This window comes from Dasypus novemcinctus, chromosome 18 (assembly GCF_030445035.2).
Source record: "Dasypus novemcinctus isolate mDasNov1 chromosome 18, mDasNov1.1.hap2, whole genome shotgun sequence".
Lineage (NCBI taxonomy): Eukaryota > Metazoa > Chordata > Mammalia > Cingulata > Dasypodidae > Dasypus > Dasypus novemcinctus.
In genome coordinates this window covers 36,578,167-36,649,915 of record NC_080690.1, presented here as the reverse complement: position 1 = coordinate 36,649,915, position 71,749 = coordinate 36,578,167, and the positions used below count along the sequence as shown (strand labels likewise).

Here is a 71,749-nt window from a genome sequence, read left to right as displayed (position 1 = left end):
AAAACTGGCTCATTTTCATACAAAGGCCAGTGTGGATGACATCTAGCAGTCCCTGGTCATCTGGGTAGAAATTTTCCCCAAATAGAAATGTTACTTGAACCAAAAACAAAGGTCCGTGTTTCATGCCTTTGTACCTAGATGGTCTTTGCACACATTGCACTGTTCAGCCACAACTTCTCAGTTTGAAGAAAGGACAATCAGTAGCCACTTGGCAGGCAGGGCCATGGCAATGGATGTTGTAAAAGGTGGGAAGTAACTGAGAGGTAGGGAGCATGACCAGCGTATCAGCCAGGATTCTTTGGGTAGCACGTGACAGAAAAACCTAACAAACAATAAAGACTCATGACATTCCAAAAATCTAAGTGCAGCTAGCTTTAAGAAAGAATTGATTTAGCTACTCAAACAATATCACCCAAGACCCAGCCCCTTGTGGTATGAGAGTAACAGAATGACTATGGTAAGTCCAGATAGCACATCCTAATAGTCTGAAGACCAGGAGGGAAGAAAGTCTTTTCCCTTAGCTCCCATACTAGTCCTCTGATTTACTCTCTGTCTATTACCCAGAGTTGGGCCATGTACCTCCCTCTAAACTACTCCCTGTGATTAGGAGAATGAGATACGCTATTTAGCTTAAGCCCTTCTAGACTCTCTCCCGGCTGTAGAGGTGGAGTTAATCCCACCCAGTCCCCCATGTCTCAGCATTAGGAAGGACTAGATACCCCACAGGAAAATTAGAATCCTGTTGGTGAGAAAAGTGGACAACAAATTTCTACCACAATCAGTATTCCTAAGACATTTCTTATGATAGCTTGGGACCCCTGTATTTTGTTAGGGACCATAAAGTATGTATGTTAAAGAAACAATCCAACTTTGTTTCCGGTAAAGGCCAAATTAATCTTAAACAACCAGCACTTAGAAAGTCCAACAACAGTGCTGCTTATTAATTCTAGGTCTTCAGGAACAACTACTGAGTCTTTCTGAATCTGAGCATTTTAGTCTGTAACAGCTTGAATGCCTAAGCCTTGGCATCTTGGAATGTCACATTGCGATAGAATTCAGCCACAGGCTCAATTTTATTCAAGCCAGAAAAAAATGGCTCCTGTATCTCCTGAGCTTCCCCTAGAAAGAGCCAAGCCCCCTGCCACCGGGAGGGAGGGAATTGCCACATGTACAACAGGCAGCACTTTCCTTTCCATCTCTTACCTGTCGCTCGTAGTAGCAGTAGCAGTAGAAGTAATGATAGTGATAATAATATTTAATATTTATTAAGGACTTACTAAACTTAACGTTGCTAAGCACTTTACATGTACTCATTTAATCTCCACAACAATCCCGTAAAAGTTAGTATTATCATCGCCACTTGACAGACAAGAAACTGAGGCTCAGTGAGGCTAAAAGGCATGCCCAAGAGGCATATATAGCATGCAGTCTTAGCCACTATGCTGCAGTATTCTGACTTCTCCATCTTAGGAAATTGAGACAGACGAGAGGCAGAATGAGTGATTTGAGCAAGATAACTAAAACCCCGAGAGGAACATGTTTCAAATAATTCTCAACGTTTTTTCAGTATCACAGTCTGATATGATATTGAATCAGATCATATTATATCTGAGTTGGGGGTGGCTGTCCTTTCTCATAAGTAAATACATACATACATATAGCCTCGACCAACAAGCCCTCTGCTAAATAAGCCTAATCACTATCACTCGGAAATTGGGAAGGACTGCTGGACAGTCAAGGAAGAGTTTTCCATTTGAGCTACACCCGCCCTTTAAGGGAACTTGAAAGTTCTGAATTAAGACCCTGAAGAAACCTATTTATAGATCATGATCTGTCTTGTTATTAGAGTACTGAAAAAAATTTCTATGGAACTTCACACATTTTTAGTATTGGAGTTAAACTTTTTAAAATAGCAAATACATATTTGTTTAAAGCTTGCAGCTGCCTTCAAAAAAGAGATGTAGATGTAGGGGATATTGCATGAGATTTGGGGCTAAATATTTTATATAGAGGAGTTAATAAATAATCATATTTTTTATATTTACTCATTACTATGTATGTAATATGGTACACATTTTCATAGAATTCAGGCTTTTTTAGGCAACTGTTTTTGCTATATAATCATAGACTCCTCATATATACCTGGCTATTAATTCTTTCTGCTTTTATAATATGAAATGTAAATGGAAGAGTCTTCATAGAAAAAAGTAAACTTTTACCATGCTGCTATGGGCTGTGATACTTTACTTCCCAAAGTTCTTGTCTTTTTTCTTCATGTACATATTTGACAGTGTCTAAAAACCCGTTTTGAAATAACTTGAAAAACGATTAAGTCACATATTGCCTTTAAAAGCTCAATTCATTTTTAAAATAAAGTATTGTAAAACATGGTCTCAAGTTTTAAATACACTTTGGATTTCTTCTGTGAATTTTCAAAGTTAACACACTTATAAGCATGAAATTCAGTCAGCTTCTGACTGTATTTTTTTTTATTTGTTCAAATGTGTTTTTCTTATGTGTATTATAAAAATGTATCTTATGATCTCTTATCCAAATAAATTTGTAAAGGCCAAAGAAAGAAAGGATGGAGGGGGGGGAGTGGGGAGGAAGGGAGGAAAGAAAGAAAACCGAAGGAAGGAAGGAAAACCCAGCAAAGGGTTCTACTCCTAGCCTGCATGGAATAGGCAAACATATACACCTCTTTGTCTATCAGGCCTGCATGTGAAAGAGTAGTTCCCATACCAGCCTGTCTGTTGATGAGGAGAACAATGGCAGAAAGCCACGCAGCAACTTTGCCCCAAAGAAAAGCCGGTGGGCTTCACAGGCTTGTACTATGCCACATAAGCAAACCTCTGCAGGAGGTTTTAGCATTTTTAACTTTCTCAAAATGAGGGACCAAACCCACTTGACAGGTGAAAAAGCATCTCTATTGACTTTTTACAACCCTTATGATATTCCAGGTGGATCGACACTTATCACAGCCCTTTAATCTGCCAACCAGGAGAATGTGTGCACAGACCATTTATCCACTGTGAGATTGAAATGCTCAATTTGGAATAACTTTCCCTACCTAGTAAATTGAGCATTACTCTATGATTCAGAGGCAGAGAGCAAGCACAATTTAAAAAGCTTTGCAGGGTTGCTTTGTAATTAGTCTCCGCTTGCCTTGAATATTAATTTCCTCCTTGTCCCTTTCATGTGATTTAGAGACTGTCTCTGGACCAGAGATGCACCCTCAGAACCATGCCAGCCGGCAGCAGGGTCTCTAACACCTATTATTAAGTAGTCTGCCGAACGCGTCCTCTGTTCTTCAGTGCAGTGCGTGGCTTATCAGGGCAAACAGTTTAATATTTATGCTAAGAGGATTGTCAAAAGCAGCTTCTGTTGCTTTAATTCCTGTTTTAAATAAATAATGAGAACATTTAAACACATTACTCTTCTTGGGGCCCTGAGGTCAGCTAATCTTATTATTTATGAAGTGATGTGCTACATAATAGTACTTAGTGCATGTTAACAGACGCTATTATCAGGGCCTGATGCAGAGAGCTGAAGATATATTGGGATGTTATGTGTAATGGACGGCGGATTGAGTGCACAGGATGCCGGTGTGGCAATTAACCACACACGCAAATAGGTGTAAAGTTGAAGTATGTTTTCCCAAGGGGATCCCCTCACCATTAATAATTCCCCAGAGAAGAAAATGTCCTTCAGTTAGGAACCCTCCCTACCATCAGGCTTGGAAATGGGGCCTGGATATTCCTTGCTTTGATCTCATCGCAGTAAACCCTACACAATCAGAAAACATTGGGTATGAGCACTTTTTAATTGATTTAGAGAAAGATGCAGGGAAGGCAGGTTGAGTGGGGGTGGGGGAAGGGTATACAACTCTTGCAAATGTACTCATAGCATTTCTTTTGGGTGCACACACTGTCATTGCCATGTACTCCAAGAGAGTACAGTAATTGTTCATTCCTTATTGCAATTTGTGTTGCCTGCTCCCTGATCCTCATTTTTCAGATAAATGAAGCTGAAGCCATTGAGCTTTCCCAGACTAATTTTAAATAAGCTGGTCTCTCTGAGAGATAGATGTGTGCCAAGGTGTGATGCTGCTGCCCACCTTTCTTCTTACAGGGCTATAATTTAGTTGCATATGATAATTAATTTCTCTACTATTGATGAATAATCCATTTAATAAAAACTGTGATTTAAGTGTTTTCCTTAGGGACTAACTCTTGCTACCCTCTTAATTTAATTTTGTGGAAGTTTTCCCCACCTATTCATCAGCGGAAATGATTATTAACCTCTATTTGCATATATCCTTATAAATCGGGCTCTCCTTGGAGTGCCTTTTTCTGAGCATGGCAAGCTGGGACACTTGTAAATCTCCAGGATCTCCAAAGTCAATCCTGGTCTGTAATATTGTTTAATCTATTCCTGGATGTTTTAATGCAGCAAATTCAATTTAATCTTTCCAAGTAATCTAGTAATACATTGAAATCCCACAAACATTTAAATCTGATAATGGCTTAATCACACACTTTAAATAACAGTTGAGATAATGAAAAAATAATTCACCATTTTAAAGGCAGAGTAACTGAATTTCCCTGATGATTGGCTTCTAGGAAGCCACTCGAGATAATACAAATCTGAGAATTGCAAAAAAGAAGTCCCAGCACCATAAAAGAAAATTCTTCGGTCTTATACACATTTTTTTTCTGCCTTGCATACTCCTTCTTCCCTATCACCACCACAGAGGATTGTTTTTGGAGCATTTGCCAGCATTGCTCCAAGTGTCCCATGCATTTGGGTCTTCCAGAAATTTCCTCCTGGATTGGATTAATTGCTTTTTCTCACTCTTGCAGGTGCCAATCTCGAATTGCCCGAACTTTGCCTGTGGATCAGAAGCCAGAATGTCGGCCATATTGGGAAAAGGATGATCCCGCGATGCCTCTGCCATTCGACCTCACAGACATCGTTTCAGAACTCAGAGGTCAGCTTCTGGAAGCAAAACCCTAGAAGGAGCACACATCTTAAGTGGAGGAGGAAAAGATATTTTTGGTTCCTCTCCTCCAACTTTGTCATGGGCTTGGGCAGCAGTATTGTGGGTAGACATCTCTTGGCCATTAAATTGTAGAACCTGGGTCTTAGTTGGGAGAAGCTAGGAAAGGGAGCCATGAAGATTAAAAAGGTTTAAAATGTGACATTGTTAGAGTCTGATTTGGGATTAAACAAGAACACCCTCCTCCCTCCCCCCTCCCTCCCCACCTGCCAAAAAAAGAAAAAAACACTTTGCATTTGGACTTTCAATGTGAGCTCCTCAGCCCCGAAGGCCCACAGGAGGCTACAGAGGTACCTGTAGCCTGTGACAAGCCTAACCTACTTTACTCCTCCCAAGTCTTTGCAGAGACTCTAGAGTGGACCCAGACATCTGGGGGAAGACAGAATTTAGAGGCGTTCATCCCTCTATGTTGTCGGATACAGCAGCCACTAACTACATGTGGCTACTTACATTTAAATTTAATTTTAATTTTAGTTAAAAATTCAGTTCCTCAGTCACACTAGCCACATTCCAAGTGCTTAATAGCCACATGCAACTAGTGTCTACTGTATTGGCCAGAACAGGTATAAAACATTTCCGTCATTGTTGGACAATGCTGCTGTAAAGAGTTTGAGAATAGGAGATTCCCTTTTCCAATTCTCTTTAGCTGTTATCCCCATAGGAGAAAGAAATTAAAAGAGAAATGACTCACCAAAGAGTAGCCTCCTTCTCTAAGAGAAACCTAAGTAACAACCTGAGTTACAGGGAGGTGTTACAATTTGAAATAAAGTTGATATTCTGTTTTAGGAAATTTCCCTGATCTAATGAAATAGATACCATCCCTGTTTGCATGACTTCCTGGATTCAGGCTGCGGAGTCCAGTTTCATCTATAATTCCCCTATTCATTTGTAATGGCTTGAAGAACCCCCTTGCCCCATGCTGATGACTTTGGAGCATCAGAGAGATGATGGAGAGGAGAGGTTAAAAATCTGGCCCCAGTGTCAGAATGCCTGGATTAAGATTCCTGCTAGCCTTGTGGCCTTTGGCCTATCTTCATCTGTGTAATGGGGATACTAAAGGTCCCACCTCACAAGGTGAGGATTAAGTGAGTCAGTCCAGCTACAGATTTAGAACAATTTCTGGCATAGAGTTAAGTACCCAATGCGTATTGGTAGTCGTGTATTATCAGTAAGCTGCCCTAGATGCAGATGTTTCCCTCTTCCTTCCTTGATCCTTGAACCAGCTTTGTCCCATGCTACCATTAACTCATGTCCCCCTTTCTGGCCTGGCTCCTGCCCTTTGGCACCCCTAGAAATGATGAGATAGTTAGCCCCTCTCCCCAGCCCCTTGACTTCCCTTGTAGATGTTCACAGTAGTTTAGAAGCTGAAGAACTTTTGCTCCTTGAGAGGCACAATGAGAACCAAAGCCTTCCTGCCATTGGAATCTCATTGTTTCAAGGTCACCTTTATTCCCGGGAAGTCAATAACCTCAGAAGAGTCATGCTACACAAGGCAGCCAGGGCTTTTATCGTCTTGAGATTCAGATCATTCAGACCTTGGATTAACTCCTGATATCCTGGAGCCTTGGTTTCCTCCTTAATGAAAGAGATGAAACGCTACCTCACAGGGTTGTCCCAGGCCAGGCACCCTTGGGGCCATCTAGTCCAGTGTTTTCTTTAGCCTCCATGGTGTTTTTTTCCTTTTTATATTTCATTAGGTGCTGTGATTTTTAAATTGGGAGATTTCACATAAAATGAAATGTCACCTTAAATTAAAATTCAGACCATCGGACAGCCTTGGGCCTCCATCCAGGCAGGGCAAAAAGCTAAATAGTGTTATCTGCTCTGAGGTGGGGCATGAACCCTTGTGTAGTTTGCAATGTTCCCTGTCACTCCCCATGATCATTTATTGTAAACCTGCCCTCCTTTTCCCCTTGTACCAGCGCTTTCCAAACCTGTTTGCTTGCACCCTTATAGTAAAAATATTTTGTTTAGTGCTTATCCCAGTATATGCATAGAATTATTGAACTGTATTCGTGGACTGCTTGTACTAATATGTCATGTACGTCATAAAACATTGGTAAACAATAAAAATATTAAAAGGATGGGATAAGAGACAAAGCCTCTGATATTTTCTCCTGGCCTTTCAGGGGCTTGGCTTGCTTCATTGGCCAGGATAGAGCCCAGGCGTGGGTATTTTTCAGGTTTCCCCAGGTGATGCCAGGTGATGGCACCCAAAGTTGGAGGAACCACTACCTGAAAGGTGGGCTCAGATGTTCTCAGAAGAAATGATGGCTCTCAATGAGCAGGAGCTCAGTGGGAGGTTTCTGGTGGGGGTGAGGAGGGGGTAGAAGGAGAGAAAAGGAGGCAAGAGATGTTTAAAAAGGGGTCCAGTGCGCGTGCTGACAATCCCCTCATCTCCTACAGGGCGGCGGGAAGGCCTGCTGCTCCCAGTGAACCCGTGAAGGGCTTTCCTGGGAACACAGGCCCTCCAGGTGTGTGACTGAGACAGCAGCCTTGCCCCTGGGACTGCCTGGAGGCAGCGACCCCCACCTGGGCCCAGCCAGCCCCGACGGGATCCCTCTGCTTACGGGTGCTGCTGACTTGCCCTCTAGCCTCCCTCCCACAGACCTTTCTTGAAGGCCTCACAGCCAGCAGTGTGGTGAGCCTGGGGAGTGACAAGGAACATGGATAAGGACAGATCTCTGCCCCCAAGGGGTTACAGGCTAGAGGATGCTCAAGGGCTTCCTCTGTGCCAGCCCCTGTCCAGCTGCCAGGGACATGCAGTGACCAAAATAGGAACTTCCCATGTAGTGGGGGGGCAGGCGCTAGACCAGCAAATAAATAACAAGACCCTTTCCAGTTGTTGGAAGGGCTAGGAAGGGAAACGCCCGGGTGACTGGATGGAGCAGAACTGGGAACTGATGAAGGGCCAGGCCGGTTAGATTAGGAGCTAAGAGGGAAGAGCTTCCAGGCAAAGGAAACAGCAGGTACAAAGGCCCTGAGGCAGAAAAGTGCTCCGCTTCGGGTAGTCAACGAAGGAAAAGGAGTGGCAGAGAAAGCAAGGAAGACAGTGGAGGACGTGCAGCTGGAGAGGAGGCAGAACCAACATCTGAATTTCATTTCTGGTGCCCTAAGAAACGCTGAAGGGTTTTAGGCAGGGAGAGGGTGGGGGGAACATCATGTGATATGGTGTTTATATGCTTTTATGATCTCTCTGGCTCCTCTAGGGAGTCTCGTGGGTGTCTCAATCCAAAGGAATGGCTTTCTCATTGGGAATTTCCCAATTCAGGGGGAGAGATTTTGAAGATGGGAAAGATGTGCTGCTGACCCCTCCAAATTGCCTGGTCCTGTTTGTAGTGGTTGCCCTCTCTGGCATCTGCAGCGGCCTCTGTTTCTTTTGCTTCCACTGGCAGCCTCCAGCCCAGGAGAGTTTTCTAGACATAAAAGAACAGCACAGGGTTATGGGCATACCTTGTGACATCATTTTAGTAATAAGCTTCTCAATCCATCGCTAACATCCGGGGAAGTTCCTTTTGAATGCAACTTTTTTTTCCCCCTGCTTTGGTTAAGGCTAATTTTACTACTGGGCAAATTGCACATATTTGGATCCATGCCACGCTAAATACTGTTTATTTTGGAGATCAGTCAGAGGCAAGCGCCTGGAAGACAAGGGGATTCTGATTTGAAAGGGCAATTTTCATCCAAACTGATTCAGATGGAGAGAAGCCGTGTGGATTAAAAGTGGTAATGCTGTTTATCCAGCTTGCCTTTGTTACTTCATGATTAAGTGGTGTTTTTAATTAAGTTTCATTGGGAGCCATAGGTATCGCAGTGGTGAAATCAATTTGACAACCGTAAAAGAGGAGGGAAGGCAGAGGAGTGTTGTAGCGACTGCAGCTGTAGGGAAAGCCGGGCAACTTTAAGACGATGGGGCGAGGAAGGGAAGAGAGCTGGCTAATAATGACTTCCTGCAAGACAACGAGGGCACAGAGGGCTACTGGCTGTGTTCTGGAAGCAGGTGTCGGTGGTGGTGGAGGAGAGATTCTCTAGTTCCCTGGAAAGACTGATATATTCTGGAGGTGGCCGGAAAATTCAGGGAAGTGTCTCATGCTAACAAAGAAGAAAAGCAGGGGCTCAGCCCCCGCCCCCACCCTGTCATGCCTCACTGTGCAGCGTGAAAGGACCAGATTGTTCTCCACCTGGCTCCCAAGCACCACCCTTCCCTTGGAGCCCATGCTCACAGGAGAGGCCTAATTCCCACTCGGGATCTTTTAGGGGCAAGACTTTCTTCCACATATCTGACCCAAATCCTCCTCCCCACGAGTGCAGACCAGTTCCCTCCGCACCCCTGCACTCCCTCTCCTGCTAACGTTCATGGACGCTTCAGGACCTTCTGGTTCTTGCCGGGCAGTGGAGGCCCTGACTATGGAGTTCCTGGGTTTGAGTCCTGGCTCTGCCTGTGACCCTCAGCTACTCACCATTTCAAGTCTTTGTTTTCTTATCTACAGCATAGGAATGATTATAATGTATCTACTCCCTAAGGGTGTTGTGCAGATTAAATAAGTTCATGTGCATATAAAATGCCCCCAAGGGTGCAGGCGTCAGTGAGGTGCTGGCTATTATTGTTGTCATTATCCCCATTTCCTGTGATGATGGTCACAGCTTTGTGACTTGGGCAAATCACTTGGCATCTCTGTGCTCCAGTCTTGGTTTATGTAACAGGGCTGAGGGTGCTTAGGTCATTGGATTGCTCTGTCACCTGCATTCACACACATTAAGCGATTAACGTCAAGCCGGGTGCTTAGTAGTCCCTTAATCTGTGTAAATTATTATTATGATGATATTATCCATGGCGTTCCAACCAAAATAGTCAATAGTCACCAAAGAAGAGCCTAAAAATATCATAGCTGTGGTTTGTTTAAGTAGACGAGCACATTACCGTCCCATAGTATCCCATTTGCTCTTCAGATTCCATTTTTTTCTAGGCAGATGGTGTGGAATTTTTTATAAATGAGATACTTTGAAAAATTATTCTTTAGTATTCCCAGTGAGATTAGGTAACCCATTGCAATTTTAGATTTGCCTAAAAAAAATTCTTGCCATCACCTTCTAATGGATGGTCTGTGTACAACAATTGTTTATTGACTCTGAATGTCTAAGTACCAGGGTCAGTCTATTTCGAGGAGAGGGAAGCATTAATTAACTCCCAGGCTGAGATTCAGCGGTTCTTTTCCAATCATGCAGTTCATGACTTTGCTTGCATTTACTTTTCATCAGTCCTGAAAGAATCGAGGTAAAATAGTTCCTCCGCACATGTGTGTCAAGCTAAATGGATAACAGGAGATACAGATCTGTTTGCCTGTCTGCACTTGCCTTTAGACAAAATTCATCAATTTTACAAAAGCCACTGGCTGCACATGGCACCAGTACAAATGAAAGACTTCTAGCAGGCAGGTTTTCCCCATTGTTTTTAATCTGGTAAGTGAGGTGGCTTCGTGCTGAGAGCTGGGAAGTGCTGGCCTAGGACAGCACTGTGTCCCACCGATAGAGATAAAAAGGTCAAGGCCATTTTGCCGCAAGTTTAGGACAAGCCCAGTGGTTCCAGACCCTGCCTGTTCAGAGCAATTCTGACCTGCTTTGTTGGCAACTGCTGGCATTCAGCTCCTTTGCCCTGTCTTGGTTGTTGCTAAAGATTAAAGACCACAGATTATACTTCCCTTAGAGGTGCCAGTTTCCAAGGTACCCTTCGAGTCCTTCCAGCTTCTGTAGGAGAGGGAGAGTCTGCAGGCTAAATCAAACCCCACAGGTAGAACTTACCAGAACTGTGCAACCGGCACCTCTCCCCAGTAGAGACCACATTTGGAAGGGCTTTGGAAATGCTAAGGCCCTGTGCAAATCCAAGGGAGGGGGACTACTGTTTATTATTTATTTCAGGAAACTTGTTTAATTTAGGTGGATAATGAAAGAATGTGCACATATGTTTATCAAGTCTGGTCAGACAAGGCCAGTCTGGCACAGGTGTGGCGTACAGCTCACCCTGACAAGCAGCCAGTGCACAATAGAACGCCAACACCTCTTGCACAAGAAGAGTCACAAAGAATAATGCTAAAGCCCCATCTTTAATTTTTCCAGACCCCTGCAAAAACTTCCATTCCTGAGGAGAGGTGTGTTCATCACTTTGCAAAGTAATCTCAGAGTCTCAGAACACAGGGATGGAGGGACCGACTGTGCAAAACTGCAGCCCCATGCAGAAAAAGAAACCTGGTTATCCCTGTAAATAGAGAATTCAGTTTTTCACTTTGGAGGACGCGCAGTTAACCTACCAACCCTGAGCCCCGCAAGGGATGAATCAATTTCTCGGAGCAGCTAAAGCTACCACTTAGAATTCATCCAATACAGAAAGCTGGACCTTCTGGTCACCCCACCCACCCACCCCCACCCCAACTCCTCAGACAGAGGTTTCCAGTTGATTACGCCCTGATTAGAGTCGGGAGAGCAGCAAGCCAGGTATATATGATTCCCGTTGTACCCCCCTCCCCCGCTCCCAGCCAGGGTCGGGCTGAGGGGGATCTCGGTGAACATGTGAACAATCAAGTCCTGTTTACCATGGATGTTTAGTTTTCTTTTCTCAAAATCAAAACAGAGTTTAGTGGGCAGCGCATTTCATACACGCTCCTTGATCAATGGGATGATCTGTCAGAAGCCATTAAAGCCCACGTTAGCTTGAGTGCATTCAAAGCTAGACTATTGGATCATTTAAGGGCCGCGGCGATTGTTTTTAATATACTGTACATTGATTTCTCCCTGTGAGCAGCAACATAAGTTTGAAACTAACTGTGTATGACGAAGGCTCCATTTGCTGTCTCCAGTCCTCTGTGAGCAGCATGGTTTCACTTGGATCACAAATGTCTGGGTATAGTTTTTAAAGAGATGCAGACCCTGTTAGATTGCCCAAGGTTTAGACGGGGTCAACTTGAGTGTTGTTGTTGAGTTTTTTCCCCTGAATTTTCTCCCATTTCTTTGTGCCCATTAAGTGAGTTGTGCGTGCAGAATGAGAGAGGCATCCCTGCCAAGGACTGCCCGTGAAAGGCGGCAGGGGAAATTTTTCTGAAAGCATGAAGCCCAGCTGAGGCCAAAATAGAAGTGAGTTTGACAGCCTTAGACCAGCAGAGCTCTTTGCCCAGCACAGAGCAACCAAGAAGTGTAGCCACATCAGGGGCCTCTTCACTGGGCCATACCTGGCTGAGCAAAAGGTACTCTGGAAGAGCCAGGTGAGGAAGCTTGCCAAGGCTACAGGCCGGGCCCATTGGGCTACCATATTGCCACCTCTAGGTGGTATTGACTCTTCATCTCAGCCTCAGCCAAAGCAGATTCGTTTCGTTGATTCCTTCCTAAATACCAGACACTGTGCTAGGGATTCAAGGTTCCTGGCCTCAAAGTGCTGCTTGTAACCAGCATCTTGGTCCCTTGCTTATTTCAGCACAGGACCTGAGAATAGAAGAGCAATTTGACCAAAGAAGTGATCATTGCCACATTTTAAAAGGCATGTTCATAAAGAGAAACTCCCATTCCTCACCTTCATTTTACAGATGGCAATTGAAGCCCAGATGGGAGAAAGTAAGTTATTTACAGAATTTGGATTTCAGGTTTCTGGTGTGGATTGAGATTGGTGAAGAATATGGACATTCTTTACCCCATCTCCCAAATACACCTAAAGGATGTCAAAGAGAAGGATGGGTCCAGGCTGCTTCCAAGGACAGGAACAGCCTACCCCTCTAGTTCCAGCCCAGAAAGGAGAAATTTTATTAGTCTAGAAAACAGTATGCACACCATTAATTAGAATTTTGGCAATTTTAATTAGTCAAACTAGCCATTGGAATTTATGGTGTTGTAGACTATTAAAATCAAAAAGACCAAGATTTATCATTCAAAACACTGGTGGTCAAACAAAAGTCATAATTGTCAAATCTAGAGCTAGGGTCCATAAACTACAGTTCATGGCCAAAGCCAACCCACCAACTTTTTTTTTTTAAGATTTATTTATTTATTTATTTCTCTCCCCTCACCCCCCCCACCCCGGTTGCCTGTTCTCTGTGTCTATTTGCTTTGTCTTCTTTGTCCACTTCCGTTGTTGTCAGCAGCACAGGAATCTGTGTCTCTTTTTGTTGTGTCAGCTCTCCGTGTGTGCGGCACGATTCCTGGGCAGGCTGCACTTTCTTTGGCGCTGGGCGGCTCTCCTTACGGGGTGCACTCCTTGCGCGTGGGGCTCCCCTACGCAGGGGACACCCCTGCGTGGCAGGGCACTCCTTGCGAGCATCAGCACTGCACATGGGCCAGCTCCACACGGGTCAAGGAGGCCCGGGGCTTGAACCGCAGACCTCCCATGTGGTAGACGGACGCCCTAACCACTGGGCCAAGTCCGCTGCCACCAACTATTTTTGTAAAATAAAGTTTTATTGGAATATAGAAATGCTCATTTGTTTACTTATCTATGACTGCTTTCACATTTCACAATCGCAGAGTTGAATAGTTGCAACAAGAGACTGTATGGCTTGCAAAGCTACAAATGTTTACTATCTGGCTTTTTACAGACAAGATTTGCCAACCCCTAGCCTGATCTAGCTTAGAAAACTGCTGTATCAACTGAGAGCATGCATGTTAAGTGATTAACACGTGTCTAGTACTTAGTAATCATTCAATATACATAGGTTATTATGGTGATAAATGTCATGCCAAGACTCCTCTCTATTAAGAAATATGGGTGAAAGCATTCAAGATCAACACAACTGTTCACCGCGTCTTGAATTCTTCGTGGCTCTGGTATGTGCCTTAGGTGAGTTCACCAGGATCGTGTAGGAACCTTAGCACAGCTGATGACAGATGGGGCTGGGGGAACTTGCCCAAATTAGTGTCCCAAAGGGGCACAGCGAACTTGATCAAGGAGCCACTGATTTGATACCCACAGCATCTGAGTTGGGACTTGGCAGCAGGGGTCCACGGGTTTGGTCTATGGGAGCTCTTGGTTTTATCTAGGATTAAAGGGGGCAGAGAAAGCCTAGCCCAGCTGCATGGCATTTAGGGTAGGGATCTGGGCCCAGCACAGTGCCAGCGAGCCAAATCATAAAAGACAGGCTGACTTGGCCCATGGGAGTTGAGAGAAGATGAAGAGGTCTGTGGACATCGACTTGGGGTGCTGGGCTCAGGTTGGCAAGACTAATTTCAGATCCTACAGGCCAGGGCTCTTGAGCTTACCAACACAGTGGTGTCATATCATAAACATTTAACTAAGGGAATTCAGCTATATGTGCTGAGCAAACCCACACAAGCAAAAGGACAACACCGCAGAATGCTTCTTCCCATTATTACTCTCCACATGCTCACATCCTGGAGTGAGGAGGGACAGAAGTTACCACCTGACATCTAAACACAAGCCAGGTACTTGACCTGGTGCTCAGTTGAAGAAACAATAATCTCTTCCAGCACCAGAGGAAAAACTGAACCAGACATTCCACCAAAGACAAGCTACAGATAGTAAATAAGCACATGAAAAGATGTTCAGCATCATTGCCATTAGCCATTAGGGAAATACAACTAAAACCACAGTGAGCTATCACTGCAAACCTATCAGAATGGCTTAAAAAAAAAAATAGCGTTGACGTTAAATGCTGGCGAGGAGGCACAGCATCACTCGTACTTTGCAGGTGGGAATGTAAAATAATGCAGTTACTTGGAAAACAGTTTGGCAGTTTCTTATAAAACTAAACATTCACTTACCATGAGACCCAGCAATTGCACTCTTGGTAATTTATCTCAGAGAAATGAAAACTTCAGTTCACTCAAAACTTGTACACAAATGTTCATAGCAGCTTTATTCATAATTGCCCTAAATTGAAAACAACCCAAATGTCCTGCAGTGGGTCAATGGTTAAATTAACTTTGATAAATCCTTACCATGGAATACTATTCAGCAATAAAAAAGGAATAAATTATTAATACATGCAACAACTTGGATGGATTGCAAGGGAATGATGATGAGCAGGAAAAAAACAATTTCAAATTATTACATGCTGTATGATTCCATATATATATATATAATATTCTTGAAATGGCAGAAATATAGAAATGGAGACTAGATTAGTGGTTGCCAGGGGTTAGGGGTGGGAGGGGAGGCTGGGAGTGGCTATAAAGGGATAGCACAAGGGAACCTTACGATGATGGAATAGTTCTGTGTCTTGATTGTGGTGGTGGTTACACAAGTCTACACATGATAAAATTGTGTACACTACACATCTGAATAAGACATTGTACCCATATTGATTTCCTGGTTTGGATATTACAGTTATACAAGTTGTGACCTTTGGGGGAAACTGGACGAAGGGTACACGGACTGCCTTGTACATTTTTTTTTCACTGTCCTGTCAATCTGTAATTGTTTCAAAATAAAAAGTTTTAAAAATATCTGGCTAGGCTGGACAAAATAAAAGACAGTGTGCCAGCTTCCAACATGGCCCCTCTCTGGGGGAGTCTCAAGAGTAACTTCTACTGTCGATGACTGCCACCTCATGCCTGTTCCCCCGTAAGACGGGACTCCACTCCCGAAGCACAAATGCTCCCTCTATTCCTAACAATGCCCACCCCGAGTTGCTGCCACATCCTCACAGAATCTGCCACAAGGAGTCCCATCTCCCATTCCTGGGATGAAACTCTTTCCTACAAGGTAGGGTAGTTGGTCCCAGTGACACTTGGCAATCTGAAGTGACCTTTGAACCACACATTTGGGAAACACTGCTGAGGCTATGCTCCCACATGTCCTTTGAATCTTGGGAATAGAAATGATAAGCTTACCCTATGTTAAGAGTTCACTATGTGCCAGGCCCTGTTCTAAGTGCTTCACATGGACTATCTCACGTGATTTTCACTACTCTATGGGATGGCTACTCTTTGTCTCCCCACTTACCAGGTGAGAAAATGTAGGCACTTGCCCCAGGTCATACAACTAGCAGATGGCAGAGCTGAGATTCAAACTTCAAAGCCCAAGCTTCTAAGCTCTGCCTTGGCAACATTTTCAATTCCACCCAAGTTCTTGGTCGCACCAAATCCAGAAGAGGCTGGAACTGGTGAAGGCAAGTGGCAGAGGTGCTTCCAGCCATGGCCACTTGAGAGCAATGTAGAAGGATTGAGATGTGCAAGCTCTGGGGTAAATCACACCCACATTCAGTCCCAGCAGACCCCCACTCCACACACACACACACATACGCACACACACACATGCACCTACACAACCTTGGGCAAGTTGCTTATACTTTCTGTGCCCCTGTTTCCCTTCTGCGAAATGGGGCTACTAACATAGACTTATTTAAGGGCTAAAAGAGAGAAAGTACACAAATCTAGCACAGTGCAAGGCTCATACTAATTGTTCAAAAGTATTAACTATTATTGTTCAGTAGGATACCTGGTTTTTAAATTTTCTTTGCTCTTTTGTGCCAGGTGGTAACTTGGGAGAAGGGGGGAACTTCTGCAGGAGCAGGATTATATAAAAGAGAACAATTTCTGGTCTCTGAGGAAAAACAAAAGCAACATTTTAAGAGTCCAGCTGTGTGTAAGTAGCCCATGCCCTCCGTGGCTGGAGGCAGTCTAATTCAGGTGCCCCTCTGAAACAAAGGTGGGGATGCAGCTGGAGGAGGGGACAGCTCTCAGGCATTCTGTCTATGGGTGAAGGGGAATCTTGGGGAGAACAATTTGCAAGGATGGCAGAGGTGCTCAGGCAAACTAATGGTTAAACGATTCTAGAAGCTACTGGGATAGGGTTTAGGAGTGAAATTGACTGATAACCCCATCCTTCCGAAATTTAAAAAAAGAATATTTTTAAACTTTTTGTTCTACTTCATAGAAAATTGGGGGAAACGTGTATTTTTTGCTGTCACCTCTCTATTCTCATCTCCTATGACCCTCTCCATATCCCTCCTAACCCCCCACCCCCTAGTCTCTCTGCCCCATCCACTCTGGCCTCTCTGCACCAAGTACTTATCCACCCAGGCTCTTTGCACTTGCTTTTTGTTTTACCTGAACTCCTTCTCCCAAATATCCAAGAGGTTTGCTCCCTTGCCTCCTTTAAAGTCCTTCCTGAGTTGCCACCTCAAGGTGAGGACTTTCTTGACCACCCTATACACAACTGAGCTTTAGCATTTTCAATAACATTTTTAATAACATCTTTATTGAGATAAAATTCACACACTATAACCAAGATAATAGTTTTAAGATTGACCTTTATCTTTACCTCACCTAGTTTTATGGGCGATATTTTGTGGATTCTAAAACACATGTATTTTTAAGCTTTAATGTGTCTGCCTTCAAGTTGCATCTTAAATGATGGTGTGTCATTGTTTATTTTTTTCTTTCTTAGTAGTATAAAATAAAAGGGCACCTTAAAATCAAAGACATCTTTGAATCAATGAAATGTGGTACCTGAAGTTTCCATGGCCCTTCTAAAGAGTTTCATCTGGACTTTTGATAAAGATGTAAAGTACATTCTTAAATTGCAATAATAGGAGATTCATTGGGGGCGAGATAACATCTTGGGTGGGGGCCCTCAAGTCTGCCATGTGCATTGGAGGATGGGAAACTTTTTTCCCTAATTTATAATAATTCTTGCCATTCTTTTTAGATTTTTTTCTCCTTCTCTAATGCTTACCGGGGAATGTCTTTTTCTTTTGAGAATGTTAAAAACAATAATAATGAAAAAAGCTTCACAGTGACTCAGTCTTTGAAAACTGATATCAAGGTGAATGTCGAGAAATGTGGGCTTGCTCGGCTGCCACAGGCAGTTTGCATTTAAACAAGTTGTGACTTTGATTTCAGAATTTGACTTGATGGGTAATATATCCAAAGCAGGGGATGATGTATATACTGTTTCCATCAGAAATATCAAGTTCTTTGTGTGATGTGTTTATTTCTCTGAGTGGTTATGTATTTAATAAATAATGTGTTTCAGTGGGTATTATTTTTCATTTCAGTGTTTAATACCTCCACAATATGTCTCGGATTCAGGGTTGAATGGCACCTCATAAATTATGAGCTGTTATTAGCTGCTTTCTCATTGCATCTTAATTATTAGGCTGAAAAGAGAGGGCAGACTTTTATAAGCATTCATATTTTCTGTTTACAAGGCTTTTACTGACGTCTAATAAATTTAATTACCTCTAATAAGAAGAGGAAATGAAGTTCTATTTAGCAAATTCATAGCTTTGAAATGCATCTTGTAGCTTTATGAGCATGGCAAACTCCAGGAAGGTGAAAGCCGTTTAAGGAGCTGTTGCTGGGTTAAACTAACTGCAAAACTGTTAAATTATTTTTGTTTCCATTTTATTGCTTAACCTCCAGGGTAAACTTCAGGCTACCTGATAAAGCAACCGTTCAGGAACTTTAAACTTTACATGTTTTGCCCCATTGGGGAGAAGCAGGCTCCTGTATTAAAGATACATTTCTCCAACATAATTTTAAACTTGGAAATTGATTGTGTCTTGACCCACTTCTTTTCAATAGCTGTTCGTCCCTGAGTCCTTTGTTTTGCTTGTAGTCCAAATCTATTGTTCTTTCAGGAGGGCTCCCAGCTGCCAAGGGGGTGAGGGCGGGAATCAGTGCCGGCAGCACAGCTCATCCTCCTGGCATCTCTGTCACGGGGACCCCTTCCACAATTAACTGGACTCCAGCTTCCTGCAGGGGATGAGAACATGGGGAAGCTGTCTCCTGGCTTATCAAGATTGCGCTGAGGGGACGAGGGGTCCTAAAGAATATTTTAAGGCTTATTTTACAGAATGTCAGATGCACAATTTGTTTGTTCATGTAGTTTTGTTTTGTGTTTTTTGTGGGTTTGTTGTTGTTGTTGTTTTAAGGAGGTATCAGGGATTGAACCGGGGACCTAGTACATGGGAAGCAGGTGCTCAACCACTGAGCTACACCCGCTTGCCCCAAACAATACTTTTTAAAACATCTGTATTTCCATTTATTGTAGTTTATTGGTTGACCGACCCTTTGAAAGACCCTACTACTTAGTGATAACGTTTCCTTGTTCTGGTTTTTCTCCAAAACCTAAAAGCAACCCCAGTGTTCATGGGAAGGACCTGTGAACGAAGACACATCTCCTAGAGGTGTCCTCCTGCTTGGAGCCCTTCTCGCAATGACTCAGAGCTGCTTGGGGCTTGTCCTCAGCTCCTTTCTGGTCCCGGTGAAGGTTAAGTTCATGTGTCAACTTGGCTAGGTTATGGTATCCTGTAGTTTGGTCAAACGCTGGCCTGGTTGTGGCAGTGGAAGTGTGTGGGAGATGGGATTAGCAGCTATAATCCTTTGGCTTTGCATAAAGGAGATGATCCTCGGTGATGTGAATGGGCCTCATCCAATCAGTTGGAAGTCTTAGGGGCGAGAACTGGGAGTTCCAAGGAGCAGAAGGAATTCTGCCTGGAGACCACGCCTTCCCGCCCTTCCTGAGTTTCCAGTCTAAGGAATTCAGACTCAAGAGACTATAATTAGTTCAATTTTAATATTCTTTAAGCAATTGTAACAAAGGTTGCACAGTAATTAAAGTGTCAACAATAGGGTGGTACTTGGGAATGCTCATTTTTTAAATGATATTTCTGTAAACATACAATTTTGTAAATTGAAAATAAAAAAGCTGTAAAGAACAAAACGTACTAAAAAAGTTAAAGAAAAAAAAAAAGAAAGAGTTCAACATCACTCCTACCAGAATTTCCAGCCTCAGGCCTGTTCTCTGGGATTCCCACTTGCCAGCCCTCACCACCTCATGAGTTAATTCCGGGTAATCAGTCTCTGTACAGCCTGTTGGTTCTGTTTCTCTGGAGAGGCCTGACTGGTTGTCCTCACCACACCCTGACCAGTGAGTCAGCATCCTCGGAACTGCCTCAACATCCCACCCTTCCAACCCCTTATTTCAGTCTCTCAGTGTCCCTACCCGGTCCTTCTGCCTCCAGTCTGGGCCCCTCTAGTTTGTTCTCCACAGCAGTTGACAGAATGAGCTTCCTAAGAAATAAACAGATTGCCACATATCCTTGTCAGGTCCCAAACCACCCTTCCGGGCTCATCTCCTGTGTCTGCCCCTACCCCAACCCTGCAGCCCACCAGGCCCCGCAAGCACACAGCACTTTTGTTTTCCAAGTACACCCGGTCCTTCAGGGAGCCAAACAGCTCTATTGGTGGCTTTGCCACATGGATTTCAGTGGAGAGATTGGCGTGAAGACTTGATGGCAAAGGCTTTATGAGTGAAAGCAGAATGGACGCAGTGAGTAGACGGTCTTATTGCTTCACATAACCTGTTTTGGAAGGGAAGACAAGAGAGGTTGTGCTGACTGGGACATGGGACTGCAGGGTTACGGAAGGGTAATTTTCAGCATGTTTTTATGCATATGGGCCATGTGAATTTCTTCTTTTGAGAATTTCCCGTTTACATGCTTTGTCATTTAAAAGAATATTGAGGTTTTTTTTTTAACGCACTTGTGGGAGCTCCTTGTGTATTTTGAATATTACCCCTCTCTCTGTTCTATGAGTCACAGGTATTGTCTTCCAGCTTATCATTTGTCTTTTAATCTTGTTAATGATGTATTTTATCATATAATGGTGCCTTTTTTTTTAAAAGATTTGTTTAACTTTCCCCCTTCCTCTCCCCCTCCCCCTGCCCTGCTGTGCTTTGTTTTGTTTTGTTTTTTCTGTCTGGGTCCATTCGCTGTGTGATCTTCTGTATTTATTTCTTTTTTTTCACTTTTTCTCCTCTAGGATTCACTGGGATTTGATCCTGGGGACCTCTGATGTGGAGAGAGGTTCCCTGTAAGCTGTGCCACCTCAGTTCCTGGTTTCTTCTGTGCTTCACGCTGACTATCCCCTTCATCTGTCTTTTATTGTGTCATCATCTTGCTGCATGACTCACTTGTGGGGGCACTGGCTCACTGCATGGGCTCTTGGCTCTCCATGTGGGCACTGGCTCCCCACTCAGACATGCTTTCTCTTGCTTTTTTCTACCAGGAGGCCCTGGGATCAAACCCGGGTCTTCCCACATGGTGAATGTTAGCTCCATCACTTGAGACACATCCACTTCCCATAATGGTGTCTTTTGTCATATATAAACATTAGGATTTTTAGTATGTTCAAATCTGTTAATATTTTCCATTATTGCTTCTTATTTCTGTCCTTTAAGCTCTCCCCATCTCAAGTTACTCTTCATTTTCTTTTGGTACTTTTTTAAGTTTATGTTTTTACCCTCAAATCTTTAATCCAGCTTGTATTTATTTTGGTTAATGATGTGTGGGAAGATTTTGGTTCTTTCTCTCCCAAATGTTTCCATTTGCCTTAACACCAGTTGACTGACAATCAGTGTTTTCCAAAATGATTTGAAAATCCACCTTTTTAAAATAGTTTAAATTCTAATTTTTTAAGGGGAATAATCTTGAACATGTTTAGAGATCTGGAAGAAGGACCCAGTATGTTGGATGAGATTAAAGAAGTCAGGATAATGCAGAAAATGCTGGAAGAAGTCTTAAAAGGTGGGAGGGAATTGGGTCAGAGGAGAGATTCACTTTGAATGGAAGGTGAAGGGTGAGGGTGGGGTGGATGTCCATCTGGGTAATATGTAGGTAAGATGATACAAGTTGGAGGACTTTGCATCTGAAAGCTTCGATTTTCTCAGTGAAGGAGTAGACCACCATCTGCTGAGAACAGCAAAAGAGTAGGACATTTATAGAAAGTAATTTGTTGGTAGAAATTTGTAGAAAGCAATTAAGGCAAGATGGAGTATCTAGAAGAATGGCAGTTTGTCAAATACATCTATAATCTGAGTACTTCCCATCATCACCATGGTCACCACACTAGTCCAAGCCACCATCATGTGTGGATTCTTGCAATAATTCTGCATAGGCAGGGATATTTGTCTGTTTTTTTTAAAATATATTTTATTTTTATTTATTTCTCTCCCCATCCCCATGCCCCATCGTCTGCTCTCTCTGTCCATTTCCTGTGTGTTCTTCTGTGTTCGGTTGCATTCTTGTCAGGCGGCACTGGGAATCTGTGTCTCTTTTTGTCGCATCACCTTGCTGTACCAGCTTTCCATGTGTGCAGTGCCATTCCTGGACAGGCTGCACTTTTTTTTGCACAGGGTGGCTCTCCTTGTGGGGTGCATTCCTTGCACATGGGGCACCCCTGCGTGGCATGGCACTCCTTGCACGCGGCAGCACTGTGCATGGGCCAGCTCACCACATGGGCCAGAAGGTCCTGGATTTGAACCCTGGACCTCCTATATGGTAGGCAGACACTCTATCTGTTGAGCCACATCCGCTTCCCTGTCTGTTTTGTTCACAACTTTATCTCTGATACCTAGAACGGTGCCTGGCACATAGCGGGCAATGTGGGAATGAGAGGCATGATGGGACTGACTGGCTTCAATGTTCTGGACAAGAGGAGTATAACCCCAGGTACTATCAGTGACCTGGGGAGCTAGGAGTACATAGCCCTAGCTCAGCTTTTGCTCAAAATTCCAGATAGAAGGCTGATAGACAGAGGTTCTGATAGGTCTTCCAGTGAAAGAGACAGGGCCCTTGCTGGCCTGAGTGCACTCACACTCTGAGTTACCAATGGATCCTTAGACCTTGGCTGCCATGACTATTACATGTAGTAATTAGAGAATATCTTAGGTGGTAAGAAGTGACCAGAGCCATGAAGAAGGATTTGCTCAGGTGGTCGAAGGGAGAAGACTGGTTACTACCAAAGACCGTGCACCACTTTTTGAGAACACAGTAAGATTGCATTTCCCAGCCTTAGGTAAGACTGTGTGATGAATTTTAGCCGAAGAGTTTTGAACAGAAGCATTGTGTCATGTCCAAGCCAAAGCATTCGGTCATTGTTGTAAGACCCTTCTGACATCATTTTCCCTCTAGCATGTGCTCCTGTCTCAGCTGGAGTCCTTAAATGAGTGGAATGTGCAGAGCCCCTCACAAACAACTCATGATGGACATGGAGCATGAGCAAGAAATTAGCAGGGGGGAGGGTTTGCTACCCAGCATAACCTAGTATAACCCAACTAACACACCTTCTGTTCTAACCTGAACCTTGATTCTAACTGCATTCCTAGAGGAAAGGGAAGGGGACTGTACTTTACAGCTGCTCAGTTTCTTCTTGATCCATTTTTCACCAAGTTGGAATGAAGCCATAATCATCATTGTCCCTCCAGTTTGAAGAAATGCATTCAGTTTGGTTGTGGGTATAAAAGCAGCCCTTGGGAAGTGTACTTGGCCCAGTGGTTAGGGCGTCCGTCTACCACATGGGAGGTCTGTGGTTCAAACCCCGGGCCTCCTTGACCCCTGTGGAGCTGGCCCATGTGCAGCGCTGATGCACGCTACGAGTGCTGTGCCACGCAGGAGTGTCCCCCACGTAGGGGAGCCCCATGCGCAAGGAGTGCGCCCTGTAAGGAGAGCTGCCCAGCCTGAAAGAAAGTTCAGCCTGCCCAGGAATGGTGCCGCACACACGGAGAGCTGACACAACAAGATGACGCAACAAAAAGAAACAGATTCCTGTGCCGCTGACAACAATAGAGGTGGTCACAGAAGAACACGCAGCCAATAGACACAGAGAACAGACAACCGGTGGGGGGGAGGGAGAGAGAAATAAATAAATTAATTAAAAAAAAAAAAAAAGCAGCCCTTGGCAAAGTTACAGCATGGATGAATCCAGTCTTTCACATTTGTTCTTCCTTGGGTTTTATACCCCTTTCCAAATGCTCCTCCCTATGAGTCCTCTTTCCCACTAAAGTACTCATATACACCAACAAGAGAGTGAGACCTTCCAGAAACATTGGCTGTTTAAATGCAGGAAGAGGGAAACAGACTTTGGCCCAGTGGTTAGGGCGTCCATCTACCACATGGGAAGTCTGCGGTTCAAGCCCCGGGCCTCCTTGACCCGTGTGGAGCTGGCCCATGCGCAGTGCTGATGCATGCAAGGAGTGCCCTGCTACGCAGGGGTGTCCCCCGTGTAGGGGAGCCCCACGTGCAAGGAGTGCGCCCGTAAGGAGAGCCGCCCAGCGCGAAAGAAAGTGCAGCCTGCCCAGGAATGGCGCCGCCCACACTTCCCGTGCCGCTGACAACAACAGAAGCGGACAAAGAAACAAGACGCAGCAAAAAGACACAGAAAACAGACAACCGGGGGAGGGGAGGGGAATTAAAGAAATAAAAATAAATCTTTAAAAAAAAAAAAAATAGATGCAGGAAGAGTTAACAAGGAATACGTTGCTGATGGCACAAGTCCAGAATTCAGTGAGCAAAAGGTTTTGGAGTGAGACAGCCCTGAAATGGGAAACACACGGATGGTAATGCCTCATGTAAAGGATGTCCCATTCCCACAAGCCGTATCCTGAATCATGTATTCCTTCCACTGCTGTTTTCTTTACTGTATATGGAAATTGGCCCTCTTGGATGTGCTATTTAACTGACAGCATGATTACCTGATTTTATCCAGAAGTTTCCCTGAGAACCCATAAAGCCCAACTATAAAACTCAGCATCTCTATTGAAGTTAAGCCTTTAATGGGGTCTGACACTGACTGCTCACATTCTGGAATGTTCTTAAGATTCTGCCAAGCAATCTTTCTGTGCAGAACCTCTGAGGACCGGTCTGGGGACTGTGAGGGTCAAGCTTCATGATGGAGGGCCAGGCTGAGGGTGTTAGGTCAGCCAGGCCCTGTCAGATTCCATCTTCAAATGTGCCCTGGAAGTGCTCCTTCTGGAAGTGGTTCCTGAGCAGTCTGCCTTTGGCTATGGACACTGGGGCTGCTACTTCCTGCCATCCCTGCCAAGTCCAGGGCATGGAGCCTGGCCAGTGAAACTGCAGCTAAAAGGCTAGACTCCCTGCTCTGGTCACTTCTTTAATCCTAAGGGGCTCTAATTGCCTGTTGCATTCTGTTGGAAAGCCAATTACAGACGGTAACTCTGCCGGAGCAGTGGTCTACGGAACAAGAAAGGTATAGCCCTGACTTCTGTAGCAGCTCTCAGCTCCTGGGATAGGCTTCCCTCCCCACCTTGCCCTTTTCCTCCAGAATGTTTGTGGGCAAGAGCCATGTAGATGCTGTGCTGCTGTCGTCACCCGGTCGCCATCTCTCTATTCTGCTCCAGATGCCTCTTGCTTTGCTCCTGGGCACTTCCGGAGGCTCTTGCGCTACATTCTCTGTTACACAAAGAAGAGCTGTTGTGGAAAAACACACACTTTCCTTCAGGTCCCTGCCTGAAAAGGAAGACCAGGGCCCATCCTCGAGTTCCTCCTAGAAAAGCAGAGACTGCAGGGCCATGATCAACAAAGGCTGAGTGAAAGTTTGATAGGAACTGCACGGAACTACAACACCAGAAAGGAAAACCTAACACGAAAAGCAGACTACCTTCACCTAGAAACCAGCAGTCCTTCCATTGCACAACAGAAGCCATACCTGCCACCTCTCTCTTTAGCCCCCAGGTGCTCCCTTACATGCAGGAACAAGCTGATCTCCCGAGACAAGAAGTCCTCTCCTCCTTGTCCTCGCTTTCCTCACCCTAGTTCTAAGGCCCCACTGCTGATCCCTTTTAAGAGAATTAAAAAAAAAAAAAAAATCAACTTCATATCAAAATAGTTTCTATAGAGATATGCCCTGTCCTTGGAGAGGCCAGCCTTTGGTGTGAAGCGGCAGACGTCTGAGCATCTGTCTGGAGCACATGTCTTAGGGTGACTCCACTGTGCTGAGGGAGGCACTTACCAGATCCCTGTATGAATAAATATGCCCTGCAAGAGGTCCCTGCCAAAGTGGTAGTTACCTCAAAGACCAATCCCAACTTCCATCTTTGGAACTGCCAAGAATTCAGAAATATTGGGGTCCAGTCTCAGACCACCCCGCTATACTTCCCTTTTCTGAGCCTACAGAGTAGCCAATCACCCCCACAGCTGCTCAGAGACTCATTGGATTGTATACAAAGAACATTTCAATCTACATCCAACAGGCATTCAGTGAACTCCTACCAAGAGTGTCACCTTGGTAAGTTCAATGGGGAATTTAAGACTCCAGCCTAGACAAACCTCCAGCTCAGTTTAAGTAGATGATGGCATACAATAGAAATAGTACAATATGATTCATAAACAAAGGTGGATTCAGAAAAGTGAGACGTCAGTTAAGAGGAAATCATCATAACTCTGGGAATTTGTAACTGAACCTTGGGACTCTAGAGCTGGAAGGCTCTTGGAACTCAGCTGTTCCAATTTCTTCACTTAGAGAAAAAGAGGCTGAGGTCCTCAACAGTTACATGACTTGCCCAAGGTCATTCAGCTAGTTAAGTCAAATCTGGGCCCGTTGCCCAGCTTTTCTGGTTTCCAGTCCTTAGTGGGTGTCATGGGCAAAACCGAGGCTCTCAGGGGACTCATCAGTGCCTGAGCCTGTAAAGGACACAGATGTATCTTCCTTGAGCTCACTGGGCAGCTGAAGCAGAAGAAACTTGCTCTGTCTTTAAAGGCACAGATCCAGCTCCTGGTAAACCTGGACTACTCGCCTTACGAGTCAGCAGCCGCCTGACCTCCATCACACCCCTTTGATCCCCAGCAGCTTTCCTCACACTCAGCTCTGGTCAGTACCTAGGAGGTCCCAGGAACCAAACCGGAGGGAGAGCATGTGGGAGGGAGGCACCTAATCGCTTGAGCCACCTCCACTCCCTGCTTGTTGTGCCTTTCATTGTGTTTCCTCATTGTGTCTCCTTGTTGCATCATCTTGTTGCATCAGTTTGCCGCTCTGGCCCATTGTGTCAGCTCACTGTCATGCTTGTCTTCTTTAGGAGGTATCAGGAACCAAACCCGGGACCTCCCATGTAGTAGGTGGGTGCCCAACTGCTTGAACCACATCTATTTTCCTTTTTAAAACTTGAGGTGTAATTCACATACTGCGAAATTCACCCTTTAAGATACACAGTTCAGTGATTTTCAGTATATTCAAAATTGTACAACCATCACCACTATCTGACTTCAGAACATTTTTATCACCCCAAAAAGAAACTTCATACCCATTAGAAGCCACTTTCAATATCCTCTTCTTCCCCCAGCCCCTGATAACCATCAATCTACTCTCGATCTGTATGGATTTACATATTCTGGACATTTAATAAATGGAATCATATGGTATATGACCTTTTGTATCTGGCTTTTTTCACATAAGGTGATGTTTTTAAGGTTTATGGTATTATAGTGTGTATTGGTACTTCATTCCTTTTATGGCTGAATAATATTCTATTGTATGGATAAACTACATTTTGTTTATCTATCCATCAGTTGATGGGTGTTTCGGTTGTTTCTACTTTGGGGATATTATGAATAATATTGCTATGAGCATCCATGTACACGTTTTTGTATGGGCATAGGCTTCCAGTTCTCTTTGACATGTACCTAAGAGTGGAATTGCTGGGTCATATAATAACTCTATGCTTAACTTTGAGGAACTATAGAAAGAAAGAGAGAAAGAGAGAAAGAAAGAGAGAGAGAGAGAGAGAAAGGAGGGAGGAAGAGAGGGAGGGATGAAGAGATATTGAGCTTTCCTCTGTGGACTTTTTCCAATCTTCTGCTCCTCTCTTGGCTTTCAGTCAAGATTTGACCTAGTGACCATTTTCTCCTCCACAGACATCAGACTTTGGGTGGTAGGGCGCTCTCCGCATCTGACCTTTAATGCAGTTCTGCAGTAGAGTCTGCTGATCCTGGTGGCTCAGGGGCTTTCCCTGTCCTGCTTTCTATTGGGCAGACAGTCTGGGCCACAGCAGTCCTTGTTTCTTTGAGTGACACATTTTGGATTTTGCCCTCTGAAAGGTTCATGGTTTTGACAAAGCCCAACTCTGGGCCCTGTGGAGAACGCACTCACGGGGCAACGTGGAGACTTTCCAGGGTCCTTGGGGAACCTACTCTGACCCAGGGCAGGAAGAAGTCCCAACAGAGTCCTGGCTACATCTTGACATGCTGGAATCTGGGAGATTTCCCCAGCCCACTCTGGGAGATAGTCTTGCTCTCCCCTTTTGGCCAAAATCCCGGAAGTCCACTTGTGGTTTTAGCATCAGATTTTTGTTCTCTTCCCTCTCTGCTTCTGGTTCTCTCCTTTCCTGGTCCACTTTCCTCAGCCAGCTCCCAGGCACAGCCAGAGTTCCAGATTTGTAATGGAAATAAGTGAAGTAAGGTCTTGAAAAGGGAAGCCTCTAAGTCCCCTGCCTTGAAGTTTGGCCAGTAGATGTGCCATCCAGTAGATATTAGGGGAAGGAAGGCAGGGCAGGTGTTGGATGAGAAGGCACTTAGAATGGAGATGGAGGAAATGATGCATTTGCTGCCTAATGAGATGGATTTGCCATCCTCCTGGCATCACCGGCACCCATCCCCAGGATGGGTCACGAAATTGATAAGTGGGAGATGAAATGCTGCCCTCTTCTCCTTTATTAGGACCTAGAGAAAGTGACTCTGATTTGGAGCACTCCGGGATTGGCATGGACTTGATTCCTTTTTATTTGGGAGCTGGTGGGTCTGGAAAGTTTAGCATCCTGTCCCCAGAGCCATTAACCAGCAAACACAGAGACTCAGGACATTTGGTGACATCACAACATTAGGGAATGAAGTTTGCCATCTGATCTGGCTGGCCATGAAGGCTAAGGAGCTGGTGACAGCTCATGATTTCTCAAGGGCGTTTTGTTTGTGGATGGCTTTCTAGTGACTTAGGCAGGTCATTAGTGGATCAACACTTTTCTCAGGAGCCCTTGAAAACCCCTTGATGGCTGAACCTTGGCAGTTATTTCTAATCAGAACAATGGAGAGGGAGCCATCTTACTATATATGTAGCTACCATTTGAAGGCCTACTATGTGCCAGGTATTGTGCTAGATGTTTTGGGAGTTTGTAATATTAGTTAGCCTCACTCTGTAGATGAGGCACCACACCTCAGTGGGATTAAATGGTTGGCCACAATCATGTGAGTTGCTTGGGTGACTTCCTCATCTGTCAAATGAGGCTACAGATCTTGTGGGGGTATTTGGAGGATTAAATGAGATAACACAGGCTCAGTCCTTGGCTGGAGTCTAGCACATAGTCCATACTTATTAAATTGATGGCTGAGGTGCAGCCCAGGCCCGTCTGGCTCCAGAGTCTGTGTTCTGTCCGCCATGGCATAGGAAGGAAGATAGGAGGTTGGATTTTGCAAATTGGGTAGATTTTCTTGGAGGATAGCACTGATGGTGTTATTTCTGGTTGAATACCACTCAGGTGAGCCCCATTAACCCATTGATCTGGTCAGAATAATGCAGTGGTTAAGTGTTTGAGCTCTGGGTTCAAATACCAGCTCAACCATTCACTGGCTATATGACCTTGGGCAAGTTAGATAACCACTCTGTGTCTCCCTCCTCTCATCTATAAAGTGGAGATAATAATAGGATCCCCCATAGGCTGCTGAGAAGACTCAATGAACTGATACATGCAAATGCTCAATGGATGTAGTTATCATTACTACTATCCTTTTGCAGGGCAGCAAATGGAATTAGAGTCATTTCCTTTACCAGATTCTTGTAGGTCAGTAGTTTAGTTCATGGGGATATAAGCTATTGCTTGAGGGCTGTGTATTAGGGAAGAAGTGTCTGATTTCATTGGATGTTGATCACAGGAGTAATTAAGGAAAGAAGGGTTAGGATCTTGGGAAGGAGGGGAAGAGGTAACATAGTTGAGGAAAGTGCTAGATGGGGTCAGGAGATCTGGGTTCTCCTCTAGGCTCTGCTACTGGTGGACTAAGAGACACAGCCTCCCTGGGAATCAGTTACTTTATTAATAAAATGAGGACATTACTAGAGTTCATCCATTGCTTTAGACATTTATTTAACACATATTTATTAAGTTCCCTTGTGTCAGACCCTGGGGATATACTGGAGAAAAAGACAATTGTCCCTTCTCTTTTGGGGTTTACATTCTAGTCTTGGGTGTATGAAGCAGATAGAAAGCAAACCAACAAACCAACAAGGCAATTTCAAATGGTGATATAGAGTTGAGGAGGAGTGGGGGGTCAGGGAAGGCCTCTCTGGGGAGGTGACATTTGGGCTGATTCCTGGAGAAGCGGCCAGCTCTGGAGGACAACATTCTGGGCTGAGATCTGGGAGTATTAAAGCACTTGGCATGTTAGAGGAAGAAAAAGCAGCTTGGTTGGGCAGTGCCCAGAGTTTATGTTTTCTTGTAAAAACCATGGGAAGTCTTAGATGAGCATTTAAGCATAGACGTGGCGTAATCTGATTTTCACGGTGTGAAAGCCATTCCAGCTGCTGAATGGAGGATGCATTGGAGGGGAGCAAGAATGCAAATGGGCAGGAGACCCTGGGGTGGCCCAGGAGGCCAAGGTGGTGGCAGAGATGGAGAAAGCAGAAGGATTCGAATTAGTCTGATGGTAGAGACAACAGGACTTGAGGCTAGCTTGAGGAGGAGGCTGAAGAAAAGAAGGTAGTCAAGAATATCCCCTCGATTTAGGGGCTGAAATTTTCAGCTTCATCAGGATGTGTTGCAGTAACAAACAACCCCAAAATCTCAGTAGCTTATAAAACAAAGTTTTATGTCTTACTTAGATGACATGTCAGTTACTGGTCTCTTGGGTTGCTTGTGGGGTCTGCTCCATGTATCTTTTTCATTCCAGGAGACAGCCTGAAGGAGCATCCTATTTTGGGTAAACTGGGGGAAAAAACCAAAAGCCAGCAAACTGGTAGGTACATACAATGGCTCTTAGAGCAGCTGCCTTCATCACATCCATTCACACGCCATTGGCTAAAGCAAGTCACGTAGCCGAGCCCATCACCAAGGGGTGGGGTTTATACCTCTCCCAGAGGAAGTCACAGAGCAGTGGGCACGGATGTAGAATCCGCCCATGAGAAGGGGACATGAGAATTTGGGAGCAGCACCAAAACCTACCAGGTGAATAGTAATGCCAGTTATGGATATGGTAAAGAAAGAAATAGGGGGCAGTAGGAGAGGGGCAGCATTGATAATTGGCCCTTCACCACTTGGTACCCAAATTCCCAGTAGGTGCTTTAATCGAACGTTCATTGATGAGCTGGAGCCATCTCAGCCAAGGAGCAGAGCTCTGAGATGGCGTTTCTGTGCTGTTGAACTGTTTCAGGGAAGAGAGACTAGGTATTCTAGAGACCATAGGCCACCAGGTTAACTTTCCTCAAGAAAGAGGCAGGTAACCCAAACCCTTCTGCTTTGTCCATATAGCTCATTTCAGTCTGACCACTGATCCTTGGGGGTGAACCAGGTCTCCCCTTCTTTGTTCTCTCTTCTCTCCTCAGGGCTGAGGGTCTCAAGGGCCTCTGGGAAGGACAAGTGCTATTCACCTGCCTTCATTTTCAGACATCAAGGAATGGTTCCCTGGTTGAACAATGGCCCGGCCATCTGCGATATGTTAACTGCATAATGGAATGTAACTCGAAGGGCTTTTAAAAACACGAAGAGAGATTTTATTGTAACTAATCGTGATGGATGGTGAGTATGGTCACAGTAGGGACATAAATTTTTGTGCCAAGCCTTGGACTAAAAAGCTAAGTCACTCCCTAGTTCAGGGAGCCTTGTCTTCAGCCACAGGCAAGTCACATGGGAAAGGTTTGAGACCTCATCTGCATTAGGAGGGCAGACAGCCTCCTCCCGGGGGCCCCTACCCACCCAGTTCCCGGCTCCTCTGCCAGTGAAGTCACTTCAGTTGTCTCTTCTTGAGTGATGGGCTGCCCCGACGCATCCTCTCTCAGCTCACATGAGGTTAGGGGGGCAGGTTCACCGGGGAAGGGACTGGTCAGGGGCGGTGGGAGCTCTGACTCCTCTCCCATTTAATTAAAGAGAAGAATGAGTCAAAGATCAGGGCAAGCTCTCAACAGAAGGGTTCATGTGTAATAGCTGCTCTTATTAGCTATTTTCACTCTTTTAGAACCATCTCTGCACCCATGAATGTGCTCAAGGCTCTTTCTTCATAGTTTATTAATCAGATTCAGGTTTTTATGGTTGTTTGGTGAAGGGGCAAGACTGCTGGGCTTAGAGTTAGAGGCTCAGGACTCAAGAGTCAGCTCTTTCACTGGTGACTCTGGACAAGATGCTTAACTTCCCTGGGCCTCAGTCTTCTCATCTGCCATCTGTTAAATGGGGATGATAATACTCAGGCTCCCTAATCACAAGGGTTAGTGTGAGGAGGAAAAGAAACCATGTATGCCACAAAGCACTTTGCAAGACATTAGAGTATATTATTTTTATTCAATTTGAATTTGGCAAACAGCTAAAAAAGCATCCCCAGATATTACTATTATTTTTCCCTGAAAAGCAAGCAAAACAAAAGGACATGAAAAGTGGAAAACATTTTCAAAATGGAGCTATGGCTTGATTTCCCATTTCTACCCCCTCCACCCCAATTTTTTCTTCTTAATCTCTAAAACTCAGTATTTTGGAATCTGAGAAGATGTTGCATTTTTCCAAAGGAGACTAGCAAATTTATGTTTTGAAGAAATATTTTTCTAAGATAATTTCTCTTTGGTTCTTGACCATACAAGAACTTAATTTGTTTGTATATTATTGCACTGAGAGGAGACCGGTGCTGTCTGGTATGGAAGAAGGCACCACCTGGGGTACAGGGGACATTGGTTTCCCCAGCTGACCATCCCACCCATCAGTAGTGGCTGACACATGAGAAAAGCCCAGGCTCAAAACCAAAGAAGACTGGCACTACGGAGCTCCGTTGGCTGCCCCATGGCCTGCCCAGGTCCCGAGCCCTGCCCTTCCCATACCGAGAGCTGTCCCGGGCTCCTGAGGTCTTAGCTTCTTCTCAGCCTTCCTCTATGGCGGTGTTGAAGGCGGTCTCCTTGTCACGTGCTGGATTGTTTTCCACTTCTAGTTTTTTTGCTGCCAGAAGTACTTTATCATTTTGGGACCAATGGTTGCATTCTTTTCAGTTTGCTAAGATAGCGATGGATTGTTTCTTATTCTCAGATTTATTCAGCAATTTCGAAGGATTTTGGAAATGTTGGACTCAATTCTCAATCTTAAAACCACCTCTCCAGAGCTGTGTAATTTCTTTTTTCATTTATTAAGGCCATCTTTGAAAGTGAAAAGACACGAATTTTTGTAAATGTTCTATGGAAAAAAATTTAAATGTAGCATATATTAAATATATGTATATAGTAAGTCAACCTTATAAATTATAATGTTTGAATATTCTATATCCTTATTTAATACTCCTGGGTCCTTTTGTTTCAGGGATATTGACTTAAAGATAGCAAATTTTTTTCACTCTATCTGGGACTCCCTGAATTTTATAGAGTTGACTCATTTATATGCATATATATTTAATAGTTAACCATTCATATAACAGTAATACTTGGTGTTCTATTAATATTATTTTGTTTTGTTTTTTAGACTATTTTATTTCCTCTCCCTCTTTTTTTCCTTCATGTATTAAGTTTATTTTCTTCTTTAAAAATTTTTTTTTCTAAAGACATACTCCATTTTCATTCTGTTAGTGGCAATCTTTAAGTTTTTCAAATGCATCTTTAAAAAAAATTTTTTTAACATTTGTTTCTCACCCCTTGCCCCACCATTGTCTGCTCTCTGTGTCCATTTGCTGAGTGTTCTTCTGTGTCTGCTTGCATTATACAGTGGCAATGGGAAACTGCGTCTCTTTTTGTTGTTGTTGCGTCAGTCAACTTGCTGCGTCAGCTCTCCATGTGTGGGGCGCCACTCCTGGATGGGCTGTGCTTTTTCACATGGAGCGAATATCCTTGTGGGGTGTTCTCCTTGCACAAACCCTGGACCCTCCATATGGTAGGTGGACACTGTATCAGTTGAGCCATGTCCGCTTCCCTCAAATGCATCTTTGAGATTTTTCCCTATCAGTATAAATCGTTATCTGTCAGACTTTCCCATGTGTATAATGGAATTTGTCCTCTTATTCTTTATTTTTAATGGAATTTGTCTTTTTACCTCATTAAGTTGATTTTCTGCAGTATCCAACTTGCTGTTTGTATGATAGTTTTTAATTAGTCAACTGTGTTTTTCTCTCCATTCATTCTCCTCTTATCTCAGATTGCATCATTCTCATAACTGCTTGCTCTTGTTACTGGATTGAATGTCTTCTTGAATATTGTTGAAAAGGCAAATCAGAAATTTCCTAAAGCTGTCTGTCTAGTTCTTGCAGCCAGTCTCTCTGGCAGGAGAGTGTTTCCTACTGTCCTGCAAGGGCATCCTTTCCTCAGCCTGGGGCGCTCCAATCGAGTGTGGAGCCCCTCCTGCCACTTAGCAGGAGGCTGGGCTACTTCTGCTGCCTCCCCTCCATGCAAGGCAGTTCTGGGGGTGGGGGCGTTGTCAAGGTCTCCTCCACTTTCTTCCTAGTAAGCTGCTCTGAAATCCAAAGAGGGATGGAAACTGGTCTCCTCTGCACCTTTCCTCCATGTCTAAGGGGCATCCTTATGAAGAGCAGTGGTTCTTTGATTGATAGGATGACAAGGACCACCTCTTTATTGGATCTTCATTGCCTTTGGGAAGGGAAAAAACAAAACCATATAATGTCACTAAATCAATGATGGCCCATCCCTAGACCCTGGGTATCTCTGATCTTGAAGAGAAAATAATAACTGGTTTCTTTCAGTGACCAGTTTGATCTTTTTTTTTTTTTTTTTTTTTTTGAGTATATTGGGAGATGCATCAATTCTGTTCAGCAATAATTATGGCTGTGTATAAAGAGTCAATCCATGATGCTGAACACAGGGTTGTCTTACATTAACATAAAACTGGAAACAACTTAGAGGTCCAACAATAAAAGGTCAATTGATCAAACCCCAAATACAACAATAATTCAGGAATTTGAAACAGAAAAAGAAAGGGGGGAAGAGTGGGTAGGAGGGAGAAATAGCTGCATAATCCACAATATGTCAGTCTCTAGATGTGATAATTATGAAGATTTAAATTGTATATTCTTTTGCTTTCCAGAATTTGTTTACATTATCCTCAATACACAGATAGTACTTTTGTGTTAAGGGAAAAAAAGATATTTTAAATAATCAATTCTTTGGACATTATCTCCATATTAGATGGTTTTGCTGTTGTTTTCTTCCTCTAAAAGAACAAAATAAGAAGAATGAGAAAAGACTAGTTTTCCTGGACCATAAATCATATTCATATTCATCATTATAACCCCATTACACTGAAAGACTCTAAAATAACTTCTGTATTGCCAAAAAAGAAAAAAAAAGAAATTTTCTTCCCATGTATGTGCATTTAAATGTTGTTAATCTTACTTCTCTGAAAGCTTGTGAGCCCACTAAGTCTGTTAACTCGTGGAGTCTTGAACCAAAATGGACCTTAGGGAGTGGTGGCTAGAACTGGCTTGAGGTGCTTCGAGGCATCTTATCCGAACTCGGCGTTCAACAATATCAAATTGGCAACCTGAAATCAGCTATGGTGGGGTATTTATACCATGGAAATTGGCAAGTGGTTCAAATCAGGGCTCCTCCCTCCAAAAGCCAGCTGTGAAACTTTCACCAGCACACCACTGCTTTCAGGGTGAGCTAATCCCCAAAGAAACTGGGGCTGGGAGAATGAAGCCATCTCTCCAGGGTCACACAGCAGCTTGAGGACTGAGCTGGCTTGGAGTCAGGTCTCCCAACTCACCCACAAGTGCGCTGCTGAAAACAACACAACTCAATTCTTGCTGGTGCTAAGGGAAGCATAGTTCATGGCATTTAGGAGCAGGGAAAATCTCACTCCTAGAGTCTAAAGAAAAACGAGCAAGATGCCTGAGACCATTATTTTGCTTTTTTGTGGATCCACACAGAGACTTAGAGGGATAAATAAAGATAATTAATCTACATGTGAAACTAAGCATTTATCAGATAATTGTAAAAACCAACACGTAAATCCCTATATTAAACAACACAATATTCTTACCATTGTGCAATGATTTGGTAATTAAATTGCTGCTAAAACAATATTTACTTTTCACCTTAAAATCAGCCCAATAACCATCGACAATCAATGCAATGTTGCTGGAAGGCATCTCCTGCTTCAAATTTGCTTCACAAATCTGCTGCAGGTAATTTATACCCGGTCAATAAGACATGTTTCAAAAGCCACTTTTCCCTCCCAACAGGCAGCCCTCGTCTAATTTACAATTGGATAAGAACTGGCAAACTATACACACCTGAGCTAAATGTAATTTGTAATCGGATTTTTTTTTAAACAGTAGTGAAAGATTTGATTTCATCTGTTCGGTATGCAAGTAATCTTGGCTATTTCTGGGACGATAACTGGAAAACATAAATTGCTTTTGTTTTCCTTTCAGGCATAATTTTTTGTGGTTGTTATTTGTGGGAGGGGAACCTTCGGGGACGGTTGCCGTCTGCAGTACACTTCAGAGTCCGTGAGTAATAAGTTGAGAAAGGATTATTATTGTCTGGATTTATTTTTTAAGGAAAGGAGTTCTTGATTCTAACACAAATCTTTCCCTTATTCCCTAATATTTTAGAAGGGGTAAAGGCAAAGCGGTAGCTGTCAAATTTTGGCTGAACGAAAGACTTACAAATTAATCCCAGGGCTTGAAATATCCACAAAGGTTGAAATCTATAATTAGGGTTAGAAACTCTAATTAACGTATTAGGAAGCCCCATGCAGTCTGAGTACAACTTTTGCCGCAGGTAGACACCATTGTTAGAAATGTTCTCCAGGAAGTGGGTCTCTCAGCGCTCACCCCTCCATTTCCTTCGCCAGCTGCCAATTTGATTGGTTAAGTAGCTTGGGCTGCACAATCTTTTTTTTTTTTTTTTGGATTGATGTGTTTATTACTTTTTGTGACAGTGGCTCCCAAGGCAGATGTTCAATAAAGGGGAAAAAAATCTGATACAGACCCAAGTCAAGAGAGAAGCTGGGGAGATTGCAGAAAATTGGGAAAGTTATCATAAGCATGGAGCTGTTATTGGAGATTTTGCTCCCAGCGTTTGTAGCAGTTGTCTTATTTACTCTTCCGCGGATGGAAACCTAGTGGGGAATTATTGAAAGCCGAGTTTCCCGATTTCTAAATTGCACTCGTTTTGTGCACATTGGGGCCGCTGCTCATCAAAGGGAAAGCTAAATGGAAGCTCTGAGAAATGGAAGCTGTCGGTCTCCCTATCTCATTTTCACTCTTTTCCAGAATGAGAAGAATGGACTTAGCTTCTTGATAATGAGGTAGTGGTGACTGGGTGGACTTGGGGTGCAGCCTCAGACATGAGCATCACCTCATCACTCCTGGGCCCCTCTCTGGCTCTGGCAGACCCCAGTTCTACTCTCTGCTGCCTCTCCTCTACCCTCGTCCTTGTCTACCCCTAACTTGCACTCTCATCCCCTGAAAGGTTACCTGCCCAAGACATCTGATACTCAGCTGGAGACCTGGTGAAAAATCCATGCAAATCAATGTCCTCTGAAAGGCCTCTCTCTCTCTCTGGCCTCTCCCCATCCTCGATGTAACCATCACACATTACATCAGGTACCTTCTAAAGAAAATGCCTTAAATTGGCATTTCCCTCCAAACGGGCTTTAAGGACCTCCATGTTTTCAGAATGCTCTAGATCCAGTGGTTAAATGCATTTGGAAATATTAGGTCCAAATAAATATGTTGTGGCATGTCCTAAGGTATATCAGTTGGCCAAAGCTCTGAGAAGGCCCAAAGTAAGAAAAAGCTCTTAGTATTGGTTTTCACTTGATGTTTCAACTAACCATTGAGTCCACATCGTTGTACTTAGCTTTATGGAATGTACAATGGGGCGCGCCTCCTGCTAGGTTCTTGGAAAACAATGTGTGAAAAGAAAGGTGGCTGTGGCCTCTCCCTTCTCTTATGGAATTCTCCCCCACCACCCTGATGTGGACCTCATGGACCACGGAGGACACTGAGAGGAATGGCTCCTTAAATCCAAGGAGTGGCTTTGATGATGGGAGATCGAGGCACAGAACTAGCTCACAGCGGTGATATTCTGGGGGCAGGAGGGTTTTTCAGTGCCCTGAAAATGGCACATTCAGGGAGCAGGCTCCTTGGTTTACTCAGACCTGGCCTGATGTTACGAATTTAAAACCCTGGATCATATATGTCATAGGACTACCCAAACCTACTTTATTCCAAGCCACACAGCCTAAACAGTGCACTCCAGCTTCTTCCTTTAGGAGGACAGAGCAAGCGTATTCTGTCCAGGTGACCTGAGTCACATCCAGCCCAGCAGGATCAATCTGGCCAGCTTTGGGCATTTATCACAAACTGGAAAGTCGTCTTGAAAATTCAGAACATGGACTGATGGCTTTTCTCCCGAGAACATGCAACAGCTTGAAACTCCAGCTTCAAGAGAGGAGGTCAAAACACCACGAATCATGGGGGTTATAGATGGCTCCACCACTCATAATTGGCAGATTACAACCAGAGTCAATCTTATTCCTCCTTTTTCTGTCCAAAGTGGCACTGTCATTAGAGAAAGGGGATCTGAGAGGAGGTCCCGTATGTGGGCATGTTGCCTGCGAATAAAATAGGAAATGTGGGAGTTACATAGCAAGAACGATGGTTATTTTACCGCCACAGACCTTAAGGATAATCCATGCTTCCTTGCCCCTCTTACTGCAAAGATTGAAAGCCACACGTTTTTGTGGAGCCCTCCCTGCACTTGGCAGCTCACGGAGGGCTGTGAGGAGCATGAAAGCTGATTGAGGATAGGGAAACTGACTTGGCCCAGCGGTTAGGGCGTCCGTCTACCACATGGGAGGTCCGCGGTTCAAACCCCGGGCCTCCTTGACCCGTGTGGAGCTGGCCCACGTGCAGTGCTGACGCATGCAAGGAGTGCCGCCCCACACGCAAGGAGTGCACCCACAGGGAGAGCAGCCCAGCGCGAAAGGAAAGTGCAGTCTGCCCAGGAATGGTGCCACCCACACTTCCCGTACCGCCGACGACAACAGAAGCGGACAAAGAAACAAGACGCAGCAAATAGACACAGAGAACAGACAACCAGGAGAGGGGGGGAATTAAATAAATAAATAATTTTTTTTTTTTAAAAAAAAAGAAAGCTGATTGAGGATAGACACATCTTGTTGGTGGAAAGCTCAGTGTCCAGGCTGGGAGAAGAGACTACAGCGAGATGCAGAAAACCATTCTCTTGTCAAACTATGCTGTAGTGCAGGGGAAATGAGGAAAGGGAGAGAGGCAAGGGTGGGGGCTGAGGCCGTTCTCCAGGATGGGAGAGACTTGGCCGACCCCCTCCCTCCACAATCCCTGGTGCAGCCAGCATTTCCCTCATTCCCATTCGAGGGACAGTGGCTTAGAGCCAGCCTCAAGAACTTGAGACAGAGGGCTACGGGGCACAAGGTCGTTTCTTGAGTGATGATCATGGGTCCATTTGATCCTAAACCACTGCCTTTTTTGTTTTCAGATGAAAAGTGGGATTTCGACCCTACCAGTAGCAGCACCCATCAGATGCTTTCAATTATTTCCTTGCTTAGCTACTGGAGACCCAGAAGCCTTGGTGCTGGGTCCTGGAGCGATGAGACTGATGGGTGGGAGAGGTGAAGACTCTCTTCCAAAAATTGTTTCCTTTTAAAAATCAACAAAATGCCACCTGGCCAGATGGTCAGCAGAGAAATCTGGAGATGGAATGGGTATTTGATTGAGACCAAGAAGAAATCCTCTAAATCGTGCTGGAAAATGCCCAGTTTTTAAAAAAACAACACAAACCTCCCTTGGATGTCTGAATCGTATAAATCTAATAAGACAGAGTGAAAAATATTGGATTTATTTTTACAAGTTAGCTGTGACCTTCCTGACCTTCTGAATGGATTCACTTCACACGGTTCCTCTTAGGGGCCTTAGGGTTATGACTAGCTCATAAAAATAAATCCAATATTTTCCCCTTAGCCATGTCATAGCCAATGTAGGAATTCAGATGATGGGGTAAGGGAGGTGGGTTTTCATTGCGTTTGACCTCCCATTATAGGAGGCACTGAGCCCTCCGCCCTGGTGGAGCTGCCAGCTTCCTGGCTCTCCCGGTAACCTGTGTACAAAGGAAGGAAAAACAAGTCATCTATATCCGGGTCAAGCCTAGGGCAGGCGTGGCGGGGAGGTGATGGCCAGATAAAAGGGAGAAAGAGGCAGTGTGTCCTGGCCTGAGGGAGAATGTGGTGGTTCCCATTGTTGTGGGAGGTGGGAGATCTTTAGAGGGAAGACACATCTGGCCTTTGAAGAAGGGTCTTCCTGTGAGTGAGAATTGAACCTCAGTGGGATAGTCTAGGTTGGACAGGAAATACCACTAGGGTGGAGGCCACCAGGGATCCGCTGTGTGCCAGGCACATGATGGTACTGGGGATATGCGGGTGATCCCAAACCAGACACTACTCCTGTCTGTGTTGTGAGCTCCAGACACTATCCAAATAAACTGAGGCACAAGTGTGTAATCACAAGCCGAGATAAGTCCAGTGGAGAGGACTGGGGTTTGGTGGGAACAAAGAATGGTGGGACCCTGACTGGAGGTGGGAAGAAGTCCCAGGGGACTTCCCTGAGGAAGTGACGATGGTGTTGAGAGATGAATGGTGGTGGGAGAGGGTGGAGGAAAGAGTTGCAGGCAGAGGGACTGGCACTTGCACAGCAAGTTGGGTTCCTAGGGGAGAGACTCTGAGACAGGTTTATCAGACACTTGGGATCCCACCTGTGGAAGGGAAGGGAAGGCAAAGAAAGGGAAGGGAAGGGAAGGGAAGGAAAGGGAAGGAAGCAGAACCAGGCAGAGGGAGATACTGGGCTGCAATGTGGTCTCGATGACGGCCCCAGCCAACCCCACGGGGAGTTCTGAAGCTGGGATGGCTCTGGAACTTGGGCTGGGGTGAGGGTGTTGGGCCTTTACACCCCTGAAGTGACTAGTTCCTGAAAGTGGGCCACTCCAGGGAGGGCTGGGGCCTTGGGCAAGGCAGAGCCTGTCAGCTGAGGCAATTCTTGAAGAGGGTTGACAGCTGAAGGCCATCTTTAGCCAGCACTGCCAGTAGCTGAGGGAACAAGGAGGGGTCTGGGTGTACATACCATGGCATCCACTCAGGTGTGAGACCACAAAGGTAGAGAACATGGTGTTTTCTCGCCCCTGAAAAGAGTCCACTGTGGCAGAGGACAAGGTGAGCCTGGGGTCAGATGGGCTGGACAGGGAGGCCTGGCTCTCCCCATGATGTCAGCTGGAGAAAACTGGACCAGAATCCTGATGCCCCTGGCTGCCCCATGATGTTGTAAGGTCCACGCCATTGGTGGGTTCTAATGGGGGTCTTCTGTGTGCCTGGGGGCAGGAAATGAAGTAAGAGAGAGATCCCTACCCTCAAGCAGTTTTTGCTCTTACGAGAAAGACAAAGCACTCACCTCCATGATCATGAGATAAATTAAGAGAAAATGTGACCAAGCATTTGGAATTGGATGAATTGTCCGAGCTCATTGTCTACAATCCCTCTCCTCCTTTCCTCTTAAGTCCATTGGAACTGAGGACCTAATGACTTCAGCTCACTCAACCCATCATCTGTCACTGGATGGGGGCCACGCCCCCTCTGCTGTGCATCTGCTGGCTCCCAGGTCTGCCCACCCTTGCTACTCCTCCTACCTCATGCTGCTCCCTCTCAGCGTCCTTTGCTGGCTCCTCTTCTCCTGACCTCTTCCTGTTGGAGGATCTCGGGGCTTCATCCTTGGACTTCTTCTCTATCCTCATTCCCATCCCTGGATGGCTGAATCCCTCCCCATGGCTCCAAATACCACTTGGATAATGCTCATGCTTTCTTCAAGATTTCTTCCAGTCTCACCTTCCTGGAAGGTTTGCTCAGACCACCAAACTTAATCAGGCAACCTGTCCCCTCCCCCCTGCACTCCTGTCTCCTCTTATTCTAGTCCATGTTTTCATTTTCATAGTGCTCATAACTTTTTAACATACTTTATTAGATCCTTATTTGCTTCATTATCAGTTTACTGTCATTGTCCCACTAGCATATAGGCTCCATGAGGCAGGGATTTTCATTCACTGTGCCTAGAACACTGCCTGCAACATAGTAAATGCTCAGGAAATGTTTGCTGAGAGAATGACTGCTGAAACCCAACCTGAATGATTTATAGCCTGTCTTCCCTTGGTGGTAGACAGCATCTAAGAAGCCCTCTACCCTCCTGCCAGTGATCCCTGCCTCCTGGTATTCCCTCCCTTGTGTAACTCCTACCCTCTTGGGTATGGACTGGACCTAATGACTCACTTTTAACGTAAAATATAGTGAAAGTGATGGGATGTCACTTCCGAATTAGATGATGAAAGACTGTGCCTTCCATCTTGCCGACTCCCTCTTGCTTTCTCCCTCCTTTACTCTAAGGGAAGTCAGCTGCTGTGTTGTGAGCTGCCCTATAGAGAGGCCCACATGGCAAGGGACAGCCAACAGCTAGGGAGAACCCAAGACCTGACAACAGCCCCGTGAGTGATCTTGGACGCAGATCCTTCCCCAGTTGAGCCTTGAGATGGGACCACCGCTCTGACTGACACTTGACTGCAACCTGTGAAAGATCCTAAGCAGAGGACCTAGTGGAGAATGCCAGGATTTCTGACCCACAGAGACTGTGAGATAATAGATGCATTTTTTTTTTATGATTTCTTTTTATTTATCCCCCCCCCTTGTTGTTCTTTGCTCACTGTCTGCTTTCTGTGTCCATTCACTGTGTGCTCTCTGTGTTTGCTCATCTTCTCTTTGGGAGGCACCAGGAATTGAATCTGGGACCTCCTATATGGGAGACAGGTGCTCAATTGTTTGAGCTACCTCTGCTCCCTGCTTTGTTGTGTCTCTCATTGTGTTTCCTCTTTGTGTCATCTTGTTGTGTCAGCTCGCCATGCCAGCCTATCATGCCAGCTCGCTGTCTTGCTCATCTTCTCCAGAAGGCACCAGGAACTAAATCAGGGACCTCGCTTGTGATAGGTAGGAGCTCAATCACTTGAGTCCCATCCGGTTCCCGCATGTTATTTTAAGTCAGTAGGTTTGGTGCAATTTGTTACTCAGCAATTGATACCTCTTATACTCTTGTTCTGTTGATGTCTTTAAAATAAAGGATTCCATGCACTCAGGCTCCACCCTACTTAATGTGACATGACCTCCAATGCCCCCGAGTGCTTTCCCCACCACCCCACCCCTCATCGTCTGCTCTCTGTGTCCATTTGCTGTGTGTTCTTTGGTGTCTGCTTGTATTCTCATTAGGCCAGTCCTGGGACCTGCTGGAATGGAAGAGAGACACTCATTCTCTTGCACCACCTCATCTCCCTGGCCTGCTGTGTCTCTTATTGTCTCTCCTCTGTGTCTTTTTTTGTTGTGTCATCTTGCTGCGCCAGCTCTCCATGTGGGCCAGCATTCCATGTGGGCCAGCAGTCCTGCACAGGGCAGCACTCTACGTGGGTCAGCACCCTGCCTGGGCCAGCTCTCCACTCTGGCCAGCTCACCACGTGGGACAGCTTGCCTTCATTAGGAGGCCCTGGGTATCAAACCCTGGACCACCTATTATGGTAGACAAGAGCCCAATCACTTGAGCCACTTCTGCTTCCTTCCATAAATATGCCCCAAACTGAGCTCCTGGTCAAGCCACAAAACCCAGTGTGTCCATCCCAGTGAATGGTTCCACCCTACCCAGAATCCCAGATACTATTCTAGGCACCTCTTTCTCCCTTACTCCCCATAGTCACTGAATCAGCAAGTCCTATTGGCTTTACTTTCTATCCAGTGTATTCTGTGTTTATCTATTTGGACCTCTCACCACTCTGCTGTACCCCTCTTTGAGTCCCTGGAGTTTGGTCTGAACTGACTCCATCAATGGGATCTCCTGCCATTTGGTTTCTGGTTGGGTTTGACCAAAGAAACAAACTCAAATACCAGTTTCCAGATTTAGCAAATAAAAAATATAGGAGGGGAAGTGGATGTGGCTCAACTGATAAGAGTGTCCATCTACCATATGGAGGGTCCAGGGTTCAATTCCCAGGGCCTCCTGACCCATGTGGTGAGCTGGCCCATGCGCAGAGTTGCCACACACAAGGAGTGCCGTGCCACGCAGGGGCGCACCGTGCAAGAAGTGTACCCCGCAAGGAGAGCTGCCCCGCGTGAGAGAATCACAGCCTGCCCAGGAGTGGCACCACACACATGGGGCGCTGACGCAGCAAGATGACACAACAAAAAAGAGACGCAGTTTCCCAGTTCCTCCGGATAATGCAAGTGGACGCAGAAGAACACACAGCGAATGGACACAGAGAGCAGATGGGGGTGGGGGGGTAAAGGGGAGAGAAATAAATAAAATAAATCTTAAAAAAAAAAAAAGACACTGGAAAAAAGAGAAAAAAAAATACAGGAGGCCCAGTTAAATTTGAATTTCAGAAAACCAAGGAATCATTTTTAGCATAAGTATATCCCAAATATTGCAGGGGACATACTTATACTTTTAAAAAGTCATTGTTTTTCAGAAATTCACATTTAACCAGGCATCCTTTATTTTATCAGGCCAACCTGTCCCCAGCACTCCATGGCTCACACGATTGTTGGCAGGGCTGCTGGTATCTCCCTCGACCAGCTCCCTGCTGGCTAGGGGTCCCTCCAGAGCAGGCTCTCATCTCCTTCTGCTCTACACTTTCCTTCACCTGCAGCCTGGATGGCATGGAGGTGACTGCCTGAGGCTCTGCCCAGACTCTTTCTGTCTTGCCTCAGTCTGCAGTGACCTGGCTGCCCAGAGTCCCCCGGGCTTTGCCGGCAGGGAGAATTCCAACATTGCGAGACCCTCGCGCAATGTCTTTGGGCTGGCAAGTGGCTTAGGTTGGTACGAGGGGCCGGCGAGGGGGTCCAGCATGGCCCGGCTTCCCCGGAGTGCTCCGGGGATCGCCTCCAGTTGCACTTCAATATAAGCAATATCCTTCCAGCCGGGGCTCGTGCAACAGCAGTTTGCCTTCCAGAGCACAAATTAAAGTGATGCCACCGAGGGCATTAACAGTCTCACAGAGTCTGCTCTGTGCACGGAGGGTGTCGTGCACTCGCTGCTTAATATTAAGAGTGACTGAGTTGCCGCTCTGCCCTTCCAGCCAGGCCTGGTCTGAATAGCAGAGACGCAGCTGGGAGCCGGGCTGGGAGGAGGCTAGAGGGAGGAGCCCCGAGCTGCCACTCAGTTGCAACAGCGGCGCAGCCACGCTGCAGGCCCCGTGGGGCTGGGGAACCGAAGGTAAAGGTCACGAACTCTCAGCAAATATTTGGAGGGCTGTTCCCATGCCCAGTGGGTTTTGGACACAAGGTAATCCTCTCCTGGAAGGGGTCCCGTAATCCCTGAGCAAATGAACGGCCTAACTGGTAACTCCACGGCTGAGCCTGGCCCATCTCTCCCGGGATGGAGTCAGGAAGGGGGAAGGTGAGCCCAGCACCCCAGGCTGAAGTCTGAATGGGAGCCTCTTGGAGGCCTCAGCTCCAGCGAAGGGCACACTGCGGGTGACCCCTTTAGGGAGAGACCCATTGCATCGCGGAATACAATATTTTGTTGTCCACAAAGCATTGGGGGATCATGCACTACGTCTTTGGAGATGAAAGACGTGCCCCGTTTTGGGAGCCCAGACTCTGATTAGGGAGCCAGTCTGTAAGCTCCCTGAGGGCAGGAAGCCTCTCTGTGCTTACTATCAGATCCCCAGTAGGGACACAGAGAATGAACGAATGGATGGCTGGATGGATGGTCAGAGAGAGCTGGGCAGAGAGGCGATGGAAACATGTGCCAGGCAGAAGGGAGAGCATGTGCAGGTAAGTGAAGGTCACGGGGATCGGGCATAGCTGGGAGCTGCCAGGACTTCAACACACCTGGCATGTAGAGCGTGTGCCATGCCGAGTGAGGTTCGAGGCTGGGACCCGGTCAGGAACGAGCCCATAGCCCTGGGTAAGGAGCTTGGGCTTCCTTCTGAAGCTCTTGAAGGATTTCAGGTTGCAAAGTAACAAGGTCTGATTTGCATTTTAGATCCTCTTACAGGATGGATGAATTCATTCACTCTATTTCTTTTTTTTTTTTAAAGATTTATTTATTTATTTAATTCCCCCCCCCCCCCCCCCCCCCCCGTTTGTCTGTTCTTGGTGTCTATTTGCTGCGTCTTGTTTCTTTGTCCGCTTCTGTTGTCGTCAGCGGCACGGGAAGTGTGGGCGGCGCCATTCCTGGGCAGGCTGCTCTTTCTTTTCACGCTGGATGGCTTTTCCTCACAGGCGCACTCCTTGCGCTTGGGGCTCCCCCACGCGGGGGACACCCTTGCGTGGCACGGCACTCCTTGCGCGCATCAGCACTGCGCATGGCCAGCTCCACATGGGTCCGGGGTTTGAACCGCGGACCTCCCATATGGTAGACGGACGCCCTAACCACTGGGCCAAAGTCCGTTTCCCTCACTCTATTTCTTAATTCATCTTTAAAACAAACAAACCCTTGCAATAGACCAGATACAGTGCTGGGTCTACACTGGTGCTGCCCAATAGAAATATACCACAAGCCATGTATGTAACTTAAAATTTTCAAGTAACCATATTAAAAAAAGGAAAGAGAAACAAGTGATGTGTTTAAAATATACTTTATTTGACCCAATATAGCTGCAATATCATTTCAACATGTAGTCTGCATAAAAATTATTAATGATGTGGCTTACATACTTTTTTTGTTGTTGTTCTAAGCCTTTGAAATCCAGTATGCGTTTTCCTCTTACAGCACATCACAATTCACACTGGACTTGTTTTCATTGCTCCAAAGCCACGTGTGGCCAGCGGCCACGGTATTGAAAAGCACAGGTCCAACAGTGGGGGACAAGGGGATGGTGGCCCCTGTCCTCACAGAGCTCAGAGCCTCACAGAGAAGACCAACAATTAAATAAGGAAACAAAATAGGACAATGGTGTGCGACACCACGGATCAATCTTGAAGACGTCACGCAGAGTGAAAGAAGCCAGGCACAAAAGGACAGATAGTGTATGATTCCTCTTACATGAAATATTTAGAACAAGCAAATTCATAGAGACAGAAAGTGGATGAGAGGTTACACGGGGCTGTGGGGAGAGGGAAGGAAAGTTATTGCTTAATGGGTACAGAGATCCTGTTTGGACTGATGAAGACGTTTTGGTAGCAGATGGTGGTAATAGTTGTAGAACACCATGAATGTAATGAATGCCACTGAATTGTACCCTTAAAAGAGATTAAGATGCCACGTTTTATGTTATATATGTATATTACCATAATGAAAGTTTTAAAAGAGGTTTAAAAATTAATTTTAAAAGTGTTCTTGTAGGAAACAGCTTAGAAACAAGTTGGCTTGATTTTAAGCAACTGTTCGAGAATTTTTAAAATTTTGCACACCCTGAATTGACTTGTTAATAAAAATAAATGATTTAAAAAATGGTGTCATGGGAGTTACAGCAGAGGTGAAGGGCAGAAGGGGGATATGGGCACCCAGGAAGTATGGTAGAGGGACCTGAAATAAGCTAAATTTAAGTTGAGCACATTCTTAAGGACGGGCGGGGTCAGTTAAGTGAAGGGGGCGAAGGTTCCTGACTTGAACTGCACACACGGAGGGCTGGTGCCAACACTCGAGGAACTCACGTAAGCCCCGGGGGGAGTAGCTGGACATACGTCTGGAAAGGCCAAGGGGCCAGATGGGGCAGGCCAGTAGCTCCGGTGGGCATTTGGACTTTATTCTAAGAGCCATAGAAAACCACCAGGGGGTTGTAAGTGGTGATGCGACCGTGACCAAATCATTAAAATATATCGCTGTGGCTGTTAGGCAAGACAGCTTGGAGGGCAGCAGGCCTGAGCAGGGCGGCCAGTGGTCTAGCGCAGGTGTTCAGGCATGCGATGCTGGTGGTTTGGAAATGGGGAGAAGTGGAGGTCTGCAGGACAGAGTTAAAGTTAGAACCAATAGGGCTTAGTAAGGGACTGGAGCTCTGTGTGTGTGCATGGGGGAAGAGGGAGGAAAGGGAGGGAGTGATGTGCATGGGAAAGAGGGAGGAAAGGAAGGGAGTGATGTGCATGGGGGAAGAGGGAGGAAAGGAAGGGAGTGATGTGCATGGGGGAAGAGGGAGGAAAGGGAGGGAGTGATGTGCATGGGAAAGAGGGAGGAAAGGAAGGGAGTGATGTGCATGGGGGAAGAGGGAGGAAAGGAAGGCAGTGATAATGGATGTCTCCCAGGTTTCTGGTGCTGTTTTCTGGGATAGGGAACCTGGAGGAGGAACAGGATTGGGATCAGAGGATATGATGGGTTCAGTTTTGCATGTGTTGGGTTTGAAGTGCTCTCGAGACTGCCAAGGTTCATTTTTTAAAAAAATAAAACAAGTTTTATTGAGATAAATTCACATACTACACAACCCATCTAATGTGTATAAGTAGTGACTTTTACTATAATCACAGGGCTGTGCATTCATCACCACAATCAAACACCGAGGTTCGATTTTAAGTGACAAGTAAGTCCAAGCATGAGACAGAGAGAGACGCCTGGGCGGGACAATCAGATTTGGGAGGTGGTCAATATCTGGATATGAGGTTGGTAATTAAATATATGGAAAAATTAAATCATCTCAAGCTGTGGCTTTTAACCAGGGGCCATTTTGCCCCCAGGAAACATTTGGTGGCATCTGTATACACACCTCAGGGTAGGGGAGCTGCTTGCTTCTAATAGACAGACCAGGAATGCTGCTAAACATCCTGCAGTGCACAGGACAGTTGCCAGAACAAAGAATCACTGGCCTCAAACATCAATAGTGCTGAAGTTGAGAAACCTGTTCTAGAGACAGTGTAGAGGGAGAAGAGTCCCGGATGGAGCCCTGAGACACTCTGACATTTAAGGTAGAGCAAGTCAATGAGGAAGGATTGATCAGTGAAGATCAATGAAGAAATGTAGAAAAGAAAGGGTAAGTCAAGACCAAGCAGAAAACAGCCGCCCCAGTTGGGCTATGAATTAGGAACGATGACGTGGATGTATGCTTTAAATTGCGATCTTTTCAATTTTCATTTTTCTTTTCCAAATGAGACTTAAGGGAACCCCAAATTTCAAGCACCTGGAATACAGAAGTGCACATGAGGTAGGTAGAGTGGCCAAGTGGGAAGAATGCAAGCTCCGCTAACTTACTAGCCATGTGCACTGGGGCAAGCGGCTAGCCACACCCACCCACCCCCGTGCCTTGCCTTCTCTATCCAGAAAATGGGTTTGTGATAGGGCTCAAGTGAGAAGGTAATATGTTTAATAGGTGCTCAATTAGTTGTAATTACTTTTTCTTCCTTTCATTTATCATCTTGTGGCAGGCTTGCCTCTAGGTTATTCTTTTTTTTTTTTTTTTTTTTTAATTTTTTTATTTTTTATTGACTTTGTAATAATATTACATTAAAAATATATATGTGAGGTCCCATTCAACCCCACCCCCCCACCCCCCCTCTCCCCCCCCCCCCCAACAACACTTGTTCCCATCATCATGACACATCCATTGGATTTGGTAAGTACATCTTTGGGCACCTCTGCACCTCATATACATTGGTTCACATCATGGCCCATACTCTCCTCTATTCCATCATGTAGGCCCTGTGAGGATTTACAATGTCCGGTGATTACCTCTGAAGCACCATCCAGGGCAGCTCCATGTCCCGAAGATGCCTCCACCTCTCATCTCTTCCTGCCTTTCCCCATACCCTTTGTCCATTATGTCCACTTTTCCCAATCCAATGCCACCTCTTCTATGTGGACACTGGATTGGTTGTGTCCATTGCACCTTTATGTCAAGAGGAGGCTCAGATTCCACCTGGATGCTGGATGCAATCCTCCCATTTTCAGTTGTAATCACTCTAGGCTCCATGGTGTGGTGGTTGTCCTTCTTCACCTCCATCTTAGCTGAGTGTGGTAAGTCCAATAAATCAGATTGTAGGTGCTGGAGTCTGTTGAGGCTCAGGATCTGGCTATCACATTGTCAGTCCAGAGATTCAAATCCCCTAAATATATCTTAAACCCCAACATTAACTGCACCTCCAGCACATTAGCATGAAAGTCTTATGAAGGGAGATCCCATCTGAGTCCAGATTCATCACACATAAACACCATTTCCAAAGAGGGGCCATCTGCCCTGGTAGTTAACCCCATCGGCCATGACCATAACTCCCATGGGTCTCTTTAGCCCTCAAAGGAACCAATATCTGGGGGTTGTATCTGCTTTATCTGTCTCTCTGACTCTGCTCAGTTGTGCATGAGGGCAATCCTTCTGCCAGCCTCCAGACTCTTTTTTAGAAACTCGTAGCCATATAAACTCATTTCTCCTTTCCATTTCCCCCTTACTTTAGGTCAAACAGCATTTTAAAGTCATGGTATTTTATGTAGACATGGATATTCTGCTGACCTGCATTGAACCTTCCGTATAAGGTCATTTTCCAGTTGCATCATCAGTTGGTAGTTGATAGTGGTCCCTCGTTGCCAGGGAGGCTCATCCCCGGGTGTCATGTCCCACGCTGGGGGGAAGGCATTGCATTTACATGCTGAGTTTGGCTTCGAGACTGGCCACATTTGAGTAACATGAAGGCTGACAGAAGGAAATTCCCAGGCACAAAGTTGCTCTAGGCCTTGTTATTATTTTGGGTTTATCAGCTCACAAGCATAGTCATTAGTATCAGGGGCTCACTGTTGAACCCTCACTCCCTCCCGGTCCCCACCACTGTACCTGGGAGACTGTCGCTGCTCCCCTAGGGACCACGACAGAGCTCTAGGTTATTCTTTACTTAGATTCCTAATTCCTTCTGCTGTCAACACTGCCAAAATTCTGCTGAAAACCAGACTGATGTTGGGGCGAGGTCTCTGGCTCTTATCTTGGAGATGAAGTTTAGCTGGTTGACTACTGGGCTTTTGATGTAGCCTTTGTGTGAGGAACACCTCCTTTGGTCCTTTCTCTGTCACTCCCCCACCCCATGGCTTCCCCTTTCTCCTCCCTCATTGTGGGCCTTTCCATTTTTTCCTTTTTTTTTTTTAAAAAAGAAGTTTTAGTTTACAGAAAAGTTACGTCCCTCTCACATTTCCCCCTATTTATAGCATCTTTCATTAGTGTGGTACATTTGGTACACCTGATGAACATTAATTGAAGCATTGCTACTCGCCATGGTCTATAGGTTACATTACGGTTTACACTTTGCACTATACAATTTTATAGGTTTTCACAAAAGGTATAATGGCCTGTATCCATCATTGCAACATCATGCAGAACAATTCCCATGTCCCCAAAATGCCCGATATTACACCTATTCTTCCCTCTCCCTCCCCTTAGAACCTCTGGTGACCACTGTCTTTATATCAATGTTTCAAGTTCTTCCATTACTAGAATAATAATAAGTCTACTTTGGTCCAGAGTTGCATTCCCTCCTTATATTTGTTTATTCCTCAGTCTTGAGGATTTTAGGATGGTGATGCCCACTCCACTTCCAATTGAGAGGGGGCTTAGATCTTATGGGACAGATGGATGGAACTGTTTTGCTTGCAGTTGTAGATACTCTCTGATTCTTGGGATGGGCGTTGTTCATCATCATCCTTTTGTTAGTTGTCCAGTGAACTGGAGAGTAGGTGTTGGCTGCATCTCTGCTGAAATTCAGGGCTCAACTGGCATGAACAGCCAGAAGATGGAAGTCTCTGGGACACATATTTAATGGATATACTGCTAAATTATAGATTCAAATAAAAGGGGCAGAAGAACCATGTGTAGGGAAATTATAATGAGTGTAAGTCCATTACACTGGGAAAATGGGCTATCATATATTCCAAGGAAAGTCCCAGTACATTTAAAGATGATCCAGTTGATTGGACCAGACCATCTGCAACTTGGTTTAACTCCTTATTTATCAGACCAGGAAGTAGGAAATGAGGCACAGATTAGAAACTGTGAGGACCAAGGGATATCAGACCTTTTCAAACTTTCTCACTGGCATTACCCCAGCAAAGGAGAGTAAACTTGAACCACTCTTCACCCAGCCTCCCTGCATTTGATGTGGATCAGGGTCTAAGATGTTCTCGAAGGTACACTTTCTTTGAAGTCTCCTGTTTCATCTTAAAAACGAACAAACTGGAATTCTGGTCCATAATAGATCACTGTTCATGTTAATATAAAAATAAAACTTTTTATCCTCTTCTACTCCCTGCCATAAAACCCAGAAGGACAGAAGCATCTGAGCTTGAGACCAAGCCCTACTGGATCCCCATAAGCACCCAAATTCTCTCCTCTGGTACCATGGACCACTGGGACATTTGACAAATTCCTAATGTTGGAGGTGCTAATGGGCAGACGAAGGCAAACAGTCACGGAGAGCATAATTCTGGAATAAAGAGGTCTTTTGGGCAATGGGAAGATTCCTGAACTCTCCACAGCTTCGAAAAGAAGTTGATTTTATTTTTCCAGTTTACAGAATTTTTTATATAGAGTTTTGTTAGCAGAGAATGTTTCCAACTCACTTGGGGCATCTCTCAAAGGTACTTGGTGAGTTATGACTGGTTCCTCACCAGTACTGAAGTTGGAGGTAAGTGTGTCTGTTGCAAAGCCGTGCATTATTGACACCCGTTACATAAGCAGACATGACCAAGAGACAACGTCCTATTCTTTGTCTGTGGACAAAGGTTGCTTGGGGATGGATGGAGTTGCCTCTTCTGACAGTGCATATATTGCAATTAAGTGTGCAGAAATTCCAAGCAGGGATTAATGTTTCCTCTAAGAAACAGTGTCTGCCTATTTTTTCCCTCATAGGAACAAAATGGCTCCGAATTTACATAATTAAAATTCTGGTGTCTTTTCAGATCATAACAATGGGTAATTAACATTGGTACTTGTCAGCTGGGAAATTCCTCGGGAGGAGGTTATCAGAGCCCAGCCGTTTTATTTGGGGCCACATCTCGTGGACAATCAAGGCTAATTGGATCACCCCCATCTCATGAAAAATGAACGAAGGAACATTGAACATTACTAGCCCTGTTTGCAATCAACCCAGAAAGGTAGCTCGCTCAAACAAGCCTGTGTGAGCTCAGAACCTCAGCCCTGAGTGGAGGATGGCAGCCTGACAGTCTAATTTAGAAGCGTTGCTTAAAATCTTAATCAGTGCATTGAAATTAGCAGAGGCGAGTTTCAACACCATGTTTGTCATTTATGGTTATCATTTTTAATAAACGTTAAAATGTTTTTACAGGTGTGGAAAAGGCACATCCCTGGGACACTGCTCTCTCAGGTCGGTGCTCTCTATCAAGGAAAAAAAAAATGTCATCTTGTGAATTAAGACGTAACCTATTCATCAGAGCTTGCCTTCCTTTTATTTTGTGGTTCCCTGAAAGCTATCTGCAATCCTAAGCCCGAGTCCAGCTTCTCTGCACAAGTGATATCTTGATTGACACGTCTCCAAATAAGCTTCTGAATAGCTTTCCGTATTAGCCTTGGAATAATTCAGATGTCAAATTACGGCTCACAGACTCCCTGACTCCTCTCGAGCCCCAGAATGAATTTTTTAAATATTTGGGAGAAAATATTAAATTTTGTTCAGGTTGGGTCAAAGTTCATATCATTTGGTAATAAAGAGCCACAGAGGGTGTTTGCCGAGGGTAGGTTGCGTTGATTTTATTTTGTGCAACAGCTGCAGGTCGGGCTGACCCTTGGTGGGCGGTTTGGAGTTTGCATGCCTGCAGCTCTCGGCATCTTGCCGTGGGTTCCCTTTGGACAGAAGAGGGAACAAGAAAGGAAGAAGCATACAATGCAATGAATCTTCTCTCTGTGCAGGACTCCTGGCTAATGTCATCTCTAAATATGCAGCTTTAATTGCCCCTCTCTTTGCAGCAACACGGGAAGAAGGGATCTTAGTTACTCGTTTTCATCCCCGCTGAAACTGCACTGCAGACTCATCCTGGACTTCCATCCTGCAAACCCGGCAGAAGCATTCCTCGCAAGCAAGAAGGCAAAGCTGTGCTTGCCAGGCTGATAATGACCATTTTTATAATATTTGTTGGAAGCTCGGAAATGTGTGTCTGAGAAAACTCTCATTATTACCATCTGTTTGTGCAGCTGTAAATATTTAACCAAGAATGCTACCTTCTTTGTGGGAAGACTTGCTAATTACACCTGCTTCTCTCTATAATTATGTGTTGTTGTGAAATTTTGTGATAATGGCACAACTGTGTCATCCTCTCACAAGGGATAAAATTATACCAAGTGCAGCACTGGAATTTCCATAAGCAATTAGCCTATGCTTTTACATCCCTGTGTTTTCCTGTGATTTTACTGAAATGAAAGATAATGAATTAAATCCAATTATAGCAGAAAGACATCTAGCAACTTGACATTTATTTTGAACTGCAGCTCCACTTCACAGCAAAGTGAGCAGGAGAACTACACTGTTGCGTACGACTGTGAAGCATCCTGCTAAATTATACGGATCAGCCTGATAAGTGTAGACCTGATGAACAGTTCTTATTGGAGGCTGGGATTATCCTGGCTAAATGCTTCTCTTAAAGGTGCATATTTCTAGTCTGATGAGTTTGAGATACTGTTCTTGGCTTGTAGCTTGATTATTGCTGGCATGTCTCTATAAATAAATTTCCCCAGATTCCATGATAAAGTCCAGGCCATGAAAGAATCACCCATCATTCGTTCACAGAGCTTTTGAGGAGGATGGGAGGTAGAGCCCTGGGATTCTGAAAATAGGAGACACTATCCTTTTCTTACCCACTTTAAAACATGGGCATTCTATTTGTTAGAAAATCTTAGCTCTCTAGAAGATGTAACCCCTATATAGGCTACAGAATTATCCACCAGCTGTAATCAGGAGACCATTCAAAAGAGGCTGAGCCACTATTCCTGAAAATAAAATAAAACAAAACAAAATGAATGATGTGGCTGCACAGACCCCTCTGAAATGAATATGCCTCTGCGTCCTTATTGTTTTATTTTCCTTTCGGCTCTTACCGCAGATTTTTCTCTCCGCCCCTCTTCCTCTTCTGTCTAGATGCAAATATCTCAAAATGTCAAAAGCGGAAAAGTGACCCATCCTTGGGTGGCACAGGGGACCACGACGCTCTGATGGCCACATCATTTCAGACATAAACACAATTCCCAGGGTTACAGGGGCTCCGGAGCAGTGCTAAACCCGCTGATGATTTTACTTATTTGGTTAGTGGTCATGACTATTCCTACTGACCCTCAAGGTTAGTGAGGCTGACAGCGTGATTGTACCACGCAGGGGGAGGCTCCGGGGGGCGCAGTTCCCGGGGCTGACAGGTCGTCCTGCCGAGCTCTGCCCGGGCAACTCTTCTCTTCGATTTCCTCTCAGGGCTGGACGGGAGTGGCTGCTTAATGGTTTGCTTTCAATACAGTCAAAACACGAGCCCATCTTTACCTCTAATCCATTCTGAAGGGGCTCTTTACACAACTGGCTCATTCTATTTCTTCATTTTCAGAAAAGGCAATCAAATAAGATTGAACCACACAGGCGCTTGGTACAGGGTTTTTCTAAGTGTGCGTGTGTGTTTCTAAAAAGCACAATGATTAATTTTGCGACACCGCATTTTATGGAAAGTTGTCTTTGCCTGTTTTCTTCCTCACTGTTTTTTTAAGGGCTCTGAAAATCGATGTGAGGCTTCACTCCCATCCATCTTTATATAGTAATAAATTAAGTGGGAGGTATTGATATTTTTGACTGAGCTTTTAAAATTTACATACTAATGACAATTATACCCTTGTGACTGTTGATTTCTGTTGCTGCTTACAGTTCATGACTTGGGTAAGAGGCATCCACGTCTTGCCTGCTTGCTCAGATATTCCCGAGCTGCCCCAGCGCCTCCGCGCACCTCTCAAATCCAGGGCGGTCAGGACACCAGCCCCAAGGAGCGGGGAGCTCAGACAAACCCTTGCTCACCTGCTGTCTTTCTAGGTCTCACAAAGAATTTCGGGGGGTACGAACAAGAGCTCAGCCAAGGAAAGGCCACGTGACCCCGCCTTGGGCAATGAATGCAAACATGGGTGGGTGGGAGCCAAAATATTTAACAGTGGTGGGCACTGGAGTGGGGGCAGGGGTAGGGGCAGTCCTCTACTTTGTCAGATGTTACCCCTGTAGATGCTAAGTTAAGGGAAGGGAGGGCCAGTGGGGCCTCAGAGGGCTTGGGGAGTAATGCCTATTTACCAACTAGTTCAAAGTACCCCAATATTTAAAACTGATGCAGACTGGGCAAATTTTAGTTCTGGATATGAGCCCCTCCCTCGCACAAGATTGAGGAATCCTGGGGGAAATTACGAAAGTATTGTGTGCTTTCCTGTTCCTTAAGCAAAAATAAACTAGAAGTTTGAAACCTTGACATTGAAGGCCTGGCTTACCTCGTGCTTCCCAACTCTTTCTGATAAACTCTCAGAGTTTGGGGTAGCGTGTGAAATCGCTGCCTGCCCTCTTCTTGCCTTCTACTTCCCTTAAGGTGAATTGAAGTCCTCTTCTCAGCATTTGGCAAGAGTTTTTGCTCAGAAGCAGGGAGACAGCCTGAGCCAAAAGGGAGTTAAAGGGACCAGGTCAGGGCCGCTATGTGATTTTACTACACGAAATCGAATCATTCCAGGCAAACTGAGCGCTACCCACGGGTAAATGACCAGGGGGAAAAATGCCAAAAAACCTGACAAAAGGCCTCAATTGCATTTCAACAATAATTTGGGGGGACTCGGACGGCCCTTGAAGCTCACAACAGTTTAGTTGCCGAGATTAATTTGTCAGTAATATCGATTGTCAGAGGCCTGTTTCATTCTATTTAAGATTCCACAAGGCACAGACAGCAGCAGCTCGTGGGTGATTTTTCCCCCTAGAATTTTCAGGGCGTTGAGGAGGCAAGTCAAAGAAATGCAGAACAGCAAGTTCTGTCCAACCAGATATTGCCTGGCGATCCGCAGGGCAAGGTGTGTGGGTTTTCTTTACATTTTTCCCAGGCAGCAATACATCATTTGTTTACACATGGGGGGCCGCCCCCCACCCCCGCCCCAAGCAGATTACCTAGCCATCCAGGTGTCTAGCGTGTAGAGGAGCAAGGTGAGGCTTCCATAACTCAGCCCTGAAATTGCTAGGCGGGCTCATCGAAATATTAAGGCTGCTGAAAGTGGAGCTTCTCTGGTTTCCCGATGCACGGAGATTGCTCAGTTACAGCCAACTGTCCAGGAAGCGCCTTTGCAAGAGTGTCTGCAAAGAAAGGACAGAACACAGGAGAGGTGTGGAGGAGAACTCACTTTCATCAAAGGATCAGCTTTCAGGATGGTTTGGGAGCCCAGAGCCTTATTGTGTTACACACCACACTCAAATGCGCCTTGTTCTGCTTTTCTGCTCCCACCCCAACCCTCTTTCTTTTCTTCAGTGTTTTCAAAATGAAAGAGTTTTTTCTTCCAAATTGGGCTGGGAGGCAAATTCTTGAACGGTGTAATAGAAAATGTTAGACAATATTCCTTACTGGAGCTATTGACATTTTGGATAGTCATGACACTTTGATTTTTCTCAAAACATATGGATCAAGCCTGATTGTGTTATTGGACAGGAAGTCCTGATGAAAGGCCTTCCTTTATCTTTCTTTGTATTTTCCCCCCTCTGTTTGTTCGTGGCTCTCTCTCTGAATATAATCGTGGTTTTCTTAAGCTGTCCGGGGAGTCGTTATTGCCTTACTAAATATTTCATGGTGCACAGCACACCGTACCTGCCAACCGCCTCTTATTTGTTGTCAAAAATAAAGGGCTCATCCTTCGGGGCTGGGGGGGGGGCGGGGGGGCGGGAAAGAGTCGCAGGCTTATTTTCTTATTTGTGTTTGAAAGTTTCTCCGAGGCACCAAAATGCACGGAAATCTGCGAGGGGCGCCTTTTATTTGGCGGCGGCGGCGGGGCCGGCCATTTATTTATTTATTTACTCGCGGCTTATTTATTTATCCGGCGCGTGCGCTCCTCCTCTATGATTCCCAGCACTTGTTTCCTTGCAGCTTCCCTTCCTATTTGTTCAAAAGGGAAAAGTTCAAAGCGGCTCTGTCGGCGGAGGGGAGAGCTTGCTGAATGCTAACCCTCCAGTGCCTGCCGGCTCTGACCTTGAGCGAGGAGCCTTAAACGGTCCCACCGCCCAGCCGCATGTGTGTTTTGTTAGACCGGGGCGGGCGGGGTCAGGGCTCACCTGAGGCCGGCGGTGCGGGGCAGACCCGCGTGTGCAGCGGGGTAATGCATTTTTAAAAGGAACGTTCTCGCCTCTGAGTGGCTCTAATATGGTCTCTGTTTAAAAACCTGTCAGAATCCCAAGCACACACTCCATAAAATATAAATAAGTACTTACTGTTTGCAGATGTTGCTTGTTTTTCATAATGTTTGTATTTGAAGTCTCGAATCCTCACTTCCTGCCAGGCTCCCTCATGCCTCTCTCCTGTTTCTGAAGGAACAAGGGGGGAACTTCAGAACACAATTTCTCAATGAAGACACTTTCTGTCAAATCTGTCAGCGTCCTCGGCACAATTAGCATGCTCTTTTTCTTTCTTTCTTTTCAGCTCTCTTTCTCTCCCTCCGGCTCTGGCTCTGTCTCTCTCTCAAGAGTTTCCTTTCTCACCCCCTCCTTCCCTGTGCCGCCTCTCTCGGGTTAGCAGCCTTAGAAGGAGGCTGAAGCCTCAGGAAAGTGTGATTTCGAGGCCCTGAAAGTGATCCTGTAACTCAATAGGTCTGCACTCTGCCCACTTAGATTTACTGCGAAGAATCAGGCAAGGGGCGATGAGAAGTCTCTGCGGGGGCTCTCGGGAAATTCATAGATGGGCCGCATACCTCGTTACCATCGCAGCCTCCAGAGTCCAGCTGATGCATTCCGAGGGCACGCATCTTATTCATACGTGCGGATTTGGCCACACCCGGGCTGTACAGCTCCTGACTCTGACCCCACGACACCCACTCAAATGGTTCACATCTCTGCCAGTTCCACACTCTCCAAAAAAGCTTGGAGAGTCTAGTGGAAAGCCCAGTCTTCTCTTTCTGTCTTGTTCAACCTCTCCTCTGCCTGTCTTCCTTCTTGGGTGCCACCTGCCCCCTGGGTTGGGGGACAGTGGGTGGCAGTGGGATTGGGCACCTCTTTGCATTATGGGTCATTTATTCCAGAGTTCCCTATGGACAATGGGAGAAGAGGACTGTGGAAACTGATATTTGTTCCGCAGCCCTCCCACGATTTGCCTGAACATTTTAATAACACACTTTCCGCAGCACACGCCCGTGCGGTTAGAAAGCAATGCCCGAGCTCTCCCTGCAAGGCCTTCTGTGTACTTGTTGAAATCAGCAGTTTATGCTTTTTTATTTACCTTTTTTAAAAAAAAAAAACTGTTTATGCAGGCATCTTGTTAAAAAGCTAGCCCAGCCATTATCTCGGCCCTTTCTTTACAGGGAAAGCAACGGTTTATGGGGTCGCCCCTGTGATACTCCTGCTTATCTGTACCCCTCTTACTTCTTAGTTCCCCAATTTTGCAGTCAACAGTCACCAATATCCTCAAGAACTTCAAGCCAGAAGCCCCATTCCCAAATGACTGCTCAGAAGCCCCAGCTTTAGCTGGAGAGAGATTCATGACAAATCCTATGCACTTTCACTTCGCTTTAGTACCTATTATTTAAAAAAAGAAAAAGAGAAGATCCACACACCAAGCCTTGCCTCGTTTCTACACTGTTCCAGGAGGATCCGATTATAAACCTAAGCCCAGAACAGCGGGCCTCCATGCTGGAATCAGGTCAGTGGAGTTTTGCCTCATCTTTAAAGCACAGAAACCATAAATCAAGATGAAAATCCTTCCGCCCAAAAGCCTTACCAATTGATACAATTTGAAAATGGGCAGCTGGAGAGGCTGGGGAGAAAGCTGACATGATGACTTTTATAATAGCAGAACGTTTAAGGTTAGAGAAATAAAAGGAAGAGGATGAAATCAGGCGCGTTGATCTCTGCCTGCAGGCTCTCCCAGCTCACTTGAAGCTCGGGCAATTATTTCTGCTCTGGCTTTCCCCTCCTTTTTTCCCAGCAGTCTGTTTGAAATGAAGCAGAAGCCGGCACGGCAGGCTTATCAGTGTCGTTAGCTGACAGGGCGCCCAGCACACCTGCTTTTACTTGCTGCCTTTCCAGGCACTAATGCCAGAGAGAATGTTGCTTGAGTTCTTATAATGTGTAAAGATTCATTTATTTCACCTTTTGAACCTGCCTGACCCTCTGGGCTTGTGTTGGGGAGGGGGTGGGGGGCTGGAGAGGGCTTTTTTTTTTTCCCTGGCACTTAGAAGAAGCTGGCAATTAGGGGTCTGGCCCCGGGGCTGTTGCTGTGATAGAGGCTTAAATGAGAGGCGGGGCTCAGCCAGGGAGGCGCTGGGCAGGGTCCACGCCAACCGAGGGGTTTGGGGGATGGTGTGAGCAGGAATTCCCCGGGCTGCTGCCTCCCTGGCCCCACTGAGTCCCGTATGCAGGGCTGTTTTGGGACCTTGGCCTGCTCACCTTTGGAAACCCCACCCCATAGCACAGCATGTGTATTAAAAATGCACTCACCCCTCACTTTCATTAGGATTGTTTTAGGTGAGATACATGTTGAGAGGTCTTAAAAGATTATTTCTCCTTTGATATGATTTGCCTAGGAGCACCAATTCGTTTAGGATGAGCTGAGATGTCTTGGAAACCATTGGGCACACTTAGGAATTCCTGCAAAGTGAGAAATACCTACCCTTCAAATGTTTTCCAATGTAATGGAATTTTTATGCTTACTAACTTTAGCCATTAATGAAGTTGATATAATATTAAGTTTTGCCGATGTATAATTAAACACCTATTCATTTCAATGTTATGGTTTCTTTTCCTATTTGGAACCAATAAAAATTATATATGTGTATATTCAGGTTTCAAATATTTTCATAGGTTCCTGAAAAGTCTGTAGCTTTCAGGTATATAAAGGTAGCTTTTTTTTTTTCTTTCTTTGCCTTCCTTTCTAGAAATCTTGGTTTAAGATCTTAGTTTACTGGAGAATAAAAAAGTAGCTCTTGCTGGTGGACATTAAACTCTCTTTGGACTTTGATTCTGCTTCCTTATGTTTTGCATCTCATAACTAGTACTAGTGGGGCATACCCCTCAACCTTGTCATGGAAATTGGGAGCTTCTGTCATTGCTTGTTGGCTCCTTCTTTTAAAGAGTTGACTATATTGGGCATCTTTGTTTATGCCTCATTTACATCCCTTCCCTGTTCTGTTACTAGAATTCTGATTTTTCCTTTGGGATGATGACTCTTCCACCATCATCTTGAACAAATACTTACAAGCTCAAGTTCCTAATTCTTAGGGCACAGGGAGTTGGAGGATCAGGGTCCAGTGGCTATGCATTAGAATCATGTTCCAATGTATTCATTATCTTTGTCCTCACTGCAATGTCTGTGATGTTTCTACCGGTAGAAATTCTATTCCTTTGAGTTCTGGAAATTTTTGCACTAGTTAGAATGAATCTTCTACTAAAATGCCAGTTAATATTTAAATAATCAGATTATGTATTTTTTAGAGGAGCTTAAGGAGGATGGGGAATGGAAGTAGATATCAAAGAAAGAAAAACTTGCTTATGTTATAATTATTTCAAAGATTTGGCCCAGTCAAAGGAAAACAGGTCCATGTTTAATCAAGGAGAAGTAAGGGTCTGGAATTAGTGGACGATTTCGCTGTGTAACTAAGCTCTCCCCTCCCTCTTTTAAGGCATACCCACCTGTGCTTCTGATGGCTCTCACTCACCATCAAAGCAACAGAAACTCAAAACTTATTTCAGGATGTGCTTCATTAAAAGCAACTGACTTGGTTTCTTGGTTCCTCTCTTGACCAGCTCCCAAGAAAATCCAACCAGGTAGGTCTTTGATCTGTACTGAGGACAGGTGTGTGTTTTCCAGACTACCTAAATGGGACAGATGCTAAAGGGTCACAGTAAGAGAACCAGTCAGCTTTCTCTAAAACTGCTTCTACAAGTTCTGTGACACTCCAGGTCCTCAAAAATCATTCCAATTCGTTCTGGGAGCAGCCAAAGTATGTCTTGTGTATTCACATTCTAATCTTCTGTACTACCACTAGGAGTCCACCACTTTCCTATTTTCCTAGTCTGAATTGTTTTGCGCCACAGCCACCGCAAAAGTCACCAGATGAAGTCCTTTCCCATTGCTCTCCTATGTACCTTGCTGTTCAGTCTCCTTAGTCATTCATTGCTCTAATATTAGCTCCTTCTCCTTTTAATCACACTTTACTTTGACTTCTTCTTCGAATTCAGGCATGAGTCCCTGATGGATGACAACCTGAACAGTGGAGAACTCTCCTCTCCCACACTGACCCATTGTCCCAGCACAGTGTCTGCACCCTTGGTCCTCACTTCATAAAGAAGGAGCAATGTCCCAGGAAATCCGTAACCCTGTGTAGATGACCTTCCCAGAAGCCTGCTCTGCTGAATCTAGATGAACCCATATTGAGCACTCCAATCCCCTCTGGAAACTCAAAAGAGTCTGAGTTTCCTGCCCTTCAACCATAAAATGGACTCCTTTGCCACTTCCCAAGTTAATTATTTCAGGGTTTCACATCTTGAGTGAGTGCATGACTTTCCAGCGGTTCTGCTTTTTATCCTTGGATTTGTAGTAAGGTTGGGTTTTGTTTTGTTTTTAAAGATTTATTTTTATTTATTTCTCCCCCCCCTCCATTGTCTGCTCTCTCTGTCAACTCACTGTGTGTTCTTCTGTATCCGCTTGCACCCTCAGTGGCATGGGGAAACTGTGTCTCTTTTTTGTTACATCATCTTACTGCTGGTTTTATTTTTAAAAGCAGCAAGTGCCAAGGGGAACTAACCAAGTTGACTTCAATCTAAATCCCATCCCTGGTGGAATTTCATTTTTGCAGATACTGCCTGCCTCAAAGCTGATAGGTTTGAATTCTGGAGATTCTTTGGGATGGAGACATCTTAGCCTGCAATCCCAGGATGTGAGTATGCCTTCGTATCATCTGGGCTGCACTGTGAATTAATACATGTCAGACCTTGTTACTGTGAAACAGCCGTGGCAAGATAATGGCCATCATTCATTTTATTTTATTACTTTTTTTATTTGATTTCATTTTGGCTTTGGCAAAGGTGAAGGGACTGACTCGTATTTCCAGTTTATGTTTGATATTCAAAAGCCCCTTGGGGGAAAGTGATGCTAGCTGAAAATCATGTAAATGAAGGAGGAAATTTGCTAAGAGATCTTGACAAACTCAGAAATGAAAACATCTAGCTTTGACTGTTTGGTCATCCTTATTCTTAGCCCTTGCACTCATGATTAGTGAAGGAGAGGGCACGGGACAGGTGTGTTGTTTTAGGGGGTGGCTTTCTTATTTGCAAGTTTCATATCCATGAACAGAAAAGCTACATAAAACTTAGCAGATAATTAGAATAGGAAGCCAAAGAAATGATGGAATTTCATGTCTTCTCAATCTAAAAGCCTCCCTAGACTTGTTAAATGACTTGAAATTATGAGCTGGGGCACTCGGCAATGCATTGATGTGGGGGGGTTGTAGATCCCACTCTAAGGAAAGAGAGACGCAAGGAGAGACATTTGGTGTTGGGTCAGAAAACAGCACGGCATATTGAAAAGCCATTTGAGTTTAAATCCCATCTCTGGCACTTACTAGGTATGTGACTAATTTTAAAACAAATTGTTGGAACTATTGTGATTAGTAAGGGAAGTAAATGTACTATTGAGATGGAGAAAGTGGCCAGAAAGTAGCTGCTGAGGGTGGGGAGTGGGAAGAAGAGATGTGATGTCGGGGCATTTTCAGAACTTGGAGTTGCCCTGGGTGGTACTGCAGGGACAGTTACTGGACATTGTATGTCCTCCCATGGCCCACTGGGTGGACTGGGGGAGAGTGTAAACTATAATGTGAACCATTGACCATGTGGTGCCCCAGTGCTCAGAGATGTATTCACCAAGTGCAATGAATGTCCCATGGTGATTGAGGAGGTTGTGGTTATGGGAGAGTGGGGAGGGGGTGGGGGGGTATATGGGGACCTCATATTTTTTTAATGTAACATTAAAAAAAATGAAGACAAAGAAATTAAAGAAAACAAATTGTTTTATTTTTTATTACAAAAGCAATTCTTTTCCCTTTTTTTTTTTTTTTTTTGTGAAAGCAAAAAGAAGAAAACAAAACCCACCCTCAATCTCATTCATTCAGAAAAATCTTTCAACTCTTTTATGGCTATCTTTCCAAATCATCTTTCATGTATAAACATACATAGATATCTATGTTACAAAAATAAGATTATGCATGGCATTTTGTAGCCTCCTCTTTTTTCTTAATAGTGAAGATTGTCAACGTCATTTTTTATGGCTGCACAATGTCCCGTATTATGAGTAACCTTAACTTATTTATCCAGTCCTCTGATGTTGGACATGTAGGTTGTCCAAACCTTTTACAATTACAAAATTTGTGTGACAAATCCTTGCAGCTAATTGTTCACCCAAGTTTAAGATTTCATTCCTCTGAATACAAGTTGCAGCACTGCCTCTCTCATTCCACCTGCTTCCAGGCCTTGGTCCTCCTGCCTCCAAGAAAGAAAGATGTTTCAGGCCAGGTGGGGTTAGGCAACACCACCCCAATTCCATTGACCACTTGTGGGATATAGAAAGAGGTGGTCTCAGGGATGGCATTTGCGTTGCTGTTCTTAATGGAAAACAATGCACTATTTTCTCTTTGACTTTTGTGATTTGGCACCAGAAGAAGATTTGCCGAATAGTGAATGTTCAAGTGCTTTATTATTATTTTTATTTTATTTTTTTAAAGATTTATTTATTTATTTAATTCCCCCCCTCCCCCGGTTGTCTGTTCTCTGTGTCTATTTGCTGCGTCTTGTTTCTTTGTCCGCTTCTGTTGTGGTCAGCGGCACAGGAAGTGTGGGCGGTGCCATTCCTGGGCAGGCTGCACTTTCTTTCGTGCTGGGAGGCTTTCCTTACGGGGCGCACTCCTTGAGCGTGGGGCTCCCCTACGCGGGGGACACCCCTGTGTGGCAGGGCACTCCTTGCGCGCATCAGCACTGCGCATGGGCCAGCTCCACATGGGTCAAGGAGGCCTGGGGTTTGAACCGCGGACCTCCCATGTGGTAGACGGCCGCCCTAACCACTGGGCCAAGTCCGTTTCCCTATTATTTTTATTTTAAAAGAAGCTTTGGATTGTTTCATGGTGTGCACAAATCAGACCGCACAATTCCATTTATGTTCCCTGCACATGCTCACTATCTTCACCACCTGCCACCAAGCTCTGTTGGTCTTTCCTACTATGGATTGTCAAAGGATTTGACGTACTGTGTGAACTTCACCCTTCTTTGATGACAGTTAATGGTATTTTCTCTAATTATCTGAGATACCTGCATCAGGTGTCCTCAACCAAGGGGAGAGAATTCTCAAAGATGGACACTCATTCAGGAAAACAGAAGCTGTTTTGTGTATCCAAGGTATGAAGGGTTTAAGGTACAGATTAGAGATCTACACAACCACTGAAAGAGTTGGGAGAGTGGAGAGGGAAACTTCTATCAAAGGTCTCAGTCGGAAACACTCGAGTGAAACTTTCAGAGCTTGCTGGGAAGGCCCTGCAATTCTCAAGGAAATCTAGGGAGCTCCCACCAACTTCTTCAGTCTGCATCATCAAATTGAGTTATTATTGAAGTTCTCCAGAAAGCTGCTATAAACATTACATCATCTTATGCATCCGGCTGCAGCTGCCTCCAGAGAAAAATTACTTACCCTTCTCTTCCACTTCTAAATCTCACACTAGTGCCTCTCAAAGGCAAACTCCAAGATAGAACCATATGGTGAAGGCGTTTCTAGGAAATGTAATTCCTTGCTTCTCTGTGTTGCAGAGGAATCCTTAGAAGGTGATTGTGGTGATACTGATTTGACAGCAAAGAGCAATAGCACAATTGGTAACCACTCTACCCAATAACTAACTAAATACCTGATGGATAAATGAAGGCGTGGAAACCAGGAGGGTGTTTGTAGGGGGAGTTGGCTAATTAGATTACTCTCCCCAAATACCACTGTCTTGACTGCCATCATGACTTGGGACATATTTGAATACTGTCTCTTTTATTATTTACTTAATTCTTTCTATCCAAATGATTGCTCTTTTATTTAAATAAATTATTTCAAGGGAAACGTTATATCAATTGCATAAATGGCGGGAAACGGACTTTGGCCCAGTGGTTAGGGCGTCCGTCTACCACATGGCAGGCCCGCGGTTCAAGCCCCGGGCCTCCTTGACCCGTGTGGAGCTGGCCCATGCGCAGTGCTGATGCGCGCAAGGAGTGCCGTGCCACGCAGGGTGTCCCCCGCGTAGGGGAGCCCCACGCGCAAGGAGTGCACCCATAAGGAGAGCCGCCCAGCGCGAAGGAGGGAGCAGCCTGCCCAGGAATGGCGCCGCCCACACTTCCCGTGCCTCTGACGACAACAGAAGTGTACAAAGAAACAAGAAACAAGACGCAGCAAAAAGACACAGAAAAAACAGACAACCGGGGGAGGGGAGGGGAATTAAATAAATAAAAATAAATCTTTAAAAAAAAAAATTGCATAAATGGAAAAGCAGTATCACTTGCAGTATTTATCTCTTAAAAAAAAAAAAGAAAACAAAAAACCATGCTGTAATTTCTAGTTTGAAACTGTTGCCATTGCTGTTGACTTAAGACCTGTCCTGCCTTTGTTAAACAGAGTGGCATTGAAAATGTACCCCCCTCTCAATTTAGAGGTAAAGTGGACATCGCCATCCCAGGGTCCTCAGAATGGAGGAATAAAATATGGATTACTGGTATTCTACTATATTCTACTATAGAATTACTGTGACTCTAGCAATGGAAGGAATGATATCATTGATGTGGAGACAGTGGCCACGGGAGTTGCTGAAGGGCAGGGAGAGGGAAAAATAGGTGTGATATTGGAGCATTTTAGGGACTTGGAGTTGTCCTCAATGATATTGCAGGGACAGATGCAGGACATTATATATCCTGCCATAACCCACTGAATGGACTGGGAGAGAGTGTAAACTACAACGTAAACTATAATCCATGCTTCATAGCAGTGCTCCAAAGTGTTCTCATCAAATGCAATGAATGTACCACACTAATGAAAGAAGTCGATTTGGGAGGCATGGGGGGGGGGGTGTGGGGAGTGGGATATATGGGAAACTTTTATATTTTTTAATGGAACATTTTGTGTGATCTATGTATCTTTTTAGAAAAAAGGATAATAAAATAAAAAGAAAGAAGAAGAGAAAATGCAGTAGCACCAAATTGAGACTTTCTCTTTGGGGTTAACCAGAAGCATTGAATGAGAACTGAGTAGGGAGTAACTCTCACTGTGAAAGTCAGGGTTGTTTAGTGGAGTTTTTGTGTCCTGCAGATTTCCTTAGGTTCCACTGGTGGTTTAAGTCTTGTGCCTTGGGTTAGAGAATTCTCTATGACGCGTAAATCTGTAAGCCACACCCCAGAAGATAGAATTACCCATGCTGCCTTCCCTGAGCAGAACCGCCACACAGGTGCAGGAAGCAGTCAAAGGAGCTCTGTAGCACAGTCTTTGCTTTGGTGCCCAGTTAGGGCAGCAAGGACTTGGAGTGGTGCTGCCCCTTGAGGCCCCGTGTGGGCTTGGAGTCCTTGAATCTCTTCTCTGGATCTTGATGGAGAGATGGCAGGGGGCCAAACCAGATGGATTCAGACTGAAATTACCATATAGCGTTTGGAGAGGAAGCCTGGGTGAAGTGGTGCTTGTTGTAAACACAATAAAGTCATTTATTTCAACTCTATGACCTTTCTTGTGACGGTGAAGCACCTATCTACCTGAATCAGGTTTAAAAAGAAAAAGCCAGGGCCAGAGTGAGCAGATGAGGATTCCCAGTTATCCTGGGATGAGTGAGACTTCCTTCTCTCATGGAAGATAGGGGCCCTGGTATCTGGAGGGAGCACGACAGAGCCCTAGCAGATTCCTTTACCAAGATGAGATTTCACATATGCATACCCTGCCCCACAGAATGCTGCGTCCGTGTGTGTATTCAGATACATACCTCTTACGGGTTCATTCAGAACCGGCATATTTAGCAATGTGAATGGACTATATGTGCAGTGATCCTCCAGGAGGAAAAGAAAAAGAAGAAATATCTCTTAGCGCACTTTGTTGGAAAGGCTTATTTGCCCTAATCACGTCCATCTTTCCCTTCCTTTCTCCCTCATTCATTTGACAGCTATCAGGTGCTGGGAAAGATAGGAGATCATAACCATTTATTGGGCAATCATTTTATGTGCTAAGCATGTTACTTATAATTATTTTATTATACTTAATCTTCTTGACAATCTTAGAAAGTAAGAGGATGGTAAGAAAACTTCAACTCAGAGAGGTGAGGAATTGGCCCAGAGTCTCACAATCAGGAAGCAGCAGAGCCAAGATTTGAGCACAACAGCTCTCTGACCTCAAGCCATGGCCTTTTTATTGCTAAACTACTTTTTAATCAGTTAGGGAGGTGATAGAGTTGAGTGGTTGAGTCCACTTAAGGCACATTATGACTTGGGTCAATGATTTTATCTCTCTGAGTCTCAGTATCCTCACCTATAAGATGGAAGAAAAGAAAATCGTACCTCACTGGATATTAGCAGGCAATCTACTGCCTTCCTTCAAAGAGTGCTGTCCCTAGTTAGACCTCAACAGTAAACTATTGTGTCTACTTTTACCTTCTAATGACCTACCAGTCTCCTTCAGCCCATGAGCCTGACAATCAGGAAGGAGAAAGAGACTTGACTTTGAGAAGTCTCCATGCATGGGGTGTGCGCATACCCTCTGCAGGTGAGTATCTGGGCCATCAGCCCTCCCCTTGGGACCTAGTTTAGGAGGTGGGTCCCAGGGATGCACACAAGCCTACCCCCCAAAGCCCCATCTCAACTGGGGCCAGTCCACTTTCATCTCATTACATCCTGGGGGCTCTTTCTTGGCTGAGAATGTGAATCCCACTGTTAACAAGTAACTAGAAACATTAGCATCCCAATCCCAACGATACATTTTAAGATGCTGTAATGGATTTAAAGCAATGAAGGTAACTCCAGGCCTGAAGCTTAGTTCCACTGGAAGGCAAGCTTATCAGGTGAACCACTAAAGACTGTGGCTCCATGCTGCCCTTAAAAAGGAGGAATGGCCTTGAGTAGCATCTCTGTACACTGGCCTTGGGATCTTCCGGGAGAGTTTTATGAAGAAAACCCAAGTCATCTGTGGGACTTTTTCTTCTAAATGAAGCCACATCCATTTTGCCATTCCAGAGGGACAGATGTGTCCATACCTTTTCCATCATGATGGCCATGGGTGGGACGGGAGGGTGCAGCACTCTACACCCAGGCCATGGAATTTCCTCTCTGCACCCTCTCTGGTTTGCAGAGCCAGCAAGGGGCTGAGCTGGGACGGGAACCCAGGTTTGTCCAACACTGTACTATGTGGCACCTTGTTTAAGGGCTTTCAGGAGGCGGGGAACATGCCTTGGGGGGCCAATGGGAGGTCAGGGCAACCAGGGTGAAGAACAGGAAAGAGAGCTTCTGGAGCACTTTGATGCACTTTAGGGCACAGGACCCAGACCTGGGCTTGCCAGCCTCTGAGACTGCTCTTGAGAGAATCCTTTCCTTCCTTGTAAAATTTAAGCTCGAGGATCTATTCGGCAACACTTCTCCCCATCTCAGATAGTTCTGGCCTGGGAATCTTTGATCCTTGGATCACTTTGAGTCTCTCTGACTTCTCTCTTCTCAAGGCATCCTCAAGGGAGAGGAGAGATGGAGTCAGATGGGGGGACAGTGTGGATGGCATGAGGCAACTTGTATGGGAACCAAGGGCTGGTCCCCGTTTGGGTGCTGGTTGACACCTGCCTTTGGGTACAAAGTGGAATCTTGACTTCTAGAGCTCATGATTGTCCTGCTACGTCTTTTACTCCCAGGGTGACTGCAGTTTGAGCTGGAACTTTACATAGTAAAAGTTACCAATGTTTGTGGAGTGGCTTCTGTGTGCCAGGCACCAGTTAAGGCACTTCATTATGTGTTTCATTGGCCAATAATAACAAGAGCCATAAGAGGGCAGGAGTTATTTCTCCCTTTCTAAATTGAGGACATAAGCTCCAAGAAAGGAACAGCATAAAAGTTTGCCTTTGTGGAGGTTCCAGCATGCCTCGCTGTCTCTTTGCTCATTCATCTCTAATCATTTCTTGTTCAGCTTTTACTGATTATCTACTGCATGTCAGACACACCTACCCCCTACTCTTCTGGGGGCATCTCAAGTGGCTCACATTTTTCATGGGGTGTGGGGAGCAGGGGAGGATGGGGAATGGGACATGGGTATGACAAGTGCGTTGCGAGGCAGAATGTCATCAGGGTATCAGGGTCGAGGAAGTGGAAGCGGGAGCTGGGGTGATGCAGGGAAGGGGAAATTCACTTCTGGCTGGGGAGGCAAGGACATCCAAGAGGGCTTTGTGAAAGGATTTGGGATGAAGAGTAGAAGGCAGAGACTCCAGGCAAAGGATACAATGGTAATGTGGTAACAATAATGAGAAATACATAGCGCTCTCTCCATGCTAGACTCTATTCTAAGTACTTGGCACATGTCATCTTATTTCATTCTCATAACATCTCAAGGAGGCAGGTACTCTTATTATCCCCATATTGCAGATGAGGAAAGAGAAAGGTTAAGATACCTGTAAAGGCCACACAGCTAACTTTAAGGAACATTCAGCTGGGGGTGCCCATTTACATTTAGGGATCTTTAGGCCATAGAGTTTGGCAGGAGCAGAGGATGGTAGAAGGGAAGTGGTAGAAACAGAATAGAAGAGGGTATTAGGGCCAGATCCTCTTGGACCTTGGGGGTAAGGGGTGGGTCGGGAGTTGGGTCCGGGGTTGGTGGGGTAGTGAGATTCAGAGTTGCTAGTTTTGCAAGTTAATTACTGTTACTGTGGTAGCACCCAATGCTTTCCCAGCTTATGGGGACTGAAGTCCTTGAGTTATCCCTTCCCCTGCTGAACAGAGGTGAACTGTGTAACCAATAGGATATTACTGAAATGATGGTATGTGACTTCCAAGGCCAGGGCATACGGGACATTGTGGCTTCTGCCTGGTTGTCGCTTGCCTGGGGGAAGTGGCTGCCATGTCATGAGGACACTCAAGCAGCCTGTGGAGAGGGCCACGTGGTGAGACTCGTGGCCTCCTGCCCATAGCCATGTGAGTGAGCCACCTTGGAAATGATTCTCCAGCCCCAGCCAAGCCTTCAGATGGCTGTAACCTGACTGGCATCAAGACTGCCACTCCTCCAGAGGTTCCCAGGCAAATACCACCCCGAATTTCCTGCCTGCGAATTCCTGACCTAGAGAAACTGTGTGTGAAACTGTTCATTGGTGTGTGTATGTGTGTTTATCACTGTGTTTGGGGGCCATTTCTGGGGGGGCAATGCCTAAATAATAGATAGCTAATACAATGACCATAATGACTCCTTCTCTGGTCCCTGTCCAGCAGACTATCATGTTTCTTTCAGAAAGGAAAAAGGCCTGTTCCCCTGGTGGCTGATCTTTTAGCTTAAGGAATAATTCATTTCTGCAAGGAGTGAAGGAAGTTCACGGAATGGTTCTTCCATGCCT

General features: G+C 45.1%; 1 protein-coding gene and 2 long non-coding RNA genes across 4 annotated transcripts in view; 2 read left to right on the top strand and 1 right to left on the bottom strand.

Moving 5' to 3' along the window:
* The window catches only part of FTO (FTO alpha-ketoglutarate dependent dioxygenase), a 405,189-nt gene extending 398,036 nt beyond the window's left edge, over window positions 1-7,153 (top strand). The window contains exon 9 of the mRNA XM_058280010.2: window positions 4,863-7,153. Coding sequence (XP_058135993.1) covers window positions 4,863-5,016 — 154 coding nt within the window. The 3' untranslated portion in view covers window positions 5,017-7,153. The remainder of the gene's footprint in view (window positions 1-4,862) is intronic.
* Window positions 7,154-19,702: 12,549 nt separating this feature from the next.
* Window positions 19,703-54,405, top strand: LOC105745825 (uncharacterized). Of its 2 annotated transcripts, none has more exons than XR_001118420.4 (3): window positions 19,703-20,333; window positions 53,280-53,318; window positions 53,918-54,405. It is a non-coding gene; the product is annotated as an uncharacterized lncRNA (long non-coding RNA). The 2 variants fall into 2 exon arrangements; XR_011646301.1 differs by lacking the exon at window positions 19,703-20,333 and adding an exon at window positions 48,872-48,994.
* On the bottom strand, window positions 52,971-58,765 carry LOC139436860 (uncharacterized). The gene is made up of 4 exons (XR_011646300.1): window positions 58,410-58,765; window positions 57,105-57,287; window positions 56,447-56,603; window positions 52,971-53,329 (listed from the first exon to the last, which is right to left on the bottom strand). It is a non-coding gene; the product is annotated as an uncharacterized lncRNA (long non-coding RNA).
* Window positions 58,766-71,749: the final 12,984 nt, after the last annotated feature.